Source organism: Homo sapiens, chromosome 1 (genome assembly GCF_000001405.40).
Source record: "Homo sapiens chromosome 1, GRCh38.p14 Primary Assembly".
Classification (NCBI taxonomy): Eukaryota; Metazoa; Chordata; class Mammalia; order Primates; family Hominidae; genus Homo; species Homo sapiens.
This window is the reverse complement of record NC_000001.11, coordinates 13,569,071-13,640,577: the sequence shown is the minus strand read 5'-3', so window position 1 is coordinate 13,640,577 and position 71,507 is coordinate 13,569,071. Positions and strand designations below refer to the sequence as shown.

The window sequence follows — 71,507 nt, the reverse complement described above, 5'->3', positions numbered from 1 at the left end:
AGGATGGTCTCGATCTCCTGACCTCGTGATCCGCCTGCCTTGGCCTCCCAAAGTGTTGGGATTACAGGCGTGAGCCACCGCGCCCAGCCAGATTAATGCTCTTATAAAAGAGGCTTCAGAGAGCTGCCTGGCCCTTCTATTTCCTCTGCCATGTGAGCACACAACATTTGTCCCTTTTACCCTCCTGCTTTTGGCCACGTGAGGACACAGCAGCAAGGCACCATCTTAGAAGAAGAGAGCAAGCTCGCACTAGACACTGAATCTGCCTGTTCCTGGATCTTGGACTTTCCAGCTTCCAGAGCAGTGAGAAAATAAATTTCTGTTCTTTATAAATTACTCAGTCTTGGGCATTTTGTTATAGCAACACGAACAGACTAAGACACTGGCATGTTTTACCTCCTTCTCCTTCAATGTACTTACCCCACTGCACCAACTAGTTTTTAGTGTGATTATTTGATTGCTGTTAGTCTTCCTATCCCATGACAGAAATATTCATATGAACATGAGCCAAAATGGTATTTCCTGCTTGATTTCCAATACTTATCACAGCACTTGGCACAGAGTTGGCTACCAATAAAAATTTCTTGAATGGATGAATGAAGTCATCTTCACAATTCTCCTGTCTTATTTCAGAAAAGCTGATTAGTCTCTTTTCAGAGATTGCTTATATTGGGAAATAGATCTTCACTGAGCTGTCCCAAGTATTTTGTGTGATAGCCAAAGTATGCATTCTCCTCCACCTTCCCTAATGAACATTTCATCCTGCTTTGTAGGACTCTCACTGACAAGGGGTTGAGTTTAGTGTGCTTTTCTAAACACTCACTATTCATCTTTACCTTCATGTACCAGAAAACCTTCCTTTTAGGATCTCCTATCCTCCAAGCTGCATTGGTAAACTAGTCTCCAAAATTCAAAACTGTTCCCCATACTAAGTTATCTGTTGCTGCATAACAAGTTACTATGAAATTATATTTCATATTTGTTATTTTTATAATTTGTCTCCACCACAACAAAGAGGATAAGGACTATCTTTGAAGTGTTCCCTGCTCTAGCCTCAACTGCTATTTGCTGAATAACACGTTACTCCAAAGTTTAGCATCTTAAAAGAACAATAAGTTCTTATTTTCTTATAGTTTCTGTGAATTAGGAATTCTGGAGCAACTTAGCTGGGTGTTTCTGGCTCAAGGTCCCTCATGAGGTTGCAGTCAAGATGTCAGCTTCGGCTGTGGTCAGCTGAAGGCTTGACTGGGGTCAGACAATCCACTTCAAGGTGGCATCACTCACATGACTGGCTAGTCAGTGCTGGTTGTTGTTAGGAGGCCTCAGTTCTTTGTCATGTGCGTGTCTCCATATGGCTGCTTGAGCATCCTCACAACATGGCAGCTGACTTCCCCTAGGCCAAATGATCTAAAAGTGAAAGCAAAAAGGAAACCATAATGTCTTTTATGAACTAGTTTTCAAAGTCACACTCCTTCATTTCTGCAATATTCTGTTGGTTACAGAGATTGGACCTATCTAATGTTGAAGAGGTCTCCATGAGGGTGTGACCATCACAAGGTGAGAATCACTGGGGTCATTCCCATAAACTTGCTTAACTTGAACTGGATCCAGCCTTTTTTTTTTTCTTTTTTTGCAAATCAAAAATTCACTTTCCTGCCTACAAATCCCCATTAGCCTTCCCATAACACATAGAAGAAAATCTAAAGTCCTTGCCAAACTTCTTGCCTCAATGCCTGATGTGATCCAGCCCTTCCTTACTAAACTATCCTCATCTCTTAACTCCCCTCTCTCGCACTCACTCCACTCCAGCCACATTGGTTTTATTCTCCTTCTCAAAGACACCAAACTCATTCCTCTCCCAGGGACTTTGCATTTGCTGCTTTCTCAATCTGGATCTTTCTTCTCCCAGGCACCTGCATTACTCTCTCCCACCTTTCGCTTTGTGGCTCAGCTTAGATGTTCACCTCTTCTACCTCCTTAGAGAGTCCTTCCATCCCCACTGTGTTTCAGCCTAGCACTCAATTCCACCCCTTCACTCTCTATTACTTTGCTCAGCTTGGTGTTTCTGAATAGCAATTGTCACAACCTAAAATTATATTGCATATTTGTTGTTTCTATAATTTGTCTCCACCACAAGAAAGAGGGTAGGTACCATCTCTGAAGTGTTCCCTGCTCTAGCCCCAGTGTTTAGAACAATACCTGGTAGATGCTTGATATGGTTTGTCTCTGTGTCCCCACCCAAATCTCTTGTTGAATTGTAATCTTCACTGTTGGAGGAGGGGCCTGGTGGGAGGTGATTCAATTACGGGGGCAGATTCCCCGCTTGCTGTTCTTGTGATAGAGTTCTCACGAGATTTGGTTGTTTGAAAGTGTGTAGTGCTTCCCCTTCTCTCTCTCTCCTGCCAGCCAGGTGAAGTGTACCTGCTTCCCCTTCTCTCTCTCTCCTGCCAGCCAGGTGAAGTGTACCTGCTTCCCCTTTGCCTTCCACAATGATTGTAAGTTTCCAGAGGCCTCCCCAGAAGCAGAAGCCTATACAGCCTGCAGAATCATGAGTCAATTAAACCTCTTTTCTTTACAAATTACCAAGTCTCAGGTATGTCTTTATAGCAGTGTGAGAATGGACTAATACAATCTGGATACTTAACTGCTATTTGCTGAATAAACGAATGATTAAATAAATAAATCTGCAAAAAAGGAGAGGTTGGACTAGATCAGTTTGTAGACTAGTGCTATCCTAAGAACTGTTTGTTACTCATTCAAGACCAAAAAGTACAGAAATCAGGGCCAAATGTGGTGGCTCACGCCTGTAATTCCAGCACTTTGAGAGGCCAAGGCAGGCGGATGACCTGAGGTCAGGAGTTTGAGACCAGCCTGGCCAACATGGTGAAACTCCATCTCTACTAAAAATACAAAAATTAGCCGGGCGTGGTGGTGGGCGGCTGTAATCCCAGCTACTTGGGAGGCTGAGGCAGGAGGATCTCTTGAACCTGGGAGATGGAGGTTGCAGTGAGCTGAGACCACGCCATTGCACTTCAGCCTGGGCAACAAGAGCAAAACTCCTTCTCAAAAAAAAAAAAAATACACAGAAGTCGAGAGTAAACATTGAGAAATTTTTATAGCACTTTGACATTACTGTGACATCCAAGCTTATGACCAGTGACTGATCTTACTGAAGCCAATAAAAAGTCTCCATTATAGACCAGTTTGGGTGTGTTGAACTTGTATGGTGAACCACGTGCAGCACATCCCACAAACTAATCATCCGTAATTTTTCAATGGCAGAAATGGAATCTAGATATAATTTTGGATCAAAGCTGACAAGCTAACTTTAAAATATCACCCATTGTAAAGATAGCTTGTCAGCTTTGATCCAAAAGTGTATCAAATCCAGATCCCATTTCTGCCACTGAAACAATTATTTAAATGCAATTACAGTTTTTCAGGATAAATGATGACTGATGAAGGATTAAAGATAAATTCTGAAATTACAGCATTACTTGCTTCATCTTAGATAAAATGAGTATCCCAAGTTTGTATCCCGTGTCCTCTGCAATACATACCCTGACTCTGAAGGTTTAGGTCAAGACTTTATCTTTCTTTTCACATAATGAGGTGGAATGACTCTTATGTAAGAGAGTCATGGGGCTGGGCGCAGTGGCTCACCCCTATAATCCCAGGACTTTGGGAGGTCGAGACAGGCAGATCACCTGAGGTCAGGAGTTCGAGATCAGCCTGGCAAACATGGCGAAACCTCATCTCTACCAAAAATATAGAAATTATCCAGGTGTGGTGGCACATGCCTGCAATCCCAGCTACTCTGGAGGCTGAGGCAGGAAAATCGCTTGAACCCGGGATGCAGAGGTTGCAGTGAGCTGAGGTCATGCCACTGCACTCTAGCCTGGGCGACAGAGTGAGACTCTGTCTAAAAAAAAAAAAAAGCCAGAGAGCCCAGAATCCAAAGCTCAAATTTCAGTGTTGTGCCAGAATAAATTATGTGTCATCAAAAGAGATTTTGAGGTCTTCTCTGGACTATAGTATTTGGATGTAAAATTGTATTTTCTCAAGCTGCTATCTAAAACGAGATTCCACTGGATGTATATAATGTTTTAAATAGAATTTTAAGTATTTTTGAAGCCACCAAAGAGTGCACTCTTTATACTGTAATTGTTCATTTGTATTGAATTTCTACCATAGAAATTCAAGAAGTCATCATTAATGTGAAATAAGCTATTTATGGTGGCTCCTGCCTGAAGTTCACAAAGCAGTGAACGGATTCTTCATTCACATTCTCCGCTGCTGCCTTTCTTTCCTTATGGGTGTGGAATGCTCTGCTTCTTGCTTCTCTATTCCTGACTATTCAGAGCCTCAAATAACCTGAGTGCTGTCTCCACTAGGGTCGTAGCCCAGCTCAGATCCCGGGGCCCAGCTCAGATCCCGGGGCCCAGCTCATGATCCCGGGGTCCAGCTCAGATCCTGGGGCCCAGCTCAGATCCTGGGGTTTTAATTTCCAAAAGTCTTCACAGTGAATTTTCTAGCAAACAAAACCTCACTAAAGCTTTGAAGAAGAAAGTGAATTAGCTTGGAGAGTTCTGTTGAAGGAAGCTGGGATTGAGGAAGAGAAGAGAGTCCTGTGTGGAAGATGGAAACCATTTGGAGGGCAAGTGGTGGGGGGTACAAACCCAAGTCTCTGAAGGAATTCGGTATACCTGATCAGGCACAGGGTTCAGATCACTCACACTACACATGAATTCTGGCTTCCCTCCAGTCACGACAAAGTGATCCTGGAAGTCTTAAAGGACACGGGGCTTTCTCTCCAGCAGATCTTTGCTTTCCATATCAAGGTGTCTGAAAGATGCATTCAATGTGATAAGATGTTTTCATTTCAACGACCTCAGGGGATTGGTGCTTTAAATATATTACCTCTTTACTGAATACAGAGAACCTTCCTGATTCAATTTAAAAAACACCAGCTCCTCTTCCCCCATGCTCATTCCCACTCCATGCCCAGGATGCTCCATTCCCATGAGGGACAGCCTCCAGGCAGAAGCGATGGGAACGACTCCCTTGGATATTGGAAACATATGCCAGCAAAGGTATGAAATAGAAATGCCCTCAAATGTGATTTGCACAGGGGTTTAACTCTCTCCTCAGCATCGAGAGCTTAACAAGCAAGGAGGTTGTACTTTCACCCAACTGTTTGTTATCGAGAGGGGTCTGTAAGATTGGTTCCATGCCTAAATCCACAAATGCAAAGAGACACATAGCTGGTGTAATGTGGGGTTAATTTACTGAGTGGGCTCTGCTGCAGCTGGAGGGCAGCCAAGGCTGTGATTTAGATCCTTGCTGCTACCAGCACCCACCCTGATGGTTTCCCATCCCCCAGCTGAGTGTCCCCTCTTCATCTTGTTGCCCACCGTGGAAGTCCTTCATGAACCACGGATTGATTCCCAAGGTGGGCTGGGATTAGCCGGAGCTGATTTCAGAGCTCGGATTACTGAGCATGGTCTGACCCCAAGTGGGCTGCCTGGCAGCAAAGTTTTTCCCCAATGAACAGTGATGCTCTGGTGCAAAGCACTGGGGAACAGGAAGAGCAGGCTCCATCAGAGGCTTGAATGTGATGCTAAGATGGTTGCATTTGGAGGGTCTTCTGCGGGCTGGATTGGAGCTGTTCAAAGATCTCCTCTCTCCCCCACCCAGTTTTGCATTAATGTAGCAAAGGTAGATGATCTTTGCACAGGGGGTTGAAGGGCATTTGCCTACTGTACTGGTTTCCTGAGGCACCATAACAAGGTACCACAAGTCCAGTGGCCTGACACAACAGAAATCTAATCTCTTGTCTGGGTGCGGTGGCTCACGCTTGTAATCCCACCACTTTGGGAGGCCCAGGCAGGCGGATCACAAGGTCAGGAGATCGAGACCATCCTGGATAACACAGTGAAACCCCGTCTCTATTAAAAATACAAAAAAATTAGCCGGGTGTGGTGGCGGGCACCTGTAGTCCCAGCTACTCGGGAGGCTGAGGCAGGAGAATGGCATGAACCTGGGAGGTGGAGCTTGCAGTGAGCCGAGATCATGCCACTGCACTCCAGCCTGGGTGACAGAGCAAGACTCTGCCAAAAAAAAAAAAAAAAAAAAAAAAGGAAATCTAATCTCTCATGGCTCTGGAGACCATAAGTCTGAAATCAAGGTGTGCACTGCCTCTGGAGACTCCAGCAAAGAATCGCTCCTGCCTCTCCCAGCTTCTGGTGGCCGCTGGTCATTCCTTGGCTTGTGGCTGCATCACTTTAGTCTCTGCCTCCATGGTCACACGGCCTCCTCCTCTTCTGCTTGTGTCTTGTCCTTAGAAGGACGCTTGTCTTTAGGTTTATGGCCCACCTGGGTAATCCAGGATGATCTCCCCACCTCAATATCCTTGACTTAATTACATTCACAAAGACCCTTTTTCCAAATAAAGTCACATTTAAGGGGTCTAGGGACTTGGACATGGACATAGCTTTTGGGGTGGCCACCATGGAACCCATTATAGCCAGACACATTCTCTTCTGTGCTCTTAGTCCAAGAATGTTAGAGAGCAGAATGTGGGGAAAACAAATCTAATTGCTATCTATCCTGCCAAATAGGGTTTTCCAGAAAGGGGCTCTGTCCTGGCTGTGTTTATGTTGGTGAGTGGTTGGCTGGCCCTAAGGATATTGACACGCAATTGCCATCACCCCTCAGCCTACTGCCCTTTCACGCCTCTGTGATTAGGTTCTGCTGTTTTCAGGAAGTCCCTCCACTGGACAAAGGCAATTTCACCCGTTCTGAAGGCTCAGCTCAAATATCCCTCCTTCATGTTATAGCATCCATGGCACTCCTACCTCTGCAGCAGTGGTCTCCAGTGTGGAGTGCACACACCATGGTTCTTTGGAATACAAGATGTGATAATTCTTTTTTTGTTGTTTTTTTTTTGAGACAGGGTCTTACTCTGTCACCCAGGCTGGAGTGCAGTGTCACAATCATAGCTCACTGCAGCCTCGGCCTCCCTGGCTCAAGCAATCCTCCCACCTCAGTCTCTCTAGTAGCTGGAACTAAAGGTGTGTGCCAACATGCCTGGCTAATAGTTTTTAATTTTTTGTAGAGATGGGGTTTCACTATATTGCCTAGGTTGGTCTCAAACTCCTGGCCTCAAGTGATCTTCCCGCCTTGGCCTCCCAAACTGTTGAGATTACAGGTGTGAGCCACCATGCCCAGCCAAGAATTCTTTATATTTAGTTTGTATCTTTAGGAAAGAAAGAAATTAAGCCTTTCTAATATTCAACAGGAAAATTAGCAGTGGTCCATGTATTTACTGTATTTACAATTTAGAGACATATATTGGTGTTGTGGGAAGTCAGGGACCCTGAATGGAGGGACCAGCTGAAGCCATGGCAGAAGAACATGGATTGTGAAGATTTCATGGACATTTATTAGTTCCCCAAATTAATACTTTTATAATTTCTTATGCCTGTCTTTACTGCAATCTCTGAACATAAATTGTGAAGATTTCATGGACGCTTATCACTTCCCCAATCAATACCCTTGTGATTTCCTATGCCTGTCTTTACTTTAATCTCTTAATCCTGTCATCTCGTAAGCTGAGGAGGATGTATGTCGCCTCAGGACCCTGTGATGATTGTGTTAACTGCACAAATTGTTTGTAGAGCATGTGTGTTTGAATAATATGAAATTTGGGCACCTTGAAAAAGAACAGGATAACAGCAATGTTCAGGGAACAAGAGAGATAACCTTAAACTCTGACCACCAGTGAGCTAGGTGGAACAGAGCCATATTTCTCTTCTTTCAAAAGCAAATGGGAGAAATATTGCTGAATTCTTTTTCTCATCAAGAAACATCCCTGAGAAAGAGAATGTGTCCCTGAGGGTAGGCCTCTAAAATGGCCACTTCGGGAGGCGGCCATCTTTTACGGTCAAGCTGTAGGGATGAAATAAGCCCCAGTCTCCCATAGCGCTCCCAGGCTTATTAGGACGAGGAAATTCCCGCCTAATAAATTTTTGGTCAGACCGGTTGTCTGCTCTCAAACCCTGTCTCCTGATAAGATGTTATCAATGACAATGTGTGCCCGAAACTTCATTAGCAATTTTAATTTCGCCCCGGTCCTGTGGTCCTGTGATCTCACCCTGCCTCCATTTGCTATTCCACAATAGCGAGGTAATAGAAAAGATATTCTATTACCTTGTGAAGCATGTGATCTCTGTGACCCACACCCTATTCGTACACTCCCTCCCGTTTTGAAAATCCCTAATAAAAACTTGCTGGTTTTGCAGCTTGTGGGGCATCACGGAACCTGCCGACATGTGATGTCTCCCCCGGATGCCCAGCTTTAAAATTTCTCTCTTTTATACTCTGTCCCTTTATTTCTCAGACCGGCCAACACTTAGGGAAAATAGAAAAGAACCTACGTGAAATATTGGGGGTGAATTTCACCCGATATCTGGCTGAATTTCCCTCGATATATTGGATTGGACAGTATGGAATCGTCATTGTTGGACTTTTTTTTTGACCCTACAAAAATGGCAATTTCATATGGTTCGACCTAACAGCATATTAGGAGTGAGTGCTCACAGATCTTTTACTCCTAGGGACATGTGCTCAAAAGTTTTTTTTATCAGAGGCTGGGCAACATGGAAAAACTCCATCTCTACAAAAAAATAGAAATATTAGCCGCGCATGGTGGTGCATGCCTGCAGTAGCTACTCAGGAGACTGAGGTTAGAGGGTCATCTAAGCCCGGGATGCAGTGGTTGCAGTGAGCTGAGATTATGCCACTGCACTCCAGCCTGGGCCAAAAAGTGAGACCCTGTCTCAATTTTTTTAAAAAGTTTTTGATTAGTATAATCAAATTTAAATTTTTTTTAGAGATAGGGTCTTGCTCTGTTGCCCAGGCTGGGGTGCGGTGGCACCATCATAGCTCACTGTAGCCTTGAACTCCTGGGCTCAAGCGATCTTCCCAGCTCTGCCTCCCGAGTAGCTGGGATTACAGGCTCGAGCCACCATGCTTGGCTAATCAAACTTGACACTCTTACCTAGTTTAGCCCAGGGCACATGCAGAAGCTCAATAAGTTTGTGTTTTGATTTTTGCAAGTCTCTTGGAGACTTGGAAAATATGGATTATCATGATTTGGGGCACTGAGCTGGGAATGGATGATCCTGGGAATAGAATCTGAGCCCAAACCTAGCAAAGTGAGCCCTCTTCCCCAGAATTTCTCTTGTCCCCTCCTTACCACCTGCCATGCCCTTTGTCAGGCCCTTCCCTGGAGGAACCATGCCATACCCACTAAATAAGAAAAATAGGAACATTTTGAAGGCACCCTAAAAGCTCCACCTGACTTTAAGAGACCAAGTGTGCATGGCATGCTACAGATATATGCTCTGGGTAGCTGCTGTGTGCTGGGGTGTGAGTGATGAGTAGGGACACTCCTCTGTGTGCCCTGCTGTGGTGCCCACCTGAGGCTTTATGGCTGCACAATACACATTCACTATAGCAATGACTTGACTTTCATAAACAGGAGAGGTGGCAGCGGTGGACTGGGCTGCAACAAAGAGTAAGACTGCATTAAACCACATCCCAGGTCTGACATAGACATCAAGTGTATACAGAGGGCAGGTGGCCACTTCCATGCCATAAAATCGGTAACTCTGGCAGCGCCTCTTTTTTTTTTTTTGAGACAGAGTCTTGCTCTGTCACCCAGGCTGGAGTGCAGTGGCGTGATCTCAGCTCACTGCAACCTCCACCTCCTGGGTTCAAGCAGTTCTCCTGCCTCAGCCTCCTAAGTAGCTGGGATTACAAGCATGCTCCACCACGCCTGGCTAATTTTTGTATTTTTAGTAGAGAAGGGGTTTCACCATGTTGGTCAGGCTGGTCTTGAACTCCTGACCTTGGCCGCCCAAAGTGTTGGGATTACAGCAGTGGGCCACCACGTCCCGCGGGGCCTCTTTTTTTTTTTTTTTTTTCTGAGACGGAGTCTCACTCTGTCGCCCAGGCTGGAGTGCAGTGGTGCGATCTTGGCTCACTGCAAGCTCTGCCTCCCAGGTTCACGCCATTCTCCTGCCTCACGCCAGTCCCTCCCAAGTGGCTGGGACTAAAGGTGTCCACCACCACACCCGGCTAATTTTTTGTATTTTTAGTAGAGACAGGGTTTCACCATGTTAGCCAGGATGGTCTTGATCTCCTGACCTCGTGATCCGCCTGCCTCGGCCTCCCAAAGTGCTGAGATTACAGGCGTGAGCCGCCGCGTCCGGCAGGGCCTCTTTTAAAAAGATATTTTACTACCGGTCCCAGTGCCTGAAATTCCACCATTGGTGATATTCCTTTGATACTTGGATTTTTAAAACAATTTATTTCTCTAGACTAGACACAGTATTTCATCTGAGTGAGCCTCTGCAGATATAATACCTTATACTGGGGACACAGTGGCATAGCTGAAGGCCCAGCCCCTCTACCTACTATTGGGTGGCCTTGGTAATTCAACCATTCCAGCTCTTGGTTTCCTCACCTGAAGAAGGACAAAAATGATACCCACATTTCAGGGTTGCTGTAAGAATCAGATGCAATGTGTGTAGAGAATGCGTGGTGCCTGGACGTGATGGTTGCCAAACAGTAGCTTGTATTGCTGCTGTGTGTTGCTTTATAATATACAAAACATTTACAAGCACTATCTGTTTGCTCCAGATGAAGTCTTCTGAGCTAGACCGGACTGTATTATTATTTCTGTTTTACAGATGAAGAAACAGACAGGTAATATTCTGCACGTGAACTGCAAATCAGGTCTTCTCACACTTGACTGCTGCTACTGCATGGTTTTCTCTTCTTAGGAGATCAGTTGGCAGCCTGCTGAGGGTAGACCCCATGGGAATAGGGCAGAGACTAGGAGCCAGGGGTGAGTGGGAAAAAACAGGAGGTGGGCAGGTGGCAAAGAAGCCCTCGATTTTGAAACTGTGCTGCTGTGTGGTTGGCTGCCTGACTGTAATCTGCAAACAGCATCAATAATGTAAGTTAGTCCCACTGGTGCTCCATAAATGAACAATACTCCCAGACCAAACAATTTCTTCTTTAGCAACAGACTCAAAGGAATATTTTTACTGGCATGCTTTACGGATTATTACAGTACTTTCTTTTTTGTTTTTTTGTTTTTTGAGATGCAGTCTCACCCTGTCACCCAGGCTAGAGTGCAGGGGCACGATCTCGGCTCACTGCAACCTCTGCCTCCTGGGTTCAAGTGCTTCTCCTGCCTCAGCCTCCCGAGTAGCTGGGATTACAGGTGCCCACCACCTTGCCCGGCTGATTTACCATGTTGGCCAGGCTGGTCTCGAACTCCTGACCTCAGGTGATCCGCTCACCTCGGCCTCCCAAAGTGTTGGGATTACAGGCGTGAGCCACCGTGCCCTGCCTAGAGTACTTTCATCTCAATGTTAGCATCTATGGCATAGTGTCTAACTTAGAGGAGACACTTAGTGAATATTTGTTCAATGCTCACTAAATAACTAGACATTGGGATTTCATTCATCAAAGTGTTTCTGACCACTAAAGGTGAATGTTGGGTAAGGAAGTTATTCAGGGTTAGTCATCATGGGGTGGAGGAATTAACGCAGCGAGGTCTGCCTGTGTGTTCCGCTCGTCATGCAAGGGTGGGCTCTGCCTATTGTTCTCGGCCACATTTCTTTCACCATGGATTCCTCCAGCATGAGTGACAAATTGGAATGACAGTATGGAAGGATCTGGTAACATCTGTCTGTCACAAAGGAAGCATGCTGGCTGCCAATCCATTGTTTGGAAGGATCAAGGGAATGGTGTGGGGTCAGAATGCAAAGGTCAGTGCTGCTTTCCATCTGGGATGGGCTGGATGGGTAGCGGGAAGCTGCCCTCACAGATGGTTGTTTGGAAGGCATATTCATTTCCTAGGGCAGCCGTGACAAATGACCACAAATTGGGTGGCTGAAAACAACAGCAATGTATTCTTGCATCGAGTTTGAAATCCAGGTGTCAGCAGAGCCATCTCTTTGTGAAGGTTCTAGGGGGGCCTTCTGGCCTCCTGCAGCTTCTAGGGGTGCCAGGTGTTCCTTGGCTTGTGGCAGCATCACTCCAGTCTCTGCCTCTTAGTGTGGCCTTCTCCCTGTGTTTCTCCTCTCCTGTTTGTGTCTCCTCTTCTTATGAGAATGCTTGTTATTGGACTTGAGCCCAGCCAGTTAAGCCAGGATGATCTCATCTCAAAATTCTTAACTTAATTGCATTTGCAAAGGCCCTTTTTTCAAATAAGGTCAACTTCCCAGGGACCAGGGGTAAGGACTTGGACCTGTCTTTCTGGGCGCCACGATTCAACCCATTACAAGTGGAGTTGGCTCCAGTTACTTTCTGAAAGTGACGATGATCAAATGATACATGTCAAGGGGATGGATATCCTAGTTACCTTGATTTGATCTTTACACATTATATGAATGTATTCAATGATGTATTCAAAGATCAATGTATTCAATGTACTGCAAAACTATGTACATCTACCATTCACCAATAAAAAGTAAATAAAATAAAATGAATAAAATGTTATGTGGAGAAATTCCCAATCAACATCAAGAATATTCCTTTCCTATTTGAAAAAAGAAAAGGCTGGGCATAGTGGCTCACGCCTGTAATCCAGCACTTTGGGAGGCCAAGGCAGGCAGATCCCTTGAGGTCAGGAGTTTGAGACCAGCCTGGTCAACATGGCAAAACCCCTTCTCTACTAAAAATACAAAAATTAGCCGGGCATGGTGGTGCATGCCTGTAATCCCAGCTACTAGGGAGGCTGAGGCATGAGAATCGCTTGAACCCACGAGGCAGAGGTTGCAGTGAGCTGAGATCTCACCACTGCACTCCAGCCTGGACAACAGAGAAAGACTCTGTCAAAAAAAAAAAAAGAAAGAGAGAGAGAGAGAGAGAAAGGAGAAAGAAGGAAAGAGAGAGAAAGAAAGAAAGAAAGAAAAATGTTGAATTAATTTTGTGTGCCTAGCAATTCTTTTTTATTTCAGAGAAGGTGCCTATTATGAAATTCTCCATTTTTGACATATTTCTTATAAATCTTTTTGGACTCTGGTGACCAGAAGGATTTCTCTTGGGGCCAATTTCACATCTTCAAGTTCTTTTTCTTTTACATATTAAGCAAATCTCTTCCAACATCTGATAAATCACCTTGTACTTAACAAAAAAAAATCACCTTATACTATAAAAACTGCTGACTTTGCACTAAGTCATGTTTTCATTAGAAATAATTAATTAGCTCCACAAATGTTTTCATGGAATGTAGATGAGACACTTCTATCATTTTGAAAAGAAATAATAAACATTTTATTCATATGCTTTCATATAGAAAAAAGTCAGATCAGGTGGTCATCTGAGGGAAAATAGATGGATAGAGACAAAGGATCATTGTGAAGTTATTGGCCACTTAAATCCAATTAATTAAACCACCTTTCTATGAGCATCACTTTTTTTTTTTTTTTTCGAGTCAGGGTTTTGCCTTGTTGCCCAGGCTGAAGTGCAGTGGCGCGATCTTGGCTCACTGCAACCTCCGCCTCCTGGATTCAACAGATTCTTATGCCTCAGCCTCCCAAGCAGCTGGAATTACAGCCATGAGCCACCGCACCTGGCTAACTCTTTGTAGAGACAGGGTTTCACTATGTTGCCCAGGCTGGTCTCAAACTTCTAGGCTCAAACAATTTGCCTGCCTCAGCCTGAGCATCACTCTTCTAAGAAAAATGCCAGGTAATTCCTAGTCATGTCTGAATATTTACTATTCATTTATTTATTTATTAGAGATGGGGCCTCACTCTGTCCCTCAGGCTGGAGTGCAGTGGTGCAATCACAGCTCACTGTAACCTCCATTTCTGAGCCTCAAGCGATCGATCTTCCTGCCTCAGCCTCCCAAAGTGCTGAGATTACAGGCACGAGTCATTGTACCTGAACTGGATATTTAAATATCCAAAAAATTAAATCATTTTTATTTTTATTTTTCCTAGGGGGCAAAATCCTGCTCTCTAGGGAAATAAAAGTTCTTTCATTATGACCCCCTTTGTCAAAACATTGTTTGTAATTCAAAAATCTAGAAACATTATAAATATCCACTGACAGGAAAAAACATAAGTAAATGGTGACTCAAAAACGACACCAGCTATGTAGATGCGTCAGAGTTCTTTGCATCCACAAGGATAAATCTAAAACAATATTGTGAATAGAGAAAGCAAGCTGCAAAGAATAATTTTGTGAATATAAAAGTTGAAAACATGCACATTCATGCTACATCTTGATTATCAACAGATACGTACAAAATAAGAATAGTAGAAAATGTGCATGTTCCATACGAAACGCACCCAGTTCAGGAGAATGGTCCCTCTGGGAAAGAGGGAAGAGAGGAACTGATGTCAGGAGGGTTCCTGAGGGATAACATGAATAAGTTTTTATTTCTAAAAAAAAAATTATATGGAAAATACAAGAAAATGTTAAGATTTGCTAGTGTCAGACGGTGGGGTATAGGAGGCTTTTTCATTACTCTCTGTAGTTTTCTATATGTTTAAAATATTTTATAATTTAAAAAATAACTTCCCTGGCCAGGCGCAGTGGCTCACGCCTGTAATCCCAGCACTTTGGGAGGCCGAGGCGGGCAGATCACGAGGTCAGGAGATCGAGACCATCCTGGCTAACACGGTGAAAACCTGTCTCTACTAAAAACACAAAAAAATTAGCCGAGCGTGGTGGCGGGCGCCTGTAGTCCCAGCTACTCGGGAGGCTGAGGCAGGAGAATGGCAAGAACCCGGGAGGCAGAACTTGCAGCGAGCTGAGATCATGCCACTGCACTCCAGCCTGGGCGACAGAGCGAGACTCCATCTCAATAAATAAAGAAAGAACTTCCCTATTCCCCACTGGCTGCAGAAATGATGTCTTTGAAATGCACAACTGTTGAGCTGATGGGGAGACAACTGATTTTAAAGATAACAAGTGGGGCCGGGCGCAATGGTTCGCGCTTGTAATCCCAGCACTTTGGGAGGCTGAGGCGGGTGGATCACCTGAGGTCAGGAGTTCAAGACCAGCCTGGCCAACATGGTGAAACCCCATCTCTACTAAAAACACAAAATTAGCCGGGCCTGGTGGCGTATACCTGTAATCCCAGCTACTCAGGAGACTGAGGCATGAGAATTGCTTGAACCCGGGAGGCGGAGGTTGCAATGAGCCGAGATTGCTCCACTGCACTCCAGCCTGGGCAAAAAGAGCGAAACTCTGTCTCAAAAAAAAAAAAGAAAAAAGAAAAAAGAAAAGAAAAGAAAAGGACAAGTGGACTAAACAAAAGAGGGATGGAGAACAAATAAAGACACCTGCATCCTGGTTGTACTTCGGGCATTGGGTAACTCTAGTTTTACGTAACTCTTTGAATCTCAATTTCTTCACTTGTAAATTGGAAATAATTTCTGCCCTGCCTGCTTCACAGGGATGATATAAGAGTAACTGACTATAATAATAGAAGTAAGAAGTGGTTGTTGGAATAATTGTGTTAATTACAGAATAGTCTCTGTGTTTTCATACAGGCATTAAGCATTCATTATTTACTTTAAAGCTGATAAAAACTTTGTGATATGAGTATTATTTTTCACACCTTTTCAGGCGTTCATCTTCCCATAGCTACCCCTGTCAACAAGGAACGGACAATGACTTGCGGGGGCAGAGTGGGTATCTGCAGTAAGCAGTGACCTGGGGCCTGGCACAGGAAGCTCTGGCCAACAGAGGCCATGGTGACCAGCCAGGCCAACCCGATTTCCTTAGACATCAGAAGTCCCGGAAATGTAGAGTGAATCAGTCTGCTGGTAGCCAAGGCTAAAGCTGAGAGAATACACAAAGAGAGGCCATGGAGGCAGGGTGGGGCCTTAAGAGTCCATGTGCGATTTAAGGGGTGAATCAGTGGACATTACCAATAAGCAGAAACCAGGAAGTAGAGAATAGATGCTCAGAGCAGAAAATAAATCATTGGTTGGTAGTGGTAGGAATCACAAAGGGAAGAAACGTGAAGGGCTAGATCACCCTAATATTGGCCACCAACACATGCCCATGTGGTTTTATCAGTCAGGGTGCCAGCAGGAAACACATGGCACCCTCAAAAGAGTGATGGCAGAGAGTTGGATGAAGGAACTGTTTGCCAGTGGCAACACAGGGTTAAGGAAACCAAAAAGGGACGGTGAAGCACCTGAAGGTTAGTGATCGTAAGAAGCCCTTAGCATCCATAGGTTTAAAGACACAAAAAGAGGAGTTTGTTCCTGGAACCTGGTGAGACTTATGGTAAAAGCAAAGGGCCACCCAACAGGAGCTGGGGTTTTTGGTAGAAAAACACAATGACTGGACCAGGCGTGGTGGCTCAGGCCTATAATCCCAGCACTTTGGGAGGCCGAGGCGGGTGGATCACTTGAGGCCAGGAGTTTGAGACCAGCCTGGCCAACATGGCGAAACCCCGTCTCTACTAAAATTACAAAAAATTAGCCAGGCATAGTGGTGTGCGCCTGTAATCCCAGCTACTCGGGAGGCTGAGGCAGGAGAATTGCTTGAACCCAGGAAGTGGAGGCTGCAGTGAGCCGAGATCGTGCCACTGTACTCCAGCCTGGGTGACAGAGTGAGACTCTGTCTCAAAAAAGAAAAACACAATGACTGGCAGCATGTGGCCTTGCAGAGAAGAAGCCGGAAGAATAAATACTTCAGCCTGTCTCTTCTGTTGCCCTTGGATCACCTCTCAGTGCCTTCCATTGGCCAAACCCAACCAGAACCTTGAGAGCAAGAGAGCTTGGTTGATGTAGTCTATTCAAGTCAACCTCTCAGGTCACAGAGTCAGGGGAAGAAAAGTGGAGAATAGACTCACCAGGGCACAGGAAAACTGTCCAGAACAGTGGTAGAGGTGTCAAGATAATCCAGAGTCCAGTGCTGTGTAGAAAACTCTCAGTTCCTGTAGGCTGAGCTATGTGGTTGCTTGGGGGTTCCCGTAGGATTTATTTCCCATGTTTTCACATGGGAATGTGTATATATGTAACACATAACATTGCATAAAGATGCTTTCTTTCTGAGTCTTGGTTCCTTTAAATCAAGAGTGCGATGACGTAAAAACGTTAAGCAATTTCCTCCACACTGGAAGTAGGACAGCCTGGAACCAAAGCTGCAATAGCCAGGGTCTAGAGCCATGCTCTTTTCACTTGACTACAGTGGAGGTACAAATGTGATATCAGCCCCATGATAAAGTATAGAAGCTGCCGGCGCCTACGGCCATACCATTCTGGATGCGTCTCAGAAGCTAAGCAGGGTCAGACCTGGCTGGTACTTGGATGGGAGTATATCAGCCACTGGGTGCTGTGGTGCATGCTTGTGGTCACAGCTGCTCAGGACCCCGAGGTGGGAGGATTGCTTGAGTCCAGGAGTTTGATCAAATCCAGCCTGGGCAACATAGCAAGACCCTATCTCTTAAGGGAAAAAAAAAGTGTAGAAGCCCTTGACCATCAAGTTATTTTGTAGGAAATCACTGGATCACTTTTAGAATGTGGTGACATGTGCAAACAAAAAAAGTACATTTTAGGAAGATCCCATTGGTAGAATGCAGATCAGATTGGAGGAGGGGATGTGGGCATGTAAGTTTGCAATTGTGATGAGATTTTGCTTGAGGATCTGAATTAGGAGGCTGATGGCGCACATGTAAAGGGGGAGGCACTGTTCACTTGTTATGTGCCAGTTACTGCTGCAGGGACCAAGGATGTAGCCGAGAACCAAACAGATGCCTGCTCTTCTGGAGCTTATGCCATTTGAAGCTCTAAGAATAGATGAGTTCTCCAAGGGAAAGACCATAGAGAAGCAAAAAGTAAGCCTGAAGCATGCCTGTGAGCAAAGAGGGGGAAGTGAAGAAAAGAGCCAGTGGAACAGCTTGCAGAGAACCAGGAAGGGCAACCAATAAGGGAGCATGTCATGCAGGCCAAGCGAGAGAAGACGGCTTCAAGAAGGGGACCAAAAACAGGGCTGATGGCTGCAGAGGATGAATGAAGACAAGACCAAGAAGAGGGCCTGGAATTGACATACAGGAGGTCATTCGGAAGCTTGATCAGAGCAACTCAGTGCAGCGGATGGATGCTAAACTGAGAGGTCAGTAGGAACCATTATAGTTGGGACTTACAATAGAAGTGCTGTCTAGGGAAGAGAGTTGGACGCCCAGCATGCAGGAGGATTTTGATGTGGTCATCATTCTGGCCTGAAGATTTATAGTTTTAAAATCCTAGTTGCATAACAGTAACCGGGGTTGAGCAGGTCCTAGGACCTAACTCATGCCAATCAACTCATAAGAAACTGATTATAACCCCAAATGTCAAGTTAGTAATTTTCAACTAATAATATTTTCCAGTGGTGGGAATATTTGTGTCCATTATCCAGGACACCCTCGTTCCAGTATTAAGCTACTTGGGGAGCTGGATTTTTTAATTTATTTATTATTATTATTATTATTATTTTTTTTTTTGAAATGGAATCTCGCTCTGTCGCCCAGGCTGGAGTGCAGTGGCGCGATCTTGGCTCACTGCAACCTCTGCCTCCTGGGTTCAAGTGCTTCTCCTGCCTCAGCCTCCCGAGTAGCTGGGACTACAGACGCCTGCCACCACGCCCGGCTAATTTTTTTTGTATTTTTAGAAGAGACAGGGTTTCACCGTGTTAGCCAGGATGGTCTCGATTTCCTGACCTCGTGATCTGCCCGCCTTGGCCTCCCAAAGTGCTGGGATTACAGGCGTGAGCCACCGTGCCCGGCCGGAAGCTGGATTTTTAATCAGAAGACTGTGAGATGGTACGGAAGAGAACAACAGGAATGGCTAATCCTGAAATGTATTTCATCCAATCCATGGTGGGAGACTCCTTTGGTGATCTCTCTGCATATCCCTGACTCTTAACCTTGAGGTACACCAAAGCTCAGTTCTTGGACTTGCCTTTCTCTATTTATACTCTGCCCATGGTGAGCTCATCAGCATCATGGTTGTTAGGTTCTAGCAAGTCCCAAATTATGTCTCCAGTCAACTCTCATTTAAACTCTAGACTCATGTGCCCAACTGCCTGCTTCATACCCCCAGCTGGATATCTGTACTCAGCTCAAATTCTGCATGTTCAACACAGAACTCCAACTCTGCCCTATCAAGCCTGCAGCATCCACAGCCTTGCCCTATTAACTGATAGCAACTCCATTATCCTAGTTGCCCAAGTCAAAATCCTTAGTGTCACCTTGACCCTCCCATTTTTCTCATATCCCACATCCAATCTATCAGATAATTCTGTTGACTTCATTCAAATTATCACTAGAACCAGACCACCTTAAACCACGTCCACTGCTATCATCCTGGTCTGAACTGCCATCATCTCTTGCTTGGATTCTCACACTGGCCAGTTCCCAACCAGAGGTGAGGATTTTTTTTTTTTAATGTAAGTCAGATCATGTCACTCCTCTGCTCAAAAGCTTCCCATGGCTCCCCATTTCCAAGGGCACTCCACCTCTCTGACGTCATCTCCTACCATGGTCCCCTGCGCTGACTGCTCCAGCCTTCTGAGCTTCCCTGCATTCCCTAAAACATGCCAAGGGTGCTCCTGCCTCAGACCTTTGCTATGCCCTTTGCCCAGAATACTTTTCCCTCAGGTACCCATCAGGATCACTCCTCGCCGTGCCACTTCAGGAACATGGCTTGACTCTCAGAGAGGCCTTCTCCCACCCCAGACTCCATGCTGCAGCTCCTCCAAACTTGAACTTCCTCTCCTTGCTGTGTTTTTCTCCATTGTCTCTCATTTTCACACTCTTATGATTTACTTATTTTTTTTTTGCAGTCTCCAGCATTAGAATGTAAGCTCTATGTGAGCAGGAATTTTTGTTGGTTTCATGCACTATGGATTCCCAGCACCTGGGACGGGCCTGAACATAAATATTTGAATGAATAAATAAATGAAGGAACAGATTACTCCTGTCCCATGAGAGTTCTTCAGCAGTTATACCCAAGGGAGTGTCTTTTGTTTCTGGATCTTGCTGGACAAGAATCCTACTCCCTTTCCAGTGAGCCCTGGGCCATCCACAGATCCAGCCTCACCTACAGATGCTCTGTGGAAGGGTGGGAACAGGAGCAACAGGAAGGGGTCCACCTCCTGCTTCGGTCAGGACACCTGCACACCTTCCTGAGGTTACATGCGGAGGACCGTAAGCTCATTTATTCAAACAAATATTTCAGACGACCTCTTTGACTACTTCAGCAGCATCCAGAGGGAAGCCGTCACTTCAGAAACATTTGCTGATCGCCCTGGTATGTGACCAGCACGTGATTGTTTTCTCAAAAATTTGCATCAGTGGAAAGGCAGAGGCAGCAGTAGAGAAGGAGGTAGGAAAGAAAAAATGGGAGGAGGAGCAAGGTCTCAGAACCACGCATAGGACTGTCTGTACTATGGCCCGGAGCCCTTGGATGTAGAAATAGAACACGCTGTGCTTTGAGTCAGCATCTGATAAAATAATCTCAGAGTAAGAAACAGTGCTGAGGAATAGTGTTTAGTGCTTTCAGGCTGGCTTTGCCTGTACCAGGTACGTACCTGCATGCTGGGCCCCTGAGCCAAAAAAACTCCCATTCACACCAGTGAGTGTGATTTTAGACTCATTCTGCATTGTTGACCAATAACCACACTTACATCATTTATATTTACTGAGTTGAAAAATCCAGGATCTATTATATGTTCTAACCCGATTTTAAGCTTCAGGAAGAGCAAAGAAAAAGGCAATGTTTCAGGGAACAAGTCCTCCAGCGCACACAAGGGGATGACTCTATTTTTAGTGCATGTGTTAACATGCAGCTATATTTTGGGGAGGATTCTTTTTCCACTTCCAATGGACTTTTAATTGGCAAAAGTTTTAATATCAAAACGTGCACCATTCCCCAATCGAAGCATGTCACAAACTGCCCCATGCCCTGAATACTAAATAAATCTGAATTAAAATAAAAATAGAGACAGCAAAGGGATTAACAGTTCCTTGCTCTTTCCTATTCATGAAAGCCAAGCCTTGAAGGTGGCCCATGAAGCAGAACTAAGCCCTGGTTTTTCAACTGGTTTTCCCAGGTTGAGGGGAAAAAGTAGGGGTTAAAAACAAGGCCTTTATATCATGCAAAGAGCTAACCTCAGCACCCCCTGCTCCCAGATGTCTCTGATAGAGCTGTTTCCCTAAACTTTCAGAACCCTGGCAGCTCCCCCAGTTTCCAGTCATCTCCTGGGGGTGGCATGTAATGGAATGTAAATTTACATGTAACATAGTTGAGGGTCCGTTCTCTTTCAATCTGTTGGACTAGGTAGACGTGGTTAGTTTCCTGCTAGAAAAGGGATGCTTTCTGACATCTCATGAAAGTTCTTAGAAGAAACTGCAGCCCAAAGAAGTTAAATGACTTCCCTGAAGGGTTACAGGTGTGGAGGAGCAGAACAGGACTAGAACCCTGGTCCATTTTTTAAGAGATGGGGCTCTCACTTTGTTGCCCAGGCTGGCCTTGAACTCCTGGCTTAAACGATCCTCCCACCTCAGCCTCCCAAACAGCTGGAACTACAGGCATACAATATGGTTCCTTGTTTGGAACTCAAATGGGCACCCAGGATTACTGACAACGGACAAATTCAACAGTCCTAATTTAACAATATTGAATATTTATTTCGAGGAAGTCATGGGGCTAACTGCTCTCCCGCTCCTAGCACCTGATCCTTACGCTGGCAGGGAAGGGACCCGCATCAGGAGGATAAATCCACATGGAGTGGTGCGGTGGGGTCGGGAGGAGGAGATCTGCAGCACCCACCCAGGAGCTGGCCAGGGCAATCTCCAGACAGAGTCGGGGTGAGCAAGGAACCGTGGGGCGTCCCCCAGCAACAGGGATTCACCTCTCCTGAGGTGAGGTTTCTAGGGAGGACTAGCAGGGGCAAGATGAAATTGCCCCCTCACCTGGTTTTACCCTCCAGTGCTGAGAAATTAATCAGGTGGCTGGGCACAGTGGCTCACACCTGTAATCCCAGCACTTTCGGAGGCCGAGGCAGGGAGAGATCACGAGGTCAGGAGATCAAGACCATCCTGGCCAATGTGGTGAAACCCCGTCTCTACTAAAAATACAAAAATTAGGTGGGTGTGGTGGTGCACGCCTATAGTCCCAGCTACTTGGGAGGCTGAGACAGAATTGCTTGGGCCCAGGAAGTGGAGGCTGCAGTGAGCCGAGATCGCGCCACTGCACTCCAGCCTGGGCGACAGAGCGAGACTCCATCTCAAAACAAAACAGAAAAAATCAGGGAAAACCTCATTAACCCTTTGGGACCAGAGAGGGAGAGAGCCCCCAGGTGCCACGTGTCTCCCATGCCCATGCTTCTACTTGACCTCTCTACTTTGGCAGACCTAGCTGAAAGGTGTAGGTGTGTTTTCCTCCTGTGGAATTCATTCCCCTGGCCATCTATAATCCACTCTCAAGCAAGGCAACAGGCAGGCATTTACCTAAGTTGTAATCTTATCTGGAGATGTTCCCAAGTGTGGCCCAGACTTGTGTTTTCCAACAAAAGTCTGACTCATTGTTGTACACAATCATTTGTTTTATTTGAAAACATGTCTACACTGCATTGAGCACCAACACAGGTGTGACCAAGAAACCCACAGTCCTGTCCCCGCAGGCACTGGGTCCAGTGTATGACTTGGGGTGGACTGTTATTTTTCACAGTGAGGGGGGAAGAAAGGATAGGAAAGAAAAGATGGCCATTATCCCAACTCCTGTTCAGGAATCTGAACAATGAGTTATTTAAACTCATCCAGCTCTTCTCATTCCCCTTCTCTCAATCAGCTGGTGTTCAAATATGGAATCTGAGGCCGAGCGCAGTGGCACACGCCTGTAATCCCAGCACTTTGGGAGGCCGAGGCGGGCAGATCACGAGGTCAAGAGATAGAGATCATCCTCGCCGATACGGTGAAACCCCATCTCTACTAAAAATACAAAAATTGGCCGGGTGTGGTGGTAGGAACCTGTAGTCCCAGCTACTCAGGAGGCTGAGGCAGGAGAATTGCTTTTTGACATCCTGACACATGTATAATTGCCGGGAGGCAGAGTTGCAGACTACGTTTCACACACACACACAAAAAAAATGGAATCTGAGCTGGTGGGGCCAGCTGGATTTGGGAACACACAGACACACTGTTTAAAATAACATCCAGACATCATTGCAAAAAATGGGAGGAATGGGCTGTGCTTCCGAATGATAGTTTACTTTTTCCTGTTTTATGAATGCTTACAAATTTAGAGGATACCAGAATTGCACAACCGCCATCATGACAGAGCATCTGCTCAGTGTAAAAACTTTGTTTAGGAAAAAAAAAAAAAAATCCAATGGATATATGGGAAGAGAAGTGCCAGGCTGGATGGTGCTGAGACAGAATGACCCCTTGGGCTCCTTTATTTTGTTCTTTTCAACAGGACCCCACAGATATTTGCGGTATGTCATGAGGACTGGGGATGTCTTCTATTTTTAAATCAGGTATTTAGTCAAGCTGCTTTTAATATTAAGACTGTACAAATTGATTTTTGTTCCCTGTATCTTTCCTCAGAGGCAGAAAGTGAATGTTATAAAACTGGCAGATTTTATTTCTCATACCAGAGGCTCACACAGGATTTCTTTCTGCATGGGGGACAACTGGCTCTTGGTTTCAAACACACTTGAGCCTCTAGCACCATTAAGCATCCAGCAGCTTCCTCGGCATCCAGGCTGAGATATCCATATTCCAGAACAAAGCAGCCAATGTGAAGGATGTGCATCACTGGGAAGAGAGAAGGCTGCCCCCTTAGCCCTGGCTCCTCATCATCTGAGGGAAGTGGAGGGGGCAGGTGGGAGCAAGCTTAGAGTCACCAAGTCATGGCTGGAGAAGGATTTGGGTAAAGCAACTCTAGAGGCTGCCTGGTGGCCTACTTGGGAGAAACAAAGTGCCTTTGAGACTATCGACTTCCTGCTTGTGATCTAAAATGGATGTCTTTGAAATGATTAATCTGGACCAGCTAAAGGCAGTTGTTCACCACGTGTTATCCAAGTTTAGATTTCCTAGTTGATTATTCACACCAGATCAGGCTTTAAAAGATAGACCAAACTAGACCAGAATGTGTACATTTCAGCAGATCAGCAATTGCAAAATGCTGGTGCTATTTACTGACGTAGCACTGGATCCAAGGACTCCGTGGATATAAATATTTCCAGATTCCTCTGCATTTTAACAATAACAAGAATGGTCAGACGGAGACACATGGTTACAGCATATAATATCGATCCAATGGTCCAGTGTTAGTTACAAATCAGTTTATACAGTTTTGCTCCATTTTCTATGAATTTTGTCTTTCAAATAATCTTTTATAGAATGTATATTCAAAAACATGTTTGAACAGCAAATGTTTAGAGGAGCCAAGTCTGGTGAACGGTCTTTCCTTCGGTTATTTTGGCAAGCGGAGAGGTCACCGTGGATTCTGAGTGGGCCAGGCAAGTGTTCCACGGGTCATCTTCTCCCACGAGCTCAGGGACAGGGCACAGAGTCAGAAACGGTCTTTTTTTAAGCACGTTGGCAGCAGGGCGTAACCCTTCAGCTCTTTAGGGCCTGTGAAAATAGAGAAGGGTGACGGTCGTGTCTCTTACTGGCATTGTGAATAGTAACTCCGTGAGTCCTTTTTCCTATTGTCCTTTGCTCTAAATCTTCCAAGTTCTGACACCTGGTGATCATCTCTTGTTCCTGACATTCCTCCTCCATGCCTTCGTCCTCACACAGCAGGGTCAAACTGCCTGGCTTTTCCAAACACGCTAAGTCCACAGCTGTGTTGTCCCCTGTATCCCTCAACCCTCCAGGTGTTTATCACTTGTCCTCTCCCCTCCCTTCCATCATATATCATCCCTCCAACTCATATAAGAAAAAGGTTTTTGGCTGGGTGCGGTGGCTCATGCCTGTAATCACAGCATTTTGGGAGGCTGAGGTGGGTGGATCACGAGGTCAGGAGATTGAGACCATCCTGGCCAACATGGTGAAACCCTATCTCTACTAAAAAATACAAAAAATTAGCCAGGTGTGGTGGTGCATGCCTGTAGTCCCAGCTACTTGAGAGGCGGAGGCAGGGGAATCGCTTGAACCTGGGAGTCAGAGGTTGCAGTGAGCCGAGATCGCACTACTCCATCCAGCCTGGTGACAGAGCAAGACTGTCTCAAAAAAAAAGAAAAAGAAAAAGAAAGAGAAAGAAAAAGGTTTCCTCTGGCCATGAGTGTAGATATTCTGAATTCTTAAGGAAGCTTAATAAGGAGAAAAAACTCCTTCCCTTCAACAACAGTCAAAGCTAGGAGTCTATGACCACGTATGTGGGTGCACGCAGGGCAAGAGCGGAAGATCTCAATGAAAAAGACCCCATCCTCAGTGGAACTCCTAATCCGAATGGGCTGCCGACTCTGTGACAGGCGGTTTTCTAGAAGCCTTTTCTCTGATGGTTGGAGACGGGCTGATTAGGCATCAGATTAAAACTTGGTTTGGGTTTTCTTCCAAGTTCAGTTAGTTGGAAAATTAAAACAAGAGATCAAATGTGGTCAGATCTCAACAGAAGTCAACTTACAAGCCACCTCTGGCTCTGACTCTCTTATTTTGGAAATTTATAAGGTCTAAGTAGACATTTGTCCTTCTGGGGAAACTTCAGATGTAGTCCTTTTGAAGATGAAGAGGCTCTTTCTTATTTTTAAGAGACACAGTCTTGCTCTGTCACCCAGGCTGGAGTGCAGTGGCACAATCATAGCTCACTGCAGCCTCAAATTCCTGGGCACAAGTGAACCTCCTGCCTCAGCCTCTCAAAGCACTGGGATTCCAGGTGTGAGCCACTGCACTCAAGAGGCCCAAGTAAGGAACTTTGGAACATGACCATTGTACCAGAGATTATTTTTTTGAGACAGGGTCTTACTATGTTGCCCAGGCTGGTCTGCAGGTGCCCAGCAGCTGAGACTACAGGCACGAGCCACCACACCCAGCTTATATCAGAGATTTCTATTAGTTCAAAGATTTGAGTTCTAGACACGATGGCTTTCATTTGCCTATCACATGGGTGTAAGCTATTTACTTACGAGTACCTTCCCGACATTTTTCGCATAACCACAACGATGATTGCACCAATGAAGCCGATGGCTAGTAAGACCCCAACTATGATTCCAACCAGGGTCACTGTTGACAAACCATCTGAACAAGAGAGAGAAAAAAAGCATGAGCCCCAGAGGAAAAAATACATCGGTGATAAAATATGTAACATATAAACAAAGCCACTGCCCTACTGCACATAGCAAATATTGCTCTATGTTGTTTGAGCATGGAGCATTTCTTCCAAAAGGAGAAAATTTGGGCTAGTCTAATCCTATTTTACAAATGGGAAGATTTCTGGGTCTGAGGATCTATCAACGTAACATTCACATTGGCTTAAGTGTTAATTTTTGGGTAGTGTTTACGTATGACTATTAAGTTGGCCCCTATTTTCATCCTTAGTAATGATGAACTGTGATATGACACCATTCCCCATATCTGACATTAAGGGAATAGACTCATCTGAGGTTTGCTTAGTTTCAAATACAAGAAATTCCCTTTTCTCTCTTTAAAAAAAAAAAAAAAAAAAAAGCTTGAAATCTGTTCTCGGAATGTTTTCTATTCTGCTCTCATTGACTGCAATCCAGAAAAGAACGCAATTCGTCTCAACAATTAGCTTCAAAGAAATTTTTAAAAAACCCCAGTAAGAGTATTTTGATGCCAAAATCTAGCCTACCTTTCTCAACTGTTGTCTGTGTGTCTCCATCCACTTTCTCTGTGAATAGAAAGATATAATAATGTAGAATTATTAGGGTTTAATAACTATAATTTAACAACTGGCAAAAGATGAATTTACCCAAGTGGAAAGCAGCAAAACATAAACCAAGAGGATGGCTTCTTAAATAAATTGGATCCAGGGATTTTTAAACAAGCCCCGATGTGGCACTGTCTTTGTAACTATTATTATCTAATTTATGAACCCTTATTCACACCAATGGGTTCATAGCACTTTTCTACGTATTAATTTTATAGTTTAGAAAGCAGAGTAAAGGAAACTGAGCCACAAAGATCTTAAATAAATGATCAAGGAGTATCAGAGGTTAAGGTAGCAGAAGAATCCAGAGCTGTGGATTCTTAGTCCAATGTCAAGATCACAGAGAAGGGACAGACTGTGAAGAGGTATTACTCACTTTGAGATTAATACTTTAGTTTGGGAAGATGTGACCAAGATTGTGGTTAGTCTCAATATCTATTTCCTGCTACTTCTTTGGTAGCAAAATCCAAATTTTTACAAGGCAACAATAGGCCCAGCTAAGTTTCATGAGCAAATATACCCTTTGTGTTTGTGCCACTGTTATTTTAGGGTCTCTATCTGCAGTCAAACCCAGTCTAATAGTTACAAGGTGAGTATTTGTCATTGTGAGTTTCTTTTGAATAATTTTATGCAATAACCTATTTAAAAATAAAAATGTCTTTTCTTCTTGACCTCTTTATATAACGAGTCCTTAACTCCTCTGGGTGGTGGCTATTGACTAGTTTGCAGATAGAGAAAAAGTCAAGATGCCTTGATTTAGAAGTTAATCATCAATCAGGCCCTGCCCTAAAATCTTAGTTCACAGCTTGCAAAATACCCCAGATATCCAGTAGCTTCCCTAATCAGTGGTAAAACTAGCCAACTATCATGTAAAAGATGCCTACTTTTTCTAATGGTTGGGTTTGAAAACCATCCCTTTTGTGCCAAGGTTCTCCTCAGCACAAGGCGCCTCCACAAGATGGCCCCAGGGTAGAGGTCCCAGAAACCAGCACTCCCTGCACAAGCTGAGCCCATGGGTATAGAGCACGTAAGAGCTCATGCTGACTGTGCTACCCCACCATATAGGACACGGCTGGATTTGAGCTTTCCCAGAACAAAGACGGTATCAAATCAACTCCCCAAATGTCACTGATAGAAGTCAACTGCCCGAAGAGATAAGTCAATCATTTGCTTATCACGTCCTACCACGTGGCAGCTGATTCCAGGCTCTTAATATACCATTATCAAAGACACCATTGGTTAGAAAATATATTACTAAAGTTTGTGGAGGATTTGTTACTAAATTAGAGCTTATTAGTGCCATATTTCCCATCTCCCTCCCAATGGCACTGTGATCATAAGCATGCATCATACATGTGCACGTCATCGTATTTGGGTGTTTCACAGCAAAACCGAACATCTGCTGCCCTAATAAAATTACCCCTTCAAAACTGAGTGCTTATAATGACATTTTGGCTCACATGTGAAAATGTCTTGGAATAACGATGTATTAAGTAGGAATGTGCACTCAGTCACAATTTTTTTGTGACAGGAAGGGGCAATTTTGTGACAGGGTGGGGCAGGGGACAGGAAGAAACAGTAACATGAGTTACTTCCCAGGCAACTGAGAATTTTTTTAAAGGAACAGAAAATGAGTATGAAGTATGACAGAATATTCAACATGGATGGCAGAATTTTCTGCTGCTAATTAGCTGTCAACCCACGTTACAAATGAGCAATTCTCCAAAATTTTGAAATGTTTTCCAATGATCATTTATATTGATTATTCTTTCTTTGCTTAGCTCAACTTGGCTTTCTCTGGTGTTTAAATGTTAACCATTTCTTTAACAGCTTGGAGTGAGCTTCAGGTTTTATCTCAAAGCCCTTTATAAGGTTCCCCCCACTCCCCGCCAACACTGTGGTAAAACATACAGGATAAAATGTACTAAATTAACCATTTTTAAATGTACAGTTCAGTGGTATTAAGTACATTCACACTATTGTTCAATCATCACCACCATCCACCTCCTGAACCCCTTTCATCTTGCAAAACTGGAACTCTACCCACTAAACAGTAACTCCTCATTCTCCTCTTCCCCCAGCCCCTGGCAAACCACCACTCTACTTTATGTCTCTATGAATTTGACTATTCAAGGGGCCTCATATAAGTAGAGACATGCAGTATTTTTTTTTGTACTGGTTTATTTCACTTTGCATAATGTCCTTAAGTTTCCTCCATGTTGTATTATGTGTCTGCATTTTCATTTTCAAGGCTGAATAATATTCCGTCATATACACTACATTTTGCTTATCTATCCAACTATCCATGGCCACTTGAGTTGTTTCTGTATTTTAGCTATTGTGAATAATGCTGCTATAAACATGGGGGTACAAAAAAAAAGCTTGTTTTTGTTTGTTTGTTTGTTTTTTTGTTTTGTTTTTTTTTTTGAGACGGATTCTCGCACTGTCGCCCAGGTTGGAGTGCAGTGGCGTCATCTGGGCTCACTGTAAGCTCCACCTCCTGGGTTCAGGCCATTCTCCTGCCTCAGCCTCCCAAGTAGCTGGGACTACAGGCGCCCGCCACCACTCCCGGCTGATTTTTAGTATTTTCAGTAGAGACGGGGTTTCACCGTGTTAGCCAGGATGGTCTTGATCTCCTGACCTTGTGATCCGCCCGCCTCAGCCTCCCAAAGTGCTCGGATTATAGGCGTGAGCCACCGCGCCAGGCGGAGAACAGATTCTTGCACCATGCATGCAGACATGAACTCAAGGTAACGTGCTAAGTATTCATATAGAATCTATTAAGATTTACAGAGGATGGCTGAGTGTCGTGCCCTTGGGTGTCAACACAAAGTTCTTCACGTCACATTCTATCCACTTGGAGTCCGCCATGCAATCTCAGTAGCTACTTAACTCACCCTGTGCAGGTGTTATCACTAGTTATTCTAGGTAGAGAGGTACGTTCAGCAACCCACTAAACCAAATGTATCAATTGAAATAGAATTCTGAACCTACCATATAAAGCTTGGTTCAGAAGTCACTCTTGCATCCCAATATGCCCCCTATTGATTATTCTATTTGTTGATGGACTTTGGAATGCACCAATTATGCAAAAGTAGATCAGCCCCCATGGAGGTGGCTGGTTTTCTTACCCGTGGAGTGACTGGTGGCCACGTTTGAGGCTGTGGCGCTTGGACTTTGTTCTTGCGCGTGGACTGTGCTTTCTGAAGTTGGCAGATCCTCGATGCGAATGCCTGTTACACTGTTGACACTTGTTGCCACCTATTGTAGGTGTAAATGAGGAAAAACAGGAAATAAAGCCTACTGTCTTTAAAATATATCCCCTGCCTTATAAAAGGATTTAAGGTGGCATAAAAATATGGAACATATGATGGCATGAATTGCAAGTAGAAGAAAATGAACAGAACAATTAGATCTTGAAGAGACGGTTGTACACACATGTTCATAGCAGCATTATTCACAACAGCCAAAAGTGGTAGCAACCCAAGCGTCTGCAGACAGAAGAATGGATACACAGTATGGTCTATACATGCAACAGAACGTTATTCAGCTTTATTTTTTTATTTTTTGTTTTTATTTTTTTGAGATGGAGTTTCGCTCTTGTTGCCCAGGCTGGAGTGCAATGGTGCAGTCTCGTTTCACCGCAAGCTTTGCCTTCCAGGTTCATGCAATTCTCCTACCTCAGCCTCCCGAGTAGCTGGGATTACAGGCGCCCGCCACCACACCCAGCTAATTTTCTATATTTAGTAGAGATGGGGTTTCTCCATGTTGGTCAGGCTGGCCTCGAACTCCCGACCTCAGGTGATGCCTGCCTTGGCCTCCCAAAGTGCTAGGATTACAGGCGTGAGCCACCACACCCAGCCTGTTCAGCTTTAAAAAGGATGAACATTCTGACACATGCCATAGCATGGATGAACCTTGAGGACATTATGCTAAGTGAAATAAACCAGTCACAAAAGACAAGTACTATATGATTCCACTTACATGAGGTGCCTAGAGGAGTCAAATTCATAAGATAGAAAGTAGAACAGTGGCTGCCAGGGGCTGGGGGAAGGGAAGAATGAGTTATTGTTTCATGGGTATAGAGTTTCAGTTTTACAGGATGAAAAGTTCTGGAGATCGGTTTAATGATGTGAATATACTTAACACTACTGAATTGTACACTTAAAAATGGTTGAGATGATAAATTTCATGTTATTTTTTTAACCACAATAAAAAACATATGCTAATGAGCACCTCCTATGGGCCCAGCATGGTTCCAAGCCCTGGGACTATAATGTGAATAATATAAATTCTCTGCTCTCTTGAAGCTGGCATTCTGGGGTGGGGTAGCAGAATATGAACATTTAGTAGGTAAATAAGTACAAAGGGTGGTTTGATATGATTTTGAGTGCTTTGAAAGAAATACAAGCTAGCCTTGTCTAGACTAGACTAGACTAGCCTTAGGAAAATTTATTCTGTAAAGGGCCAGATGGGTAAATATTTCAGCTGTCCAGGCCACACAGTCTCTATTCTAACTAATCAACTCTACTCTTACAGTAGGAAAGCAGCCAGACAATTCTCAACTGAATGGGCATTGCTGTGTTCCAATAAAACTTCATTTACAAACACAGTGGGCGGGCCAAATCTGGTGGGTAGTTTGCTGACCTAAGGGCTAGAGGGTGACTTCTGATGGAGGTGAGGGTGAGACTACTTTAGGCTGTTTGAGATGGCATCAACCTTGAGATGCGTAAGAAAAAGGCAGCCGTTCTGTAATTTACCCCTCCCGCTGTAACGACTCTTCCCGCCAAAACTGTCTTTCAAGTTAGCCAATCGGGCTCAGTTTAAATTGTGCTGTCCAACTCCAGCCAATGGACACAGTAGTAGGGACAAACTGCATTAAGAATAAAAAAACCCTTTCCCGCCTTTGTTCGGTGTGCTCTTGTGACAACCAGTCCTGCGAGAAACAACCTTCTACAGAAATAAATTGGCCTTGGTGAAAAATCTTTTGTTTAAGTGTTCGTTTTCTCTGCGACTCTGAGCTTTACTTCCAACAGATGTGGGGGTGAGATTACTTTAGGCTGTTTGAGATGGCATCAAACTTGAGAATTATAAGGAAAAGTCAGCCATGGAAAGATCTGGGCAGTGTTCTAGGCAGAGAAAACCAAAGCCTAAGTTGGAACAAGCTTAGTGTGTTCAAAGGTCAGAAAGGCCAAGATGGCAGAAAAAGAGAAAGTTAAGGAGATGCTGGTGTACAGGTCAGATAGGCAGGCAGGAACCTCCGTTCTGTTACCAAAGAAATCATAGATTCCCTCAAAGGTCGAGGATGTGGCTCATTGACCTCCTCAATCCCTCCCAATGCCTGGCACCTTCTCTTGTCTATGGTAGGTATGTAACACATATGAGGAGTTAATTAAAATTCATCAGGTTAAGAATGTGTTGGTCGAGAGGCTAAATAGTCTATCATCTTGTGGTCTGTGGACTGATTCTAGTCCTGTTTATTACCAGTCTATAGTGAGAAAACAAATTGAGACTGACTGACTTATTTATTTATTTATTTTTTGAGGCGGAGTTTCACTCTCGTTGCCCAGGCTGGAGTGCAGTGGTGCGATCTCGGCTCACTGCAACCTCCACCTCCCGGGTTCAAGCTATTCTCCTGTCTCAGCCTCCCGAGCAGCTGGGATCACAGGTGCACACAGCCACGCCCAGCTAATTTTTGTATTTTTAATAGAGACAAGGTTTCATCATCTTGGTCAGGCTGATCTCGAACTCCTGACCTCAGGTGATCCACCTGCCTCAGCCTCCCAAAGTGCTGGGATTACAGGTGTGAGCCACCACGCCCGGCTGAGAAGATATATTTAGAACCCTTTATAGCAATGACATTGCCACAACACCCAAGAAAACTTTCATTGTATTGAAAGTTGGGCTGTAACAGATTGGAAATGTAAAATCCTGGCTCCTTTTACCAATTTGAGAAGCTCTGGCTTCTACTCTCCAACCACCTGTGATCAGCACACCAGCTAAGTGGACGAAATTGGGAAAGACAGTAACTCCTCACTTAACGTTGTTGATAGATTCTTGGAAACTGCGACTTTAAGGAAAATGACATGCAGCAGGTCCTCACATAATGTTGGTTCTTTCTAAGTCATTTTGCTTCAAGTCACAGTTTCCAAGAACCTATCAACAACATTAAGTGAGGACTTATTCTTCTTTGTTGAGCCACGTAACTATTCCTTGGTATGGTGGCTCATGCTGATTTTATAGATAGATATATTTTTATATAAAGTAAATTAATATACATCATAGCCTTGCATGTGATCACATGCCTACGGAAAAAATTCCTCTCTTCCCAGGACACTGACCAGAGTTGTCAAGCCAGACTTATAGCGGTCTTCGCTGGTTCCTGGAGTCACCACATCATCTTCGGCACCTGGCATGGCAACGCCGCCTTCCAAACCTGTAGTCTCAGTGTCATCTTCTGGCTGGCCTGTGCTGGCTGAAGAAGAAAGATTGAGTCAGAGCTTAAGGTGGAAATTGCATAAGCAGACCCAACTTGTCGGCTACATTCGGATTATTTTCTTTTCCATTTCTTTTGGAAATTTTTGTTTTATTTTTGGTCCTTTTTGTGGCTTACTGTGGTGCCAGAAACCAAACCATTCTCCTTGCAGCACTTCTGACACATCAACACCCTGGTTATCTCCGTTGCAAAGCAAAGGAAAATGAAAACATTAAAAGGTAGAGCAGCCAGCCCCTCCCTGGGGCCCCATCGAGGTGGCCTGGACAGGGGACGTACATCTTTCCTTTTCAATAAGGAACCAGATTCTTCCTGGTGTCATTTCATATGATGAATTAATATATTCATCTGGACCTAAAAACTCTAAATTAGAGTCAACAGGAAAGATTTCTAAACACACCCCTTTGCAGACCCGATGCAAAAGCGGGGTCTCCATCTTTTTATTTTTTTATTTTTTTCTCTACCTTTTCAAATTAATTTTTCTTAAGAGACAGGCTCTCCCTCTGTTGCTGAGGCTAGAGTACAGAGGCACAATCATAGCTCACTATAACCTCAAACTCCTGGGCTCAAGCGATCCTCCCGTCTCAGTCTCCAAAGTAGCGGGGACTACAAGTGCTCACCACCACACCCAACTTCCATCTTTTTAAAAGCAAACTCTCTCTCCATTTAATTTTAAGACTGCTGTTCACTTGGACAATTAGAACCACAGGCTCTGACCACAGACCTCGTAGATTACATGGAGTTTTACCTCTTACTTTACAGTTGAGATTACTGTCTACAGGGGAGGGTCAGTAATATGCTTAGGGATGCCAAGACACCAACAGAACACTTAGTACACCAAGAGCCAAACTAGCTGGGTGCAGTGGTTCACGCCTGTAATCCCAACACTTTGAGAGGCCAAGGTGGGTGGATCATTTGAGGTCAGGAATTTGAGGTCAGGAATTTGAGACCAGCCTGGCCAACACGGTGAAACTCTGTCTCTACTAAAAATACAAAAATTAGCCTGGTGTGGTGGTGGGCACCTATAATCCTAGCTACTCAGGAGGCTGAGGCAGGAAAATTGCTTGAATCCAGGAAGCAGGGGTTACAGTAAGCTGAGATCGCATCACTGCACTCCAGCCGAAACCCAATCTCCAAAAAAAAAAGAGCCAAACTAATGAACTGCCCTTGGCCCTGGCTTTTCCGCATTAACATTTGGACAAATGATGTGTCATGCCAATGAGAAAGGTTTCTGGGCCAGGTGTGGTGGCTCACGCCTGTAACCCCAGCACTTTAGGAGGCCAAGGCGGGCGGATCAGAAGGTCAAGAGATCGAGACCATCCTGGCCAACGTGGTGAAATCCCATCTCTACTAAAAATACAAAAATTAGCTGGGCATGGGGTTGCATGCCTGTAGTCCCAGCTACTTGGGAGGCTGAGGCAGGAGAATCGCTTGAACATGGGAGGTGGGGGTTGCAGTGAGCCAAGATCACACCACTGCACTCCAACCTGGTGACAGAGCAGGACTCCGTCTCAAAGAAAAAAAAAGGTTTCTGCTGGAGCAGGGAATTGGAGTGGACTACCAGGCTGAATTCTACAATGAGAGATAGAGCAGATAACAGCAGTATCCTCTTCTTCAACTTCTGTTGCAGTGACCCAAACTAGTCATGACCATGCTCAATTATCATCTCCAAAAATCACCAAACAACCCTCTTTGTGCATTAAAAATGTGACTCACTGGCCATGGGCTTCTTCCCTAAACTCCAGTGGTTCTGGAAATTCCATGACTAAATACAGTTGCAAAATAAACAAGCATACACATCCCAGGAGCGAGGGGGAGGGAGGTGCTTGGAAATTTCTTTGTGTAATGAAAGAGCAGATGTTTGTTTGTCTCTAGGCAGCACTTACATTAGCAATCCATTCCTTGCCTTAAGATACCTTATTCTCCCCACTGCTTAGACAGCACTTATATCAGCAATCCATTCCTTGCCTTAAGATACCTTATTCTCCCCACTGCTTAGACAGCCCAGCCAGAGGCACAGCTAATAAATATTTGATTATAGCTTCTTTGATGCCTAGAGGAAGCCTCTGAAGTTAGTTCACTTGTTCTATGAGCCTGCTCTTTTATTCTAGAGTCCTAATCCAGTAGAGATGGCTTTGGATGAGCTACCTACACATTTTTTTAATCTGGGGGTGTACAGCGAGGGGTTTACCAGTTAGCAATAACCGAATATTTCCATGCATGCAAATGGTTTGCCTCTCCATGTGGCCTTTTGCTGGAGTAGGGGTAGAGGTGAGGGTTGGTGATTGGCTCCTACAAAAATGTATGACTTGTGGTGTAGGCAAACGCTTACTGTGTATTTATTGAGCTCAATGGGAAATATCCCTTTGCCAGACAAGTAGTCCTTATTAAAAAACTTACTAAGCTTCCCATTTTATTTCTTCCTCACCTGGTTTGAACTTAGTTAACAAATCATCAATTTTAAAAACGTTTTCTGGAGCGGTTTAGTACAATCACTTACTTATTTGGTGTATCTAACTTAAAACAATCCTTGCTTTAAAAAAAAAAAATCAAGTGCTCAATGAAATTAGATTGAATTCTTTCATAGAAAGCTCAGTTCATTGAAAGCGTAACTTTATAAAAATTCCTTCTTGTTCTTTTCTACCCTTGGCCCACAGAGCCAAGTACTAAAATCGCTCTGAATGGACAAAAGGCGTTTTATGAATGATAGTCAGGATTAAGATGCATGTCTTTTGTCTCACCGCCCTAGCATTCTTTTTGCTCCATGGGAAAGCTGAACTTTAACAAGAGATCCCCAATTGTCCCTCTTAGTATCTTGGCTGAAGGATTCCCTGGGTGAAGAGTTCCTACTAGGCCAGCTGCCGAGTTTCCAGCCAGCATCTCATGTCTTTTCCCCTTCCTCCTGAAATTCAAATCATGGATGCCTTCACTTTCCAATCCTCTTTTCCCCAAGACATATGTATGCACAGGCATACATATGCACGCACACACGCATACACACACACATACAGGGATGCACATATGTGCAGACACACAATTGTTTCTACAAGTGTAGAGTGACGAATTTGCCATCATAAACCAATACCCACAACCTAGCTTGCAGGTTCAGTTCTGGAGTGGTGTACCAGCGTGCTCACATAAACACCCTTTCCTGCCACACCCAGCCTCAGCCAAACACGGCTCAGTGGAAGTTTCCAAATGCGGCAGCAAACGATCCACTTACTTTGAAATTTGTTGTTGTTGTGATTATTTTAAAAAAGCTAGGCAGGGCTGGGCGCGGTGGCTCACACCTATAATCCCAGCACTTTGGGAGGTGGAGGTGGGTGGATCACGAGGTCAGGAGTTCAAGACCAGCCTGGCCAAGATGGTGAAACCCCGTCTCTACTAAAAATACAAAAATTAGCCTGGCACAGTGGCAGGTGCCTGTAACCCCAACTACTCGGGAGGCTGAGGCAGGAGAATCACTTGAACTCGGGGGGCGGAGGTTGCAGGGAGCTGAGATCATGCCACTGCACTCCAGCCTGAGTGGCAAAGTGAGACTCTGTCTTAAAAAAAAAAAAAAAGCTAGGCTGAAGTTTCTATTTCCTAGGAGAAGATGATTTGATAAATCAACTGTCACTTGGGGTTCTTAATTTTTGAGAACAAATAAACGTAAGCAATGCTTATTTATATGAAATCACTAACTATGAATAACTTTTATCTTTGCATTCATGTCTAATAACTCGCTAGATTGCACACATTACAGGATGGCATTTCTTTTGTCTTTTCTTTGAGATGGAGTTTCACTCTTGTCACCCAGGCTGGAGTGCAATGGTACAATTTCGGCTCACTACAACCTCCGCCTCCTGGGTTCAAGCGATTCTCCTGTCTCAGCCTCCCAAGTAGCTGGGATTACAGGTGTGCACCACCACGCCCAGCTAATTTTTATATTTTTAGTAGAGATGGCATTTCACCATGTTGGCCAGGCTAGTCTCGAACTCCTGACCTCAGGTGATCCGCCTGCCTTGGCCTCCCAAAGTGGGCATTTCTTTTTTAAACAGAATTTCTTTCTTTCTATCTCTCTCTGTTTTTTTCTCTCTCTCTCCTTTGTATTTATAGAGATGACATCTCATTTTATTTTTATATATATATATATATTTGTAGAGACAAGGTCTCACTACATTGCCCAGGCTGCTCTTAAACTCCTGGGTTCAAGCAGTCCTCCCACCTCAGCCTTGCAAAGTGCTGGGATCACAGGCATGAGCCACTGTGCCCAGCCTGCCATTTCTTTAAAAATACTTTAGAGTTGGCCAGGCACGGTGGCTCACGCCTGTAATCCCAGCACTTTCGGAGGCTGAGACGGGTGGATCACCTGAGTCAGGAGTTCAAGATCAGCCTGGCCAACATGGTGAGACCCCGTCTCTACTGAAAATACAAAAAAAAAAATTAGCCAGGCATGGTGGTGCACACCTGTAATCCCAGCTACTGGGGAGGCTGAGGCGGGAGAATCACTTGAACCCAGGAGGCAGAGATTGCAGTGAGCCGAGACTGAACCATTGCACTCCAGCCTGGGAGACAAAAAAAAGAAGTACTTTTGAGTTTAGATGTAACATTCAATCAGGCTGTTATTGTAATAGTCCAAATTCTTAATAAAAATCTTTTAAATAAGTGATTTCAGTCTTCTGGTTTTATTTACACTTCTTTGATTTGTGGAGCGAGTTGTTTCATCCATTTGTCTTCTTTTGTGACCGTTTTTGTAATGGTCACATGGCATTCCCTCTTATAAGCACTGTTCATACCTTAAGAATGTATTCTTTGGCCTAAATGCTGCTGGCATTTTTTTTTTTTGAGACGGAGTCTTGCTCTGTCGCCCAGGCTGGAGTACAGTGGCACGATCTCGGCTCACGGCAAGCTCTGCCTCCTGGGCTCACGCCATTCTCCTGCCTCAGCCTCCCAAGTAGCTGGGACTACAGGTGCCCACCACCACACCCGGCTAATTTTTTTGTATTTTTTAGTAGAGACAGGGTTTCACCATGTTAGCCAGGATGGTCTCAATCTCCTGACCTTGTGATCCACCCGCCTCGGCCTCCCGAAGTGCTGAGCCACCCAAAGTGCTGAGCCACCCAAAGGCATGAGCCACCCAAAGGCATGAGCCACCCAAAGGCATGAGCCACCCAAAGGCATGAGCCACCCAAAGGCATGAGCCACCGCACCCGGCCTACATCTTTCTTTTGCAAATGACCAAGCTATCAGTAGTCAAACTTCTTAAACTTGTTTTCTCTTTGACATCACACTCACAAACTCTTCCTCAAGATCACATAAATATTCACCTATGTTTTCCTTATGGTATTGTACTTACGTTTAATATTTTTGTCTGTTTATTTTGAAGTATTATAATAAAAGAGAAATATAATTTCCCCCCAAAAGATTAGCCAATCACCCTGATAAATCCTCTTTTCCCCACTGCTTCAAAACCAGCTGTCATTGAGACAAATCTTTTCTTTCCAATACTATGTCATGGCTGGGTGCAGTGGCTCAGGCCTGTAATCCCAGCACTTTGGTAGGCCAAGGCAGGCAGATCACCTGAGGCCAGGAGTTTGAGACCATCCTGACCAACATGGCAAAATGCTGTCCCTACTAAAAATACAAAAATTAAGTAGGCAGGATAGCACATGCCTGCAGTCCCAGCTACTCAGGAGGCTGAGGCAGGAGAATCGTTTGAACCCAGGAGGCAGACGTTGCAGGGAGCCAAGATTGTGCCACTGCACTGCAGCCTGGGTGACAGAGCAAGACATGGTCCCAAAACAAACAAATACTATGTCACAGTTACAGGAGAAACTTAGCACAAGGCCCAGCTTAAGTGGCCTGGACACTGCCAACTATCCCCACTCCACATGGGCCCTCTGTCTGCAGAGTCTCCAGAAGCTGTTTCTAAATCCGTGCTCTCTTCACTGTAAGCTCCCTCTTCCTCCTCACATCAGCTGACAGCTGCTGAGTTAAATCAGTGACCAGGGAGTAGCTAGAATAAAACTCAGTGTTTAGGGCAAGGAGGAAAAGTAAGTATTCAAACAGGTGCATTTGGGGTCGTTCAAGATCTGGCACTGACGCAGCATTGTAAATTCCACTTAACGTGGAAGACACCTCATTGTCCTAACACCCTCTCACATTTGCTACTCACAATGTAGGGTTTACATGGCGTCTCCCAGCTGACTTTATTTCACAACAGCGCTGTGGTGGCTAGGCCCTTAGCCTGCCTTCACAAAGAATCTTGTTAGGCCAGTTTAGCAAGAGTCCCCCCAACCCCATCTCTTAGGAATTTTCCACCCACTGATCCCCTCATTCTGCTTGTGGGCTACAAATCCCCACTTTTCCTTTCACCCAGAGGTGAACCTGAGCTCTCCTCCCTACTGCAATGCCCCTTATTACAGGGGTCTTGACTAAAGTCTTCCGTACAATTTCAACAAGTGTCAGAATTAGTGTTTCTTTAACAAGGTCGGAAGTTAAGTGATGTGGCCCAACGCGGTGGCTCACGTCTATAATCCCAGCACTTTGGGAGGCCAAGGCAGGTGGATGACCTGAGGTCGGGAGTTCAAGACCAGCCTGGCCAACGTGGTGAAACACCTTCTCTACTAAAAGTACAAAAATTAGCTGGCCATGGTGGCGCAGGCCTGTAGTCCCAGCTACTTGGGAGGCTGAGGCAGGAGAATCGCTTGAACCGAGGCAGAGGCTGTAGTGAGCTGAGATTGTGCCATTGCACTCCAGCCTGGGTGACAAGAGTGAATCTCCATCTCAAAAAAAAAAAAAGAGTTAAGTGATGTGCCAAGTTCATGATTCATTAGCGGACACAAAGCCAAATATTCTAACCGCATCCCTGGACTCACCAACATACAACTAAAAAGCAGCTGTGCATTTTCGTGATGTGCTCTCCCGGCAGCTTTGGGCTAAAATGCCTGCTGCCTCCCTCCCTGGGTTCTGAGATCCTTCCCCTTCTGCCCAGGTGCCATCCTCATCTTCCCAGAAATCACGTTCCTGGTAGTCAGGAACAATTGCTTCCCCTGGTACCTCACTGCCTCTTATGAAATCCCATCTTGTTAGAATCTTCCAGTCTTATTTAATGACCACAGTCTTGACCTCCTCCAGTGTGTCCCCTTACTAGGAGAAATCTGGACGAATCTAAACTTTCAGCAATGGCAGGTTAGAAGGAAGGTATGACTCACTCTAAAGGAGGTGTTGCTTTGAGCAGCAGCAGCCCTCTCCCCGCTTAACTGTGCAAGTTAAGGCAGCAGCAAAAACCAAGACTGAAGCCTGCATGAGTTCACCTCTACAGCCCCAGCTCCCAGCATTTATATTCCTTCCACAAATATTTACCAAGCACCTGCCAAGAGCTGGGCCACATTCTCATCACTAGAGACAGAGAAGTGAATAGGTAAGGAAGATCTCCACTCTTAAGGACTAGAGTACTCTTGGAGTGGGGTGGGGTCACCATAAAAAAATAAGCAACACATCAGATAAGCTATTAATCCCAGCACTTTGGGAGGCCAAGGTAGACGGATCACTTGAGGTCGGGAGTTTGAACCCAGCCTAGCCAACATGGTGAAACCGTCTCTACTAAAAATACAAACATTAGCCAGGCGTGATGGTGGGCCTCTGTAATCCCAGCTACTCAGGAGGCTGAGGCACAAGAATCACTTGAACCCAGGAGGTGGAGGTTGCAGTGAGCTGAGATTGCGCCACTGCACTTCAGCCTGGGTGACAGAGCAAGGCTCTGTCTGAAAAAAAAAAAAAAAAAAAAAAAAAAAAAAGATAGCTTCTCGAACACATCAAGATAGCTTCCCTCATGCCTTCAGATCTCAGGGAACTTTCTGGCCGGGCATGGTGGCTTACGCCTGTAATCCCACCAGCACTTTGGGAGGCTGATGCAGGTGGATCACACGGTCAGGAGATCGAGACCATCCTGGCCAACATGGTGAAAACTCGTCTCTACTAAAATACAAAAAATTAGCCAGGCGTGGTGGTGCACACCTGTAGTCCCAGCTACTCAGGAGGCAGAGGCAGGGGAATCCCTTGAACCCTGGAGGCGGAGGTTGCAGTGAGCCAAGATTGCGCCACTACACTCCAGGCTAGTGACAGAGCGAGACTCCATCTCCAAAAAAAAAAAAAAAAAGGAGGGGGGGCACTTTCTTGGACTGTCCATTTAAGCGAGTACCCCTCCCCTCTTCCACGGCACATATACCTGAATGCTTACCCCCACCCTGCTACCTGCTCGCTACTTGTCTGTCCTACTGGAATATAAGCTTGATAAAGGCTGCCTCATCTCAATGTCCACAATGTCTGAAATCCCTGGCACATACCAGGCACTCGGTAAGTAGCTGTTGAGTGAATGGGTGAGTTCCAGATAGGGGAACAGCTGGTGCTAACTAACCCCAAAGCCCAGAACGAGCATGGGGCGCTGCACGGGAGGGAGGATGGTCAGTGTGGCCAGGTGGAGGGGCTGAGGAGGACAGAGATGGGGCTGAGAGGTGTGGAGCGGTGGTTCGGTAGAACTGTTTTAAGGATGGGGTTTCAGTTGCATTTGGCGTGTGAAGGGAAGCCAGGAGATGTTGAGGAGGGGATGACCTCAGTTGAGTCCCAGAGGCCACTCTAAGTCAAGTAAGTGAATAGTGTGTGTGTATCAGGGAAGGTGCCAGGATCAGGCTGAAGCAGGGAGAAGCTTAGATTCTTTCTGTTATCTAAGAAAGACAGTGGAGAGGGGTTGGTGCTTATACCAGGACCTTGGCAGTGAGGAGGGATAAGAACTGGACAGGTGATGGCTGGGGAGCATTTGAAGTCATTACCCACTGAGGATCAGAAATAAATGCGGGACAGGCATGGTGGCTCACACCTATAATCCCAGTGCTTAGGGAGGCCGAGGAGGGCAGATCACCTGAGGTGAGGGGTTAGCGACCAGTCTGGCCAACATGGCAAAATCCTTTCCCTACTAAAAACACAAAAAATTAGCCAGGCGTGGTGGCTTGTGCCTGTAATCCCAGCTACTTGGGAGGCTGAGACACGAGAATCGCTTGAACCTGGGAGGTAGAAGTTGCAGTGAGCCGAGATAGTGCCACGCACTCCAGCCTGAGTAACAGAGTGAGACGAAAGAAAAGAAAGGAAAGAGAAAGAAAAAAAAGAAAAGAAATGCTAACCCAGTAGAATCCTTTTTTTGAGACAGGGTCTCCCTCTGTCACCCAGGCTGGAGTGCAGTGGCACAATCTTGGCTCACTGCAGCCTCGATTTTCCAGGCTCAAGTGATCCTCCCACCTTAGCCTCTCGAGTAGCTGGGACTATAAGTGCGTACCACCATGCCTGGCTAATTGGGTTTATTTTTTTGTAGACCACAGGGTCTCACTATGTTGTCCAGGCTGGTCTCAAACTCCTGGGCTCAAGCGACTCTTCCACCTTGGCCTCCCAAAGTGAGAATTCATTTTACCACCTGTTACAGCTCTACTGACAAACAACATTTAGAGTAGAAACAGATCTACTGAACAAAGAAGGCTGCCCCTTTGCGATGCTGAGTCTAGATGGGGACTTCCTCTCGTTAAGTCCTCTACATAAAATTTAGCTAAAGAGCTCCTGTGCTGTTTCCATCTTGACGTGAGTGAGAAGTTTCTTCCACTCCTATTTCTGCAGACCTGCAGCTCCCTAATCTGAACGCTGGAGAAGCCGTTTCTACAGCATTTTATCTTGAACTGGTGATGCTGATTTTTAAAGTAAACAAGATACAAGCTGAGTTACCCTCGGGATTTTCAAAGGAAACCCAGGGTATTAGTCAACAGATTAAAAGGGTCTTTCACGTTGCTCAGTGTTTTGTAGCATCTTGCGCTGCCCTAGTGTCTAAATGTGCAAATAAATGTCTTTGTAGATGGATGACGAAATGGTGTTGGAATGACTTGTGGCTATTGAGAAGCAGAATATTTTTAAAATTCATATTCTGGGAAGCTCTGGTTTTCCCCTATAGAACAAACTCTAGGATAACTATTAATTAATTCTAGCACCTCCCCAATTACATTTGAGATAAAGTTATGCTTTTGAAGAGATGTTAAAATGTCTATTTGAAAACAAAAACACCGACTTCTGTTCCTTTGCCCAAACACAGGCTTTTGTATATTATTTTTCTATCACGTCTCAAAACTGAGCCCAGAAGCCTGAAAATAAACACACCCCGAACAGTAGAAAGGTGCCAACCTCCAACATTTTCCAGCACTCTGCCGGCCACCCACTGCAGTCACTGAGGTGCTCATATCTCTCTACAGTCCTTCAGCTCAGTTCAAAAATGTCCCAAACTTAGCTGTTTGCTGTTGCTTCCCTCAGTCAACCTGAAGTGGGTTCCGGCAATCAGGAGAAAGGCATTAGAATTTTCCCTCTATTAGCTGTACCTTTTGAGTTGTCCCTTGTGTCCTGTAGCCCGGCCCATCTCCTGACCTATTGTTGAAGGCTTCCTTTGGAATATCGATGTTTTGCTTACAGCCACACCACTCTGAACACGCCTGACCTCGTCTGAATATTGATGCAACCACTAACCTCTGAAGTCCCAAAGCTCCTTTACACGAAGAAAGCCACTCCCTAACCCAGAGCTGTGTGCCCTCAACTTCAAGCAGCCACTGGTCGTGATCGACATAATCACTGATGTGGCCAGTGAACTTTTTTCCCCCTTCACCCCTTCCATGGAGTCTGGTAAATTGCTTACTGGACCAAAAGTTTGGCCCTGGAAAATCTAGAGAACTGTGAATTAATCTAGGCTTTGGCCTGCCTGCCACTCTGTACCCACAGACATGTCCCCTCACTGAATTTTCCTCCAGGCGTACATAGCGCTAACTGAAGTCCACACTGCCCCATAGATTCCTAGAGTCTGGCACCATGGTAGGTATTTAGCAGATGCCTCTTGAGTGACAGCTAAGTACATTTATACATTCAGGTAGAACTTTTTTTTTTTTTTTTTTTGAGACGGAGTCTTGCTCTGTCACCCAGGCTAGAGTGCAGTGGTGCAATCTTGGCTCATTGCAACCTCCGCCTCCTGGGTTCAAGCGATTCTCCCATCTCAGCCTCTCAAGTAGCTGGGATTACAGGCACCTGCCACCATGTCCAGCTAATTTTTTGTATTTTTAGTAGAGACGGGATTTCATCATGTTGACCAGGCTGCTCTCAAACTCCTGACCTCAGGTGATCTGCCCGCCTCAGCCTCCCAAAGTCCTGGGATTACAGTTGTGAGCCACTGCACCCGGCCGGAACACTTCTTTAAAATTATCTTCTGTATTTATGATGTCCCTGCCGCTGTCCACCAGGCTTCACCCCCGAGTTGTTAAACGCCTTCCCCTGTAATGAAAGAGACGGCATAGCTGAAGATAGCACGGCACCTGCAAAGGGGAACTTGGCTGCCCTGCCGTTCAATTTCGTGTGAGCAGCGCCATGCCCATTCACTGTGGCAGGTCCTGTCAACCCCTGTGGGATGAGACCAATGACGAGATGAGACCTGACTGTGTGCTAACGGCACTGGGGGCGTGTGACTCTTCTGTAAAATGTAAGAGAAACATGTCAAAGCTGAGGAGATCAGACACGTGTCACTAGTTCCTCTGGAGAAATCAGGAGAAATCCAGCACGTGAAGATGTGAAACCGCTTTCCCTGACTACAAACTGGGAGGCAGTCTGCACAGTACCCCCTGCCCCAGAGTTTGCTTTGGGGTCTTGGGGGTGGGGGGGAGGTGTCCCCTCTGGGTCACCTCCCAAAGTTGAGGGCAGCACTTTGAGGGTTTCTGCAGCTGAACTGGGCAATGAAGAAGAGGGGCCAATGAGAGCGACTCCATTTTCCTTTCAATAGCAAGGAGTCACATTAAGTCACTAGACAAATTGAATATTGATGTTTTGCTCACAGCCACACCATCAGGAAGGGACAGGATATAAGATCCTTATGACATAATACAGGTATGACATTATCTCTCAATCAGATCTATCCTCTCTCCCCTTTTAAGAGGGAAAGAACTGAAATCTCATGTGTATCTTTCACAGATCTTTGCATTTAACCTCTAAGACAATCCACGAGGTGTTTTAATAACAAGTGCTATTTGCTGGATTTATGGGAGAATGTGCAAACTGTGGCGTCAGGTGCATGCTCTCGTTTTTTTTTTCTTTCTTTCTTTTTTTTTTTTTTGAGAAGGAGTCTCGCTCTGTCGCCCAGGCTGGAGTGCAGTGGCGCAATCTCAGCTCACTGCAAGCTCTGCCTCCCAGGTTCACGCCATTCTCCCGCCTCAGCCTCCCGAGTAGCTGGGACTACAGGTGCCCGCCACCACACCCGGCTAATTTTTTTTTTTTTTTGTATTTTTAGTAGAGACGGGATTTCACCGTGTTAGCCAGGGTGGTCTCGATCTCCTGACCTGGTGATCCGCCCACCTCGGCCTCCCAAAGTGCTGGGATTAGAGGCGTAAGCCACCGTACCCAGCAGCTCTCTTGTTCTTTACAGAAGTCTTGCAAACTAGTATCATCCTCATTTTTTAGCTGACAATGGTGAGGCTAAGAGGTTAAGTCAACTGCCCATGAAATGAGCAAGTGCCAGTGCATGGATTAGACATTGCCATCTATTCAGACTCTCAAACCCATGCTCCCAACCACTGTGTCTTCACAGGCACTGAATACTCTTGACCAGCTCCCTGTTATATTCCTCTCTACTTCTAAAGAAAGGTCTGGAGTAGACTGAGCTGCCCTAGATGGTGGCTTCTGTAGATTATTGAGGAGGGGCTGCCAAGGGCACCTGCAGGTTCACCTTTTAGCTCAATCAGTGCCCTTCCAAACCCCACCTCTCCTTCATTGCCCAGGTAAAATCCCCTTCCCTTCAGCGCTCTTCCAAGTTGCCAGGAGAAAGTAATCTCCTCTAAACTAGTATAGAATTTGATAACATTTTGGCATTTACTACCTCCTCCCCACCAGCATCTACAAGTTCCTTGAGGGTAAGGCCCCATTCTGCTGTAAGTTTATGGCCCAGCCACTAGCACAGTCTCTGCTGCCTGAATGAATGGATGAATGACATTCACAGTTTTCAGAGTTCATGGGAGTGAATCAACACACTCATCAAGCACAAACATGGCTCAGAACTGCTCAGTGTTCACATTAGAGGCTGCTGATTACAACCTCAACCAAGATTACTCAACATGGGGAGACGTTTTTCTCTTGACCAAAGCAGAACATTCTCAGTCCAAGAGGAAATGAGTTCACAGTTTTGTAGACTGAAATCACAGCTCTGTAATAAACTTTTCTGGAACTCAGCTAGGGCTGGTGTCACGAACATTCCCCTTCTAGGGAGGGCCACTTAGTACCAAATGACAAAAACCTGCTTTAGAAGTGCTGTCCTGGAGCAGAGCTTCTCAATGGGGTGTGTTTGGGAAGCACTTGCCGTCTGCTCGGAAACTGAATGGAAATCTGAGCTGATTCACTCATGGCTGTCAGCTGAGCATGCCCTGATTTTGCAAGAGGGAGAAAAGAAGCCCCTTTGCATCTGACCTCACCGTCCACCCCACGCAGCTCAGACAGCCCAGCTGTGAGCCCAGGAGGATGAGGCCTGCAGGAATGTGCAGAATGTGGCCGTTTCCACTAGCGTCCCTTGGCCTCAATCTCAAGCCTGGTTTCGGACCTCGAAGTGTGCTTTGGTAGATTTTTAGAAAATAGTTGTTTTTGGCTAAGAGGATCTCTTCTGTTCTTCCCTTGCCATTTTTCTCCCTTTGTTCTAATGTAGGGGAAATTCAAGCAGCAAACTTCATCTCCAGTGCTTAGCTCTGGCACTCTTTTAGATGACTGTCTTCCCAGGTACTCATCAGATCATCAAATTGGGTGTCTTACTATTTACCTCAAACTCATCATATCTAAAGCCGGGCGTATAAATACCTTTTCCTTACCAAGTTGGTTCCTAATCTCTCATCCCTCCTACCTGATTTTTATGCTTTTATTATCTGCTTTCTGTCATTCCTATGTGTCTATCGTGTTTCCTCCCTCTTCTTCCTGCCAAATGTTTACTATGTACCTACCTCGTGCTCTTTTAAGTGCTCTCTTCTCTAAGAGACAAGTTATGTACACAAATAATTAAAATACAGACAGGAGAATCACCAAAGCAATCTTGGTAAAAACAAAGTAGACTCATACTTCCATTTCAAAACTTACTACAAAGCTGCAGTAATCAAGACGGTGCTACTGGTAGGAGGATAGACATATAGATCAATTTAATCCAGAATTAAACCTATACATTTATGGGTAATTGATTTTTGACAGAGGTGCCAAGATTCTTCAGCGAAGAAAGAATCATCTTTTTGGCCAGGCGCGGTGGCTCACGCCTGTAATCCCAGCACTTTGGGAGGCAGAGGCGGACGAATCACCTGAGGTCGGGAGTTTGAGACCAGCCTGACCAACATGGAGAAACCACGACTCTACTAAAAAATACAAAAATTAGCCGGGTGTGGTGGTGCATGCCTGTAATCCCAGCTACTCGGAGGCTGAGGCAGGAGAATCACTTGAACCCGGGAAGCGGAGGTTGCGGTGAGCCAAGATCGTGCCATTGCACTCCAGCCTGGGTAACAAGAGCAAAACTCTGTCTCAAAAAAAAAAAAAAAAAAAAAAATCATCTTTTCAACAAATGGTACCTTGACCACTGGATACCCACATGCAAAAGAATGGAGTTGGGCCTCTACTTCATAGCCCACACAAAAATGAACTCTAAATGAATCAAAGACCCAAATATCAGAGCTAAAACTGTAAGAGTAAATCGCTGTAAGCTTGGACTAGGCAACAGCTTCCTAGATGACGCCAACAGTACAAGCAACAAAACACAGATACATTTAACTTTACCAAAATTTTAAACGCTATTCAATGGTTGCTATCAAGAAATTGAAAAGACAACCCAGTCCAAAGGATGGGAGAAAAGTCTGCAATTCATATATTTAAGGGTCTAATATCTAGAATATATAAAGGAGGCTTTCAATCAACAATATAAAGTTAGCAAAGGATTTAACTCAACTTTAGTGAGCAAAGGATTTAAACAAACATATCTCCAAAGATACACAATTGGCGAAGAAGTGCATAAAAAGATGCTCAGCATCACTAATCATTAGGAAAATGCAAATTGAAACTACCAGATGTCATTTCATACCCATTAGAATGGCTACAACGTAAACACACACACAGAGAAAGAGAACAAGTGTTGGTGGGGATGTGGAGAAACCAGAACAGCATGTATTGCTGGTGGAACTGTAAATGGTGCAGCCACTTTGGAAAACAGAATGGCAGTTCCTCAAAAAGTTAAACAAACTTGGTGTGGTGGCATACGCCTGTAGTCCCAGCTATTTGGGAGGCTGAAGCAGGAGGATGGCTTCGGCCCAGGAATCTGAGGCTGTCGTGAGCTATGACTGTGCTACTGCTATTCAGCCTGGGTGACAGAGGAAGACCTCATCTCTAAAAAATTTTTTTTAAAAGAACGAAATTCTGGTGCATGCTATAACATGGATGAACCTCGTAAGCATCATGCTAAGTAAATGAAGCCAGGCACAAAAGGCCACATATTGTGTGATTCCAGTGATAAGAAATATCCAGAATAAGCAAATCCATAGAGACAGAAAGTAGATCGATGGCGGTCAGGGTCTAGGGGGAGGAGGAAATGGGAATGACTGCTGACAGTTTGGGGCTCTTGGGGAAGGGGCGTGATGAAAATGTTCTAAAATTGATAGTGGTGATGGTCGCATAACTCTGTGATTTTACTGAAGACCACTGAATTGTTTGCTTTAAATGGGTTAATTTTATGGTATGTGAATTACATATCAATTTAAACGTGTGAATATAGTCATGAGTGCTGTAAGAGGTGACTAGTAACAAGTCAAGAAATGCTGAACTGTTAAGTCTTGCTGGCTTTTATTCCTAGAAATTTGGTCTCGCTGCACATGGTGGCTCACGCCTGTAATCCCAGAACTTTGGGAGGCTGAGGTGGGCGGATCACGAGGTCAGGAGTTCGAGACCATCCTGACCAACATGATGAAACCCCGTCTCTATTGAAAATACAAAGATTAGCCAGGCGTGGTGGCACGTGCCTGTAATCCCAGCTACTCAGGAGACGGAGGCAGGAGAATCGCTTGAACCCGGGAGGCAGAGGTTGCAGTGAGCCAAGATCGCGCCATTGCACTCCAGCCTGGGCAACAGAGCGAGACTCCATCTGAAAAAAAAAGAAAAGAAATTTGGTCTCATTCTCGCTTTCTGTTGTCACCACATTTTGTCTCTTTACCTCCTGACCACCCCCACCCGCCCCTCCACCGCACCTGCCCCTAGACTGGTCCCACAAACTAGATTCAATCTCCTATGGCTCCTTCTTCATTATCTTCTGACAACCAGCATTCATGGGCCACTCCCATTCTCTATTTCTGCCTACAGAAAAAGGTCCCGCCTCTTCCACTCAGCACGGACTCATCTGTCTCCCCAGTTTCCTGCCATTGCCCAACTCAACCCTTCTAACCCCCAGCCTCCACAACTCTTGCCAGCCCTCAATGCCCACGCCTATTCCCACAAAAAGCCCGGACTGATCTAATTTCCATGCATTTGTTCAAGCCATTTCTTCTGCCTAGACCAACTGTCCCTGCCACCTGCTCCAACCAACCCCACCATTTTTCACAGCCAAGATAAAGTCGCATCTTCCCCACAAGGCTTTTTCTAGCTCCTCCCAACCCCAAGATTCTCTCTTATCTCTAAATCCCTAGCAACAGACAATAATAGCATGTGCCGCGCAGGACACGACTTTATCTGTTGCTTGTATGTTCTTTCTACATGTGTAGAAAACACGCACCTGTCTTGCCTCTCTTTGCAAGCTACAATCACAGCATATGCTTCCTCTCTAACTTAATGTGTGTGCTCTGTAAATGCTTAAGGGGACAGGGACAGCATCCTTCGATTCAGTACTCCCAGCACTGGGGATACACATCATCAGCATTATGTATGCAACCAACAAAGTTAATACAAGCTGGAAAGAAATCATGTATGTAAAAATAACAAATGGTGGCAGGGAGCGGTGGCTTACGCCTGTAATTCCAGCACTTGGGAGGGCTGAGGCGGGTGGATCACTTGAGGTCAGGAGTTCAAGAACAGCCTGGCCAACATGGTGAAACCCCATCTCTACCAAACGTAGAAAAATTAGCCAGGCGTGGTGGCACATGCCTGTAATCCCAGCTACTAGGGAGGCTGAGGCAGGAGAATGGTTGGAACCTGGGGGTCGGAGGTTGCGGTGAGCTGGGATCGCACCACTGCACTCCAGCCTGGGCGACAGAGCAAGACTCCATCTCAATCGATCAATCAATCAATCAATCAATACAAGTGGTTTGCTGCCGTAAGGTAAGAAGTACTTGAAGGAATCAACCTCTCGCTTTTCTGGGTGTCCTCAGTGGCACGGATTCAAGCTATTCCAAGCATAGCTGATTGTGTAGCTAAGTGGTTAGGGGTGTGGGCTCTAGGGTTGAGCAGCCTGGGTTCAGTCTCACTGCTGCCATTTACAAGCTCCGTGTCTGTGTGTGGGCTACTGAACCTCACTGAGTCTCTTAATTCCTCTATAAAATACAAGAAGCTCCAGCCGAGTAGTCTGTTGTGAGGACTGAAAGAAACAGGGCTTAGAAAGGGGTTCACACACGCTAAGCACTCAGTAAACGCTAGCTGTTATTATATTGTTAGCGCTATTAACACCAGCCATTCAGAATCTAGATCCTGTAGCTTTACAGATTCACATTTAATCTTATGGGGAGATTTGGCTCAGAACAAACTGTTTCCCATTAGCCAAGCTCACAAGAGGCCAGAAAACCAAATAGTTTATTTAGAACAGGAAACTGTTTTCCAACGCTTTGTATGCATATTTGCTGTCCAAGGCATGCCCTTCTCAGGGGTGAGATACCCCACAAGATGCTATTTTTTGTATTTACAACAAAAGCAAAGGGTGGAGCTGTCGGGTGGAATAAATTTCCAGACTGTGACAAAACAAAGACATCTGATTCATCACAGAACCACCTTGATTGAGATCAGAATATCCCCAGTCACCACATATGACACCTTTCCTACTAACGGTAAGCAGGGATGGGGTTTGCCTTGTTCCCCACTGCCTGACTTACACAGTAGCTATTCAATAAATAGCTGTTCAATAAATATTTATTGAATAGTAGCTATTCAATGAATTGTTGGCCGGGTATGGTGGCTCACACCTGTAATCCCAGCCCTCTGGGAGGCCAAGGCAGGCTCAGGAGTTCGAGACCAGCCTGGGCAACATGGTGAAACTCCATCTCTACTAAAAATACAAAAACAGTTGGGTGTGGTGGTGCACACCTGTGGTCCCAGATACTCAGGAGGCTGAGGTGGGAGGATCGCTTGAGCCTGGGAGGTCAATGCTACAGTGAGACGAGATAGTGCTACTGGACTCCAGCCTGGGTGACAGAGTGAGACCCTGTCTCAAAAAAATACATATATTATATATATATTTTATATATATGTAAATATATAATATATAGTTATATATTTATATTATATATTATATATGTAAATATATAATATATAGTTATATATTTATATTATATATAATAAAAATATTTGTTAAATCAGTTAATTCTTTGGGCAGGGAAGGTTTAAACATCAACAAATTCTCATTCTTCTCCTCTTCTAGGCAAACTGATTCCCTTCTCTTTGGGGCAGGACAATATTCGCTGTATCACAGCTTTTTAAATGAGTTGTGTTCTGTTCTCCCGGATGGAGACACCCTGATGAATTGTGGGAAGTGCCCTGTTCTCATCAATAATATGTTAAAAATATTCTAGCATGCCCCTTTCCTGCTTCCCATTTACACTCTGTGTATCTGGCATTTGTACATGCTGCAAACATTAACAATGGTGATTGTTACCCCAGTGGCTCAGGGTTGGTCTCCCTCTATTGCCTACGGCACTTTGTGGCCTGGCCTCTCTGGATGGGGGTCAAGAGCCCATCACATCTTTCTCCAGGGGTGTGTGTGTGTGTGTATGTGTGTTTGGGGGGGCGGGTTCATGAAATTTAGCATTGCCTCACAATGTCAGCTTTCAGCTCCTCAAAAAACTACATGAACGAGTTGGCCATACCTGCGTACTTCCCCCTGGACTTAGCTTGATTCACTTCAAAGGACAAATCCATCTCTGAGCAATTCTCAAGGCAAAGACACTCAGCCAGACAAAAAGGAGGGTGAGCCCTCCTACCTCTTTCGGCTGACACTCAGGGGAGCTTGCCATCATCTGACTGGCTGCCAACAGGCCGGTGGACAGGGGCTGGGGTTAGACATGTGGGAAGGAAACAGTCACCTTGTTTTCCTGCCTTGGATGGAATTGGCAGAATTCCAGTTATTCCCTACCGGGGCTCTAGCTCACAGCCCCAGATAAAATGCCTAATCACGGAGCTGTATCTCTTGCCCAGCAAATGAGAATCCTAAGACTCATCACAGTAACTGTCCACTTGGAAGTGTCCAGCACCCTCCATCAGTTGATTCTCTTCAATAAAACGTGCACACTGGGTACTTCCCTGAGAAGTTTTGGGGCACCAAGAGTGGCAAGGCTTCCTGGAAAAGCCCTACAGCATCTGATTCAGATTCGTCAAATAAATTTCACCAGGGTAATCCTGAGTAGTTGAGTTCTCTCTCCCTCCTCCTCCTCCTCCCCCGTCGTATTTCCACAAGTTATAACCTGGCCTGCCTCCTTTCCAAAGCCAGAAATATGACAAATATTCAGATAAGCCGATGGAATTTGAAAGTGCATGTTCATTGCTTTGCTGGTGAGGACTGCAGGGCACACTTTAGCATGTGAGGTGTGCCTCTCTCAAAAGTGCATACAGTTCAAATTCTGCATCTAGTAACACACCAAGAACTCAGGAAATGCTTAATAACTATTTGCAGAATGAATTAATAAATCCTATTTTAATGTATTATGACAATTTCATTCTTAAAAGAACATTATGGGGAGCATTTAATGTAAAGGAATTCTCGTATCTTTAGAAAATTTTGTTTCTACGTTTAAGAGGCTTAAAGTGAGGTTAACCTTTAATTTCAAGTTCAACCTCTTTACTTTGTTTTTATATATATTTTTGAGACGGAGTCTCGCTCTGTTGCCAGGCTGGAGTGCTGTGGTGTGATCTTGGTTCACTGCAACTGCCGCCTCACGAGTTCAAGCGATTCTTCCGCCTCAGCCTCCAAGTAACTAGGACTACAGGCGCGCACCACCATGCCCAACTAATTTTTGTATTTTTAGTAGAGACGGGGTTTCACCATATTGGCCAGGCTGGTCTCGAACTCCTGACTTCATGATCCGCCCGCCTCGGCCCCTCACAGGCGTGAGCCACCATGCCCAGCCTCTTTTTTTTTTTTTTTTTTTTAATGGCAGAGTAGTGTAGTAAAAAGATCTTCAGGTTTGAAGTTAGACATATTTTTCAAACCCAGTTCTGGTATATTCCGAGATAAGAGTATGTAATTTACAGGTATTATGATGATTGAAAGAAGTAGCTAGCAATATTCCTAGCACATGGCAGGCGATGGGAATGAGAGGATGGTTGTGTCCTTTGGCCTGACCCTCCACTGTCTTGCCAAGGCTTGAGGTCCTTATAATTCTACAGTGTAGAGTCACTCGCGTGCTGCTCATTTTACAGAAGCCAAAGAAAGGAAGGAGTTTAGTCCCTTTGGCCACGTCCAGACTTAGCCTTCTCATGCCCGGACACATTTTTTAAATTGTGCTTTTCTATATTCAATGCTATTTTGGATCTTATACACCAGTGCAATGCAGAGGCCTCCCTCACAAAGCCTCTAACAGACCTGATCTTTATTAAGTGCCTTCAGTGCAACAAAAACTCTTAACAACTCATGAGGATTTCAGGGCCTCCAAACTGGCAAGCGTTTCGGGGAAATCACAGGGAAATTTGTTGGCCGCATGATTAATCCTGGGTGGATTGGTCCCGGAAAAGCACATGTGGGTTAGCAGCGAGCAGCAGCTTGCAGAATCTCACAAAATAAACTCTCTAATGAAGTGGCCCCCAAAACGTGCCTTCCTGATGAAAGTTCAGCATGAGGGTGGCGCCTGACAATGGAAAAAAATGCCAGATGTGTGGACAACAGACCTCCTTTGAATCCACTAACACCCAAAGGGATGACACATGGGACCAGATTATAAAACTGAACCAGATTATAACCCTGGAGGAGGGAAACCCAGTAGGGCGTAGGATCTTATGAAAAGGATCATAAAATTCATCACCATAATTACCCCCCAGCCCAGCTCCCCAACAAAAGCCCACAATAGCTTCGCTCAATGATGTTATTCATCCATATTCAAGTCGCCTCGCTCATTATTCTCAGACAAAAACCCTGCTGGGCCTCTGCTCCTCTGGCAGCCAGGCAACTCAGCACCCACCCTCACTCAGCCAGCCCCGCATACCACTTCTTTCTTTAGTAGTGGAGTTTCCAGCACCAACGATGGTTTTTCGGTTTTAACGCCATCTTTTAGGAGTACCTTTGACATTCAGGAGCCGGCTGAAGGGAATCACAGCTAAAGCTTCCCTGGGCAAAAACAAAGGATGTTACCCAGCAGCTTTTTCTTTAGCAGGGCTGAGATGCTGAAGTGAGGGCGCTCCCTTGCTTTGCCCTGGTGAGCACAAAACGGTGTCATTTGCACATTGTCTCGCCAAAAAGGAAATGTAACTGAAAATACAGAACTGTATATATTCCAGTGGAAAGAGAAGTTCCAAAGATAGGACTGCTACGAATAACCCACGGCCCCTATAAAAAGAGTTGCTCAGTCCCTTTGAAGCAGACAGCACAGCATAGAGCAGAACTCTGTCATTTCCCTGAGATTGGGTATTTTTGTCTGTGTGGACCATTGTAGGAGGCCAGGTTAGGCGCACCCCTCCTGCAAACCGCTCCCTCTCCAAGAAGTATTCCTCAGGGCCTAGGCCTACCTTGATCCTCAATTTTTGGAAAATGTTTACTTTTCACAGCATAACTCAGCAACCTCCAGCCCCAAAGATCACGAGTTAGGTTACAATTCCTTCAACCAACATTTAGTGAGCAACTACTATGTGCCAGGCATTGTTTTGGCCGTGGGGAATCATGGCTGGATGTAGCTGCGTCCTGCAGAACATATGTTCTATTGAGGAAATATAAAAATAAAAACCCAAGAAAAGAAAACAAAATGTTGACAGATGTCAATGGAGACCACCAACACAGCAACCCAGCGGGAAGAGGTAAGGCTCCAGGAGAGGACAAAGGGTAATGGAAGCTGTGGACGCCCCCACCCCAACATGGGATACAAAATATTTAAAGCCTAAGGAGTCACCAACAGACATTCAGCCACTGATGTTGTTGCCCAAGATGAACACGTGGCTCAAACCCACTTAAACCTCAATGTTCGTAACGCGTAACAATCCTCATGCACTCACACTCCTCGGAAGCCTCCACTTGGATCCTTTCCACACACACTATCCTCTCTAAAGAGGATAAAGGAGGCCTCTTCCAGTCCAGTGACGGGGTGCTGAGTGTGTCCAACAGGCAGGGCGCCAGACTAGGTAGTCCCAAGGGGGACCAGGGCCACCGCAGGGCGGGGAACCCTCCCCTTGGCCCAAGCCCTCCTGAACGTCCCTCCTGATTCTACGAGGCCAGCTTCTCCCGAGGCGTGCGTATTCCTCCAACACACCGCTCTATGGGAAGGAAACCCCAGCCACTGCTGCCAGCAAGCGGGGCTGCCTACTGTGAACCTTCCACCCGATCTCTCTGGTGCTGCCGACTCGGAGGGAGGCCCCCTGTGCTGCCCACCTCGCAGCCTGTGGATTCCGGGGCTCCTCCCGGCACACCCGCGCAGCTGCGTCTTTGGGACCTGGCACCGACTAAGCCGCTGCCTCTCCTCCTCCGGCGCTCAGCCGCCTGACACGCACACACCCTCAGCTCCCCCGCGCTCCCCTGGACAACCTCGAATACCAGGCCCGGGCATTCCAGCAAGTCTCTGCTCGCTCGTCCCCATCAGCGACGGCAGGAAGCCACTTGCGCTGGGTCTTACCTCCTTCTGCCAGGACCCAGAGCGACGCGCTTCCCAAAACGAAGAGCAGAGCTGACACCTTCCACATCGTTCCCGTTGAGTTGTTGCTCTCCTGGGGGCCGAGCAGCAAGATTCTGAGCTGGGGGAAAATTAAAAAGCACCGCGGCCACAGGCCCAGCCTGGAGGAGCGCGACGGTGGGGGGGCCGGAGGGGTGGGAGCAGGAGCCCCGGAGAGGGAGGGTGCCCGAGCTTCCCAGACCCTAGGCAGCCGGACAGCAAACTTTGCAGTTGAGAACTTTCCGAGCGGAGTCAGCATTTATCTCTCCCGAGGAGGCGGGGGAGCGGGGTCGGCCGCAAGGTGGTCTCCGTCCGGGCGCGCTAGGCCCGCCCTCGGGCTCTGTTTGGCCGGCGCCAAAACGATGATCTCAGGCCAGGTTTAAAGTTACAGGGCCGCAGCTGCGGGGGCCGCCAGGACTGCGGGCCCTGGCAAAATGGGCTTTTATTCTGCTCAACAACAGGAGGGAAAGGGACCACATGCAACAAACGGGGTTTTAAAAATTATATATAAATTTTAAAAAACCTATATTTATTATTATTATTTTTTTAAGAGTAAGGCACAAGTCTATGTTTTTCTTGTTATGGGCAGAAGTGAGAAGTAAACTGTTTCTTGAGTGGCCAGTAGTTTTAGAACCAAGCATGGGGTTTTTCCTGTAAATATTGAATTTGATGGCTTAAAAACAAAAAAAGTTGGCCGTCATCTGGGTGGGCCAGAGGCGGCCCGCGCTGGTCAATTGCGCCCTTGTCCCGGGGACCGGAGCGGGCGGGCTCCGGGGGGCTGCCCCAGAGCTGGCTGGTGGGGGAGTTTGGCAGACCGGGTGGCTTTGGCAGTTTTGAAAAAGAGGCTGAACTCCATCCGCCTCTGCCGACCCGGGGATCCAGCGCTGCGATGCTGTGGCCCACCGACGTGCGCAGTTGGATTAGGCCGGGCCAAGCGGTGACCCGTCTGGTCGCCAAACCTGTGTCCCCTTCCAGGCCTGGTTCACCCTCTTTATTCCTGAGTTTGCTCCCATAATCCTCACTTTACTGGTTTAAGCGATCTTGCCTTGATCTCAGGTACCAGATATCAGCAACCAGAGAACTTACGTCTTTTACTTTAATTCCTTCTGAATTGCTGGAATTTAAAAAAATAAGAACAGGAGTTTGGGAAGTGGTCTCTGCTCCACTCCCAGATGCCACAAATTCCATTCAACAAAAGAACCTGAAGACTAACGCTGTCTCAAAGCTCCACATTGCGTGAAAATTGTTTTCAGATGCTTATCTTTGACCCCTCCCCATTATAAATTTACTTTCTAAGAATCACAGGAGAGATTGTTTTAAATAAATGCCCAGTTTCCTGGGTTCCACCCCAAACTCATTAATCAGACCTTTTCGGAATTCCTATTTTAAACCAGTGTCGCTGGAGAACTTGTCCCCATGAACATTTGGCAAACCTTGCCCTTCATCATAGCTTCTCAGCCAGATCTACCTGGGGCACTGGTTATGCAGGTGCAATTCTGTTGTGGGATAGGGAGAGATTCTGCATTTCTAAAGATCTCCCAGGTAACGTCTTGTCCTGGGGCTACAAACAGGAGCTGAGCACCTGAACCTAGAAGATGAGGGGTAGCGGCAACACCCCTAGAGCCAAGGAGTTGGAAATGTAAAGAGAAAACTCGTGATACAGATACTCTTTCTTGAACTGACTTCCCCATCTTGGAGATGCATTTTATGACTCTAGTGTCAATAATGTCTGTTGACAGGAGGAATAGTGCATTGTCTGTTGAGCCTGTTAGATGGAGAATAGATGCACATCTATTCTGCTTATGTGTAACTCCAAGGTCACACACAGAAAGAAAGATGGCCCGCTTTATTCAAAAAGATTGAAACACAGTGAAGCCTAGGTGGGGGAGATTGGGTTACATGCAACTAATTTAGAGGGATGCTGAGGCTAGGTCATGATTCAAGGACACCTGCCTTCTATCCCACACCCCCGGATGTGTCTAGAATCTAGAAGGTTGGTCACATGACCTTTTGATCAGGATGGAGGAGTGGGAGGTAATAAGGAATTGCATTCAGCTGGGGGTCCTGGGGTGGGGAGAGGGGCCAGGATGAAGGAGTTAGTGGATCGGCTCTGGGTGCTGTTGGTCTGAAAACCTAGAGAGAAAAGCTGGGTCTTGGGAGGGGGAACCTGAAGACCAGAGGGAAGAAAGAACTCACCCTCCTGGACCAGATAGAGCCAGCAGCTCATGAGAGAAGGAATATGGGCCTTGGGCAGCGAGACTCGGTTAGCTAAAGGAGCTGAAGTGAAACACAGGGGATCTGGAAGCATGAGACCCTGCTCAGCTGAGGGGAAGAGGGAAAGAAGGAGGGTATGTGGCTCCATTCTTGGCAAACAGCTTAAGCTCAGAAAGCCATGGCCATGAATGATGATGCGTTACTGGTGAGATAACAGCAGCTGCTACATACTGGCCTTTATCTTCCTGCCAGGAACACGCACTATTTCCTTTCAGCCCCAAAACAACGGTTGGCTTCCAAACATTGATGATACCCATTTCCTACACAAGTGAGGTTGAGAGTGGATTCACCTGGAGGGCTTGCTTGCCTGGAAGGCAAGACTGCTGGGCTCCACTGCCAAAGTGCTGATTCAATAGGTAAGGGGTGGGGCCCAAGAATTTGCATTTCCAACAAGTTCCCAGGTGATGCTGAAGCTACTGGTCCTGGGTCCCCACTTTGAGGACTGTGGGTTTAGAGGCCACCATGCAAATTGTGTGGGATCCTACAAGGTAGGAGCGGTGGGGTCATGCATTTCCATTGCAGAGCAGGAGTTGAGCCTGTTACTAGCACTGTGCCTGTGCCTTGCAGGACTGTGTGGGAAACGTCTGTAAATTGCTTTTAGGAAGCAAGAGGACCCCCAAAAGGTGTGGACCAGCAGTGGAATGAGGAGCTGAGCCAGAGCTGCCAGTTTGGTACCTTCCACCCTGGGGGATGCTGGAGATGACACATCAGGGTCTCCTCAAGCTCTGTGTTTTTCTGAGGGCTCTGCAGAGTCCAGAGAGCACCTGGCTGAGCTGCTCCAGGCAGCCTGGGCTGACCTGGCTGGGAAGATGCTTCTCAACACACAATGGGACACCAGCCCCCCAACCCGCAGTGGTTCATACCTGTAATCCTAATGCTTTGAGAGGCAGAGGCGAGAGGATCACTTGAGGTGAGGAGTTTGAGACCAGCCTGGGCAACATAGCAAGACCCTGCTTCTATAAAAAATAAAAATAACATTAGCCAGGTGTGGTGACACGTACCTGTGATCCCAGCTACTCAGGATGCTGAGTTGGGAGAATCACTTGAGCCCAGGAGGTCAAGGCAGCAGTAAGCCATGATCATGCCACTGCATTCCTGCTGGGGTAACAGAGCTAGACCCTTACTCTATAATAATAATAATAATAACTTTAAAAATCAATATGCCATGTTCCAGAGCTGAGATACCCACAACTGAATCTCTGACAGCAAAGGCAGCTCTATGGCCCAGGAATAAGTAACACACTTACGGGTTTGAGTGGGACCAAAATTCTGATTTATAACCCAGACCGCTACAACTCTGACTGGACAGAGGACTGGCCTTACAAACATTCTCTCCTGATAAGCTACTGCACACCTCAAGCCAGTTTCAGCAGCTGAGAGAGGATGCATACGAACTGTCTTTGTGTCCTATAGTTCACATTTTGACGTAAAGAACCAAATGCCACCTCATTTTAACTAAAACCCCGCTCCGAAGTGAACATGAGATGTAAGTTACAAGCATGTTTACCCACCGTGCACGCACATGACTCCCCTCGTGTAAATGGACAGCCTTTCCTTCAAACCTGCTACATAGGAACACAGGCCCTGGAAGGCAGAAAACTCAACCTGCTGTCTTTGAAGACAGCACCTTTGGTCCAGCTGGAGACAGTCTCTTTCTCATTTGTAAACTGACATCGCCACTAATATTAGCCTTTCTAATATGAGCCATCCTGGTGGTTTTCTGGACGGCACGGGGAAAGACAGTTTCACACTGCCAACCTGGGACTAAAGAGATTTTTTTCACCCCAGGAAATGCTCCATAAGAAGATATGGGATGGATAAGAATCTGCTTTTTTTGTTTGTTTTTTTGTAAATTGGGGTTGGATTATTGGGAAGGTGCTACATTTTCCCAGAAGTTTCAGTAGAAAACTTAGGAGCCAGGGCCGTGTGTGGTGTCTCATGCCTGTAATCCCAGCACTTTGGGAGGCCAAGGCAGGCAGATCACCTGAGGTCGGGAGTTTGAGACCAGCCTGACCAACATGGAGAAACCCCATCTCTACTAAAAATACAAAATTAGCCGGGCGTGGTGGCACATGCCTGTAATCCCAGCTACTAGGGAGGCTGAGGCAGGAGAATCGCTTGAACCTGGGAGGCGGGGGTTGCGGTGAGCCGAGATGGCACCATTGCACTCCAGCCTGGGCAACAAGAGCGAAACTCTGTCTCAAAAAAAAAAAAGAAAAGAAAACTTAGGAGCCAGGGCAGTGGTTCATGCCTGTAATCCCAGCATTTTGGGAGGCCAAGGCAAGAGTATTGCTTGAGGCCAGGAGTTCAAGACCAACTTGGGCAACATAGCAAGACCCTGTCTCTACAAAATAAAAAATAAAAAATTATAAAATAGAAGAAAACTTAGGAACATTGAGGCATTGGAAATTGATCCCCTTGGACCCATCCTTGCTGGCATTCTTCTGGGGAAATCTGTGTGCATCTACCATTTGAAGGCCCCTGCCCTGTACCCCTGCGGAGCTGGATCTCCTCCCAGCAATAGGGCTGTCTCATGCCACCCCACTGTAGTTAAAGGATTGAGCCCAATGTGTTCCCAGCTATGCTTTATCTCTGCCCCCTTTGATGATATCCTAAGCTCCCAAAGCCAGGAGCTTAGCTTTGAGAGCTATCTCTCTCTCTGTCTCTCTCTGGCCTCTGCCTCTACCACTGCTCCATAAATACTTGTGAAAGTCAAGCTTGTAATTTTCCTTAGCCCACCGGAAGACCCTCACCATGAAAGAACCTCAGCCCAGCCTGAGGCTGGAGGTGGAGTCAATGACATGTAATGTACAATCAGCCAAAGACGAAACAAGTAAGTGACTTCTGTGTTTTTGGGGGCTGCTGGGAGAGCCCTGCCAGCACCTCCCCAAATCTCAGTACATTTCCCCTCCCCCTTGCAAACTCACTGATGGCTAAGGATGCCTTTTAGGCTGCCAGTACACCTCGGGAGGACACACACTTAGCACAGTCGGACACACACTTAGCACAGTCCGTCTCACAGACCTCGACGTGTATGGGGTTCTCTCCCTTTCCCAGGAGGATGTTTCGATGAGGTACCATGGGTACTTGATTCTTGGATACTGCCAAGGAGTAAGCACACAAAGTAGAAAGCCTGGGGCTGCTGAAGACACATTGTACCCATTTCATACTTTATATTTACTTATTTACTTATTTATTTATAGAGACGGAGTCTCGCTCTGTCGCCAGGCTAGAGTGCAGTGGTGCGATCTTGGCTCACTGCAACCTCCGCCTTCCAGGTTCAAGAGATTCTCCTGCCTCAGCCTCCCGAGTAGCTGGGACTACAGGCACCCGCCACCACATCCAGCTAATTTTTGTATTTTTAGTAGAGACAGGGTTTCACCATGTTGGCCAGGATGATCTCAATCTCTTGACTTCGTGATCCGCCCACCTTGGCCTCCCAAAGTGCTGGGATTACAGGCTTGAGCCACTGCATCCATCCCATCCATTGCATACTTCAGTTTGCTCAAACAGGATTTGCTGGCTGTGATGTCTCCTGAATCTGGCTTGAGCCAGTCACCCTCTCTCTGTCCTCTTATCTGACAGACGTCACATGTGGTCGACCCCTCAGTGGGCAGCTCTACCCACTCACTTGGTAGGGAAAGGTTGAGTCTTCACCAATTGCATCTTCTGTGGCTGAGGCAGGGCCCTGCGGCATCTCAGGACAAGGAATAAGGTGCGACGTTTAGTTTTCCACTGGTCTATTAAAAGCATGGGGCTTTTGCATGAAACAGAAAGGAAAACATTCAACTCTGCAGATCAGCAGGCTTCTGTGTTGTTTGTCATCCCAAGGAAGCCTTGGGCCCCACTGCTGGACGTGGCTGTGTGTACAGAGTGAGCACCACACACTCCAGGAGAACCAAGAGCACCGACCTGGTCAAGGGGGTGAACGTGACCTTTGCAGGGAAGGCGAGACGCCCCATTTTATTTACTCCACATCTGATGCTGGGCTCCATGCTACACCAAAGAAATGCAAAAAAAGAACTCAGACCATTGGTAATTTTTCTTCATAACAACACATTGCTTATTTACAAAGTACCCATCCCCCAAGCCAAAAGAAAAAATTGGCTGGACCTATGCATCAGATTTGAATCAGGTATCTCTGATGGTCATCAAGGTCTTTAATGGGTTGGGAGCATAGAGTCGGAGTGAGTTTTTTGTTGTTGTTTTTTTTTAAGATAAATACTCAGTTTTAATGGACAGGCAAGCATTGGGGAGGTTGATGTTTTTTATAATTCAGACCAATACACACAGAAAGCTCCTTTCATTGGTGTGTTCAGAGAGCCCTTGATTATGAAGACTCAGTACCCTGCTTGGAAAACAATCTGAATGAATGTGTTTCAGTGTGGGAGATGGGGAAGTCACGCAGGGACAGTCTGGGAAGGCAGGAGGGAGGCTGGTATTTACCTTCCTGCCCTCTGGAAGGGTGGTGGCCTTGCAGATCCCAGTCCCAGCCTTTCTTTCGCTCAGTTTCCCTGGGTGGAAACTGGGCTTGTGAAAATGATGGTGGTAAGGTCTCCGCGCGTCCCTGGTAACACCTAACCAGGAGCCTCTCTCTGCTGGAGGCTTCATGAGAGCAACTTCTCCCTTCATCCTGCCAGCTGAGGTGATGACAGCAAACCACCACCGCCACAAGCCTCATGCCATCCCAGCCTGGAATTCTCTCCCCGGCGCAGACGGTGCCCCTGCAGAGATGAGGCCATGAGGCCCTCGGGTGAGCCCCCACCCTGCCTCCCTCCAATGGGTGCAATCCCTTTGGAATAGTCTGGATCTTGTTGGTATTTTGGAACGTCTTGTTGAGGTCCCGAATCTGTTTTAATCACTGTTCGGGAATCTAATTCAAATATTCAGACTTCAGTGGCTGCCAAGAGGTGGGTTTGGCCATGACAGGAAAACAGGAAAAGGCTTAAAAGTTAATAAAGTTGGAAGAAAACAGTTTTTGTGTTAGCATCCGATTTCCAGAGCCCCTGCCTCGAAGCTGCCTTTAGCGAGGGGGGAATTGGGCGTTGGAGAGGGCGGAACTCTCCTTGCATGGGAGCAGCCTGTTTAGGGTTTCTGGAGATGGGCGAGAGGCATGAAGGGGTTTCTGGAAGATGTTACTGGAGATATTTAACTGTTTTCTTTAGCAGAGCCAAGGAGCCTGATCACATATTTATTACTGGCACCAACAGCAGGGAGCTACCACACCGATTACTTGTTCTTTTGTTTGACTACTATCTATTGAGTATCAGCTGTATGCCAGGCAGTGTCCTAGACTCCATGGACAAAGCAGGGAACAAGGCATCCAGGTCCTGGTTTCTGAGCCTCTTGCATTCTGTGTGGGAGAGAGATGATAGGAGCAGAAATAAAAAAGGTAAGGAGAGGTTATGCTGAATGTTCTGAGAAAAAATAAAAGTCAACAGAGTAGGGCAGCAGTCTTCCGAGCGGGAAGGCAGCGTGACCCTTCCAGGCGACACATACGCACACAGAAAAGTTCAAAGGGCATCAGTTTCCAAATTCTCCACTAACATATGTGTTCTTTTCAACACAGATCTACTTCCCCATCCCATTGTTTGTTCTTCCACTTTGCTATACAAAGACAAACTTCTGACCAGGTGCGGTGGTTCACGCCTGTAATCCCAGCACTTTGGGCGGCCGAGGTGGGCAGATCACGTGAGGTCAAGAGTTCGAGACCAGCCTGAACAACATGGTGAAACCCTGTCTCTACTAAAAATACAAAATTAGCCGGGTGTAGTGGTGCATGCCTGTAATTCCAGCTGCACGGGAAGCTGAGGCAGGAGAATCGCTTGAACCTGGGAGGTGGAGGTTGCAGTGAGCCGAGATAGTGCTTCCATACTCCAACCTGGGCGACAGAGAGAGACTCCATCTCAAAAAGAAAAAAAAAAAGACAAACTTCTCAGTCCTCCTTAATCCTAGAATAGTGCATTGCCTAAGGGATGCTAAAAACCTTCTAAGGGCATTTAAGGGACAATTTGAAATACCGGTGTATGCGCAGCCTCCCTTAAGCAGAGTACCCTATGGTGGGCAGCAGGAGAGCGTTCTGTCTTTTCCTCACGTGTGGATATTCTGTTAAGTGTGAAATCCAGCTTTAGAATTGGGATATTTTGACCCACATTGGGTTATTCTGAATTCAGACGGCGAGAGTGATGACAATTTTAATTTTATGACTTGACCTCTTCCAAAGGCTGGCTCTTGACTCAGATGTGTTGCTGCCAAGGGAGAGCCTGAAAGACCGAAGCGAAGGCAGAATGACAAGAAACCGTGGAGTCTGCAGCAACCACTTCAAACAGGAGACAGGCTCATGGCCGAGGCTCCCTTCCTTATCCATGTATCCATGTTAGAATTAGAATTCAGATGCTGTTAGAATTCTCAAGAAGGTGTATAATAAGTTATCTTGGGCTGGACACTGTGGTTCATGCCTGAAATCCCAACACTTTGGGAGGCTGAGGCAAGAGGATCACTTGAACCCAGGAGTTTGGGACCAGCCTGGGCAACATAGTGAGACCCTGTCTCCACAAAAAATGCAAAAGTAGTCAAGCATGGTGGTGCACACCTGTAGTCCCAGCTACTCGGGAGGCTGAGGTGGGAGAATTGCTTGAGCCTAAGAGATAGAGGTTGCAGTGAGCTGAGACGAAGCCACTGCACTCAACCTGGGCGACAGAGGAGACCTTGCCTCAAATAATAATAAAGTTATTTTGAATTGAAAATAAAGTTAGACTCTTGACAGAAAGAAATATGGTTTGATAAAGACTGGCTTTGACAATTATGTGTCATGGGAGAGATTTGCCATTAATTCAATGAGTAAAATTTGCAGCTCTATGGGTTTTTAAAAAATAAAAGTAAATTAGGGGCCGGGCGCGGTGGCTCACGCCTGTAATCCCAGCACTTTGGGAGGCCAAGGCAGGCAGATCACGAGGTCAGGAGATGGACACCATCCTGGCTAACACGATGAAACCCCGTCTCTACTAAAAATACAAAAAAAATTAGCCGGGCGTGGTGGCGGGCGCCTGTGGTTCCAGGTACTCCGGACGCTGAGTCAGGAGAATGGCGTGAACCCGGGAGGCGGAGCTTGCAGTGAGCAGAGCCGAGATCGCGCCACACTGCACTCCAGCCTGGGTGACAGAGCAAGACTCCGTTTCAAAAATAAATAAATAAATAAATAAATAAATAAATAAATAAATAAAAATAAATGTAAATTAGGTACCATGACTCACACCTGTAATCCTAGCTACTTGGAAGGCTGAGATGAAAGGGTTGGTGGACGCCAAGAGTTTGAGACCAGCCTGGGCAACATACTGAGACGTCGTATCTAAAACACATATAAAAAGGGCGGGGAGGGTGGGGGGCGGTGGTTCACACCTGTAATCCCAGCACTTTGGGAGGCCAGGGCGGGCAGATCACCTGAGGTCAGGAGTTCAAGACCAGCCTGACCAACATGGAGAAAACCTATCTCTACTAAAAATACAAAATTAGGCGTGGTGGCGCATGCCTGTAATCCCAGCTACTCAGGAGGCTGAGGCAGGAGAATCACTTGAACCCAGGAGGCAGAGGTTGCAGTGAGCCGAGATCGTGCCATTGCACTCCAGCCTGGGCAACAAGAACGAAACTCCATCTCAAAATAAAAAAAGAAAAAAGAAAAAAGAAAGAAAGAAAATAAATATAAAGCATGTGATAAGATAAAGTCAATTTATTTAAATGCATTGGCAAAGTTCTCTTGAGATTAGAAATGTCTTTATTTTCCCATTTTCTGAGTATATCCAGTTAACCTAAGGACCTCTTAGTGAAAGAATAATAGGTAAACGTGTAGTCATCTAATAAGTCCTGGTGATTTAGTGGTCCTCACTTATCCACGCTTGTGCTTTCCAAGGTTTCAGTTACTTGTAGTCAACTGTGGTTTGAAAATATCAAATGTAGGGCTGGGCGCAGTGGCTCAAGCCTGCAATCCCAGCACTTTGGGAGGCGGAGGTGGACACATAGCTTGAACTCAGGAGGTCCAGACCAGCCTGGGCAACATGGCAAAGCCCTGTCTCCACCAAAAATACAAAAAAAAAAAAAAAAATTAGCCAGGTGTGGTAGTGCATGCTTGTAGTCCCAGCTACTTGGGAGGCTGAGGTAGGAGAATACCTTGAGTCCAGAAGGTGGAGGCTGCACCACTACCACTACACTCCAGCCTGGGTGACAGAGTGAGACTGTCTTAATTAAAAAGAAATGCATATACATAAAATAGAAAATTTCAGAAATAAACAACTCATAAGTTTTAAGTCGTGCACCTTTCTGAGTAGCAGATGAAATCTTGAGCTGTTGTGCTCCCTTTCTCTCAGCACACCAAAGTCTTTGAGTCTCAGGACTCAAGGGTCACCCCTTTGTCCAGCGTATTCACGTTGTCAATGCTATCTGCCTTTTAGTCACTTTGTAGCCATCTTAGGTGATCAGATTGACAGTCGTGGTATCGCAGTGCTTGTGTTCCAGCCTTATTTTACTTAATAATTGCCCCCAAAGCGCAAAAGTAGTGATGCTGGTATGTTAATGGTTCTATTTTATTATTGTTGTTAATCTTGTTATATATGAAGTTTCGGTGCCTCAAAAGAAATAGCACTCAAATATAAAATTTTCTTTTTAATTCTCAGCAAGGCAAGTTACTTCTCTATAGAACGGTGTGCCTTTACAGATGGAACAATGGTGAGTGCACACTTGGACAAGGGAGGGGAAGGGGTTCTTATTCCTGACACACATGGCCCCTGCTGCTGTGTCCTTCCCCTATTGGCTAGGGTTAGACTGCACAGGCTAAACTAATTCCGATTGGCTAATTTAAAGAGAATGACGGGGTGAGTGCTTTGGAGGGAGTCAGGGCAGAGCAGGTAGCAGATAATTGGAATGAGTTAGGGTGGAGCAGGTGATCAGAATGAGTCAGGGTGGAGCAGGTAATTGAAAAAGGTTGCTTTATGAGGAAGTTTAAAAGTAGAAGGCAAAGAATTGAACATACTGACATATCGATTTTTTGAAAAGAAATTTAGAACTCATATCTAACAATCCCTCCCCTTGTATTTCCTTACAGCTTTCTTTTCAAACTTTTTTTTTAACATGTCTTGGCTTAGTTGTTTTGCTTGATTTTCTAAAAGAAGAAGCTTCTCTGGATAAGGTGGAAGATAGTTAAGGGAGGTTTTAGTAAGTGCCATTTTTATGAGCCTCTGCATTTAATTACGGATGCATGGTATGACACAGCACCCTTCAAGAATAAGTACACCTATTACGGACGCGAGGGAAGTAAGAATTGAGGCTATTATTCCTTTCCGTTTACCGAAGTACCTTTTTTTAGCCATCCTGTAAAGAGGTCATTTACCCCTGAATTGCTGGCTAACTCATTGGACAGAGCAGTCAGACCTTGCAATCCTTTTGTTATACTTTTATTAGGGGCGGTGTTGTTTTGGATGAAGGTGTAACATTGAGTTTTAATTATGATGCAAACTCCTCCGCTTTCTGCTAATATCATGTCTAGGGCTATCCTATTTTCCCAACCCATCTGGCTAGTGGCCCCTAATTGCTCAGCTATTCCTTTAACAGCATCTCTAGTGTAGTTAATAAATCGCTGTTGGTTGTAATAGATGTAGTTTATCCAATGTACATTTTTATTAATTGTCACCCACCAACATATTGACTTAAATCCTGCAGCTATTTGATTTTGGACTTTAAATCGATCTGGTATTCCCCATGGGACTTTAATTGTGTCTAAATGGACGTGAGAGTTGAAAGACCTACAAGGGGCTTCTCTCACTTTACGATGTCTTATTTTTCCTTCCTCTGGTTGATGAAATGCCAGGGTGAAAGGGATAGCCAACTGGACTAAAGCACGAGTGCCACTCCAGTTATTTGGCAGAGTGTCCAGTAAAGGTCCACCATAATATCACGACACGTCTGCCGGGATGAACAAGGGCTGACTGATTGATAAGCTCTTGAAAATTCTTAACCTCACTGCATTCTTTCAGGTCTCCAAGGAACGCTAAGTTTCCTCCCTGTCGTGAGAGACATGAAGCGAACTTAGTGTTGGGTGATGGAGGCTGGATGGCCCTTAGGGGCTGACCTGCAGGGTGCCAGATTTCGGGATATAGCAGAGAGAGAGCTTGGCATGACTTATTACTCCAGGCTGTAGAATCCTGGAAAAGAGCTACCATGCAGCGTATGCCTGGTCGACTGGAGGACTACCTTAGTTGAAAGGGGACAATCTGGGCCTCTGGCCTGCCGTGCGCACAAGCATAACAATTGCTTTTGTTTAACGCGTGGACGGAATATTTGATCCATTCCAACCAGGCATTTACATCTTGGTATCCTGTCTCAATTGCCAAAGTTTGTTTTAAGTCTTTAACTTTTACCATCGCTATCTTGGTCTTGTCTTTAGATGGAGGAGGAACAATGGTTCTGTTGGGAGAGATTTTGGAAGAAGGCTTAGAGGCAGGTGCAGGCAGCAGGGGAATCAAAGAAACGCATTTTAAAGAATCCAATAGGGTCTGTCCTTGAAAACTCAGCCCCCACACCATAAAACTGGCTTAAAGAAGGGAACCGGCTTAGAAAAGGGGAGAACTTTGGGGACTTGAAATAGCCTGTATAGGGTTGCACTGCTTTAGCTGACAGTTAGGGGGTGCTGTCCCTTTAGTGAAATGAATGCATGGTTTTAGGAAATTACAAAAACTGATTGGGGCAGTCTATCCTTGCTCTTTAGTGGTCCACAGAACATTGGACCAACTACGGCATAAAAGCTTTACATCGGGGGCAAGACTCCTGGTTGACACTAGGGTCTTTATTGAAATCTCCCCGGATTAAATGGTTCCAATTTACTAATGCCCAGTCTGAGGAGAGTCAGGAGGGACAGAGGTACTTTTCTGAAGTAGAGAGCTGTTTTTGACTTGGCAAGTCCCCATAGGGTATAACAAGGCAAGCATTAAATGCAATAGTTTGAGGCAAAATTGACTCGGTTACGTTAATAACTAGATGGTCAGCAATAGAGCAAGGAAAGAAGAAAGAATAATAGAATAGATGAAAGAGTTATATTTTTTTTAGCTTCAGTTTGGTAGGGGTTTCCCCTGGGACTGTGGCACACGACTCTGGAGGGGGTGGAGCTTTGACTCGGGTGTGATGAGTCCATCCCTTTTTCACTGTGTGAACAGCAGTCTTGGTGGTTAGCGGCACAAGGTAGGGTCCTTCCCAGGCTGGCTCGAGTTTTTCTTCTTTCCACCCTTTGATGAGAAGGTGATCTTCAGGCTGGTGCTGGTTTACTGGAAATTCTAGGGGTGGTACCCGTGCTAAAAGACTTAGTTTTGAGGGAAAGGAAAGTGGAAGACAAACCAAGCATATAATTTTTAAGAAATTGACCTTTTGTTTTAAATGTGGGGACATCAACAGTGGCTTTTGTAGTCTTTGGTGCCTTCTTACTGAGAAATTTCCTTTAGCACCTATTTTTATTAGTTTTTAGACCAAAGAAAGCCAAACACCATTTTATATTTAACAGTGCTTTCTGTATGATTTTATACCAGATAAGCTAAATTTTACCTTTATATTAGTGTGTTATTAATGTTAAACTTAATTTTAATACAACCTTGTAGACATATTTATCCAATTTTTAATGTCTGACCATAAGGTAAGATTTTTATAGACTCTTTTTAACCTTTTTTATAATTTTTGTTAAAGAGCAGATTAGTGCTTTAAAAAAACCTGTTGTGCTTTTATTTTAATGTCCAGTTCACAGAAAAACTGGATACCTCTTTAACTTTAGCTAATATGTTTACACACAGAATTTCCTTTACAATTAACGTTTTAAAACTTGCTTAAACTTTTAAAACAAAATATATTTTTTAACCTTTTAATGTAGGTAAAAATTCATATTCTTATGCTTCCTTATAATCTTTTTACCAAAAGTATATTTTACTTTCCTTACACACCTTGCACATAAACTGTTTCTTCAATAGTTTTATATTTAGGAGGCCTAATTACTTTTAAATTATATGACATTTCTTGCATAAATTTCCTCTTATAACCTTTTTTTCCCCCATGACTTTTACAGATAATTTTTCGACATGTCTCAACTTTGACTTGTCGCAAACATCTTTTTTTTTAAAAAAAAAAAAACCAGTTAATTTATTTTAGAACAAGAATTTACCATATAACATTCTTTTTACATTAATTATCCCCCCCTTTTTTTCTTTTTCTTTTTTAATTTTCCTGAAGATAACCATTCTTTTCTAATGCGAACTTCCTTCATGTCTGTGGACTAGACTGCCTAAGGCCATAAGTTTAGAAGTTAGGATAATACACGTTACACTGTTAACTGTTAGCAAACTTTACTTTTGTTGAAAACCTTTTAAGTTTGGGATTTCAATTATCCTTTGCTGTTAATAAGACCTTGTTTAGTCTAAATTAACTTAGAATTGGTATAGATGGTTCTTTCCTGGTTCTGTAAGTACTTTAAAGCTTGGCTGAATGCAAACAGCTCCCATGTTTGAGCAGACCAGTTATTAGGCAATTTTCCTAACTCAGCCTCTACTAGAGTTTCCCTATCAATTACTGAATACCCATTGTGGTTTTTTTTCCCTCCTCAATCACCAGGGAGGAACCATCTATCTTCCCGCCCTGAAGGGTGTTCCTCCTAGGTCTGGTCGGACCTTTGTATGGTAATTAAGATTTAAATCCCCT

The 71,507-nt window shown here is 45.4% G+C and overlaps 1 protein-coding gene and 1 pseudogene across 8 annotated transcripts, besides 1 other annotated feature; one reads left to right on the top strand and one right to left on the bottom strand.

Moving 5' to 3' along the window:
* On the top strand, positions 17,294-17,394 carry RNA5SP41 (RNA, 5S ribosomal pseudogene 41; annotated as a pseudogene).
* On the bottom strand, positions 22,621-56,821 carry PDPN (podoplanin). Of its 8 annotated transcripts, XM_024451404.2 has the most exons (7): positions 55,864-56,309; positions 54,864-55,070; positions 33,272-33,405; positions 30,062-30,191; positions 26,853-26,891; positions 26,167-26,278; positions 22,621-24,673 (listed from the first exon to the last, which is right to left on the bottom strand). In XM_024451404.2, the coding sequence occupies exons 3-7, from the start codon at positions 33,344-33,346 to the stop codon at positions 24,667-24,669; spliced, it is 363 nt and encodes a 120-aa protein (XP_024307172.1). In that variant the 5' UTR covers positions 33,347-33,405; positions 54,864-55,070; positions 55,864-56,309; the 3' UTR covers positions 22,621-24,666. The 8 variants fall into 8 exon arrangements, with proteins under 8 accessions (XP_024307172.1, NP_938203.2, NP_006465.4 ...); NM_198389.2 differs by lacking the exons at positions 54,864-55,070; positions 55,864-56,309 and adding an exon at positions 56,478-56,821 and having other exon boundaries at positions 26,173-26,278; NM_006474.5 differs by lacking the exons at positions 54,864-55,070; positions 55,864-56,309 and adding an exon at positions 56,478-56,746.
* Positions 56,305-56,843: an enhancer, noted in NCBI's record as "H3K27ac hESC enhancer chr1:13910230-13910768 (GRCh37/hg19 assembly coordinates)". NCBI's record gives its function as "activates a minimal SCP1, AML or CMV promoter by ChIP-STARR-seq in primed H9 embryonic stem cells {active_cell/tissue: H9 hESC(primed)}" and the evidence as "EXISTENCE:reporter gene assay evidence [ECO:0000049][PMID:30033119]".

Excerpts from the sequence above, each read along its gene's own strand:
- PDPN (NM_198389.2), bottom strand. The coding sequence starts at position 56,772 with ATGCTGACTCCGCTCGGAAAGTTCTCAACTGCAAAGTTTGCTGTCCGG. Across the intron at positions 30,192-33,271 it reads AGTCTGGCTTGACAACTCTG|GTGGCAACAAGTGTCAACAG; the intron begins GTCAGTGTCCTG and ends CACCTACAATAG. Across the intron at positions 26,279-26,852 it reads ACAGACAACAGTTGAGAAAG|ATGGTTTGTCAACAGTGACC; the intron begins GTAGGCTAGATT and ends TCTCTTGTTCAG.